A 72,089-nucleotide genomic window follows, 5' to 3' on the forward strand; every position below is an offset into this window, starting at 1 on the left:
TTTCAAAGTGGATTCTGCCACGGCCGTTGACGAGGAAAGTGGAAACACTTATCACGTCCACCGCGAATTTGTACATCCTCACTATTTGCCTGTCAGCAAGTCGTATTTGGACACGGTCAACATTGCTATAAAGGGAGATTTGGGACAATATATTTCATTCACTAAAGGGAAAGTCACGGTGAAACTCCATTTTCGAAAACGGTTCTCTCACGACTCGTAAGTCATGTATCCAGTGTACCTAGGGGTTGCTCGACAGCGAGGACACGGTTTAGGAGATATGTTAAAATCAGCCTTTCGTTTGGTGGCTCCGATCTTGAAACCGATGGTGACACGCGGATTGGACGCCTTGAAAGATGCGGCACTGACACAAGGCAAAGAATTTCTCCAAAATGTCATCATCGACAAACAAAGCCCCAAAGAAGCTTTCTTAAGGGCAGGCAAAAATGTCTTGTTGCAAACGGGTAAAGACCTTTTGGGTCGACGAGAAACTCCAATAAATGCTCTGCACGCTACCGAGTCAGGCATTCAGCAAGGACAAGGCAGAAAGAGACGACGAAGAAAACACCCTTTCACCAGTCTTCACACGTCTAAAGCTAGAAAGACAAAGAAAAGAAGAACCGTTCGAGACTTAGACGTTTTCGATTATTGAGACACAGAGAAAAAATGATGCACCGAGAGTCTTGCGCTTGTTCCAAGTCGGAACTGGAACTGTTTGCCATGCCACCCACGATGATGACGATGCAAGAATCCCAATGGGTGGAATTTCATCCCGTCTCCTCTTTGACGGATTCCGCTCCTATCGAGTTTGAAATCAAAGGACAGCCCGAAGATTACATCGATCTGAATAGTAGTTACTTGCACTTGAAAGTGAAAGTGATCGAACCACCCAACGCTAACCTAGACGCTGATGAAGCAGTTGCTCCCGTCAATAATTGTATGCATTCCTTGTTTAGCGAAGTGGACTTGTACTTGAATAACAAACTGGTCAGCAGCAGCATGGATACTTACCCTTACCGAGCGTACCTGGAAAATCTCTTGACGTACGGAAAAGAAGCCAAGAACTCTCATCTGGATGGTTGCGTGGTATGGAAACCTGACAAAGCGACTAAGTTCGACATCAATGCAATTGCTGGGAATGATTCAAATTTAACGGGATTTGTAGAACGAAGAACGAAAATTGCACAAAGTCGTAGTTTAGAACTGATGGATCGCTTGCATCTAGACATGTGGTTACAAGAAAAATATTTGTTGAATGGGCTGGATATCCGCCTAAGACTGAACCTCAGCAGTGCCTCTTTCCATTTAATGGCTGCTGCTGATGTCACTTACAAAACTATCATTCAAGAAGCCAGACTCTACGTGCGTCGTGTGAAAGTGTTGCCTAAAGTGGGAAACGACATCAGTCAGACGTTGAGCAGAACGACCGCCAAGTATCCGATACGTCGCGTGGAAGTGAAAACGTTCACTATTCCTGCTGGACAGCGATCTATGATCGAAGATCATTTGTTCCAAGGACAGTTACCCAAGCGTTTGATCGTTGGTATCATCAAGAATTCAGCCTTTAACGGAACCTACAACGAGAATCCTTTCAACTTTCAACATTACAAAGTGTCCAAGATCGAAGTCAGTCGCGACGGCAAGACCTTGTGTACCCGACCTTTCGAACCTAAATTTGAGCCCGAGAAGAATTACTTGAGATCGTACTTGTCGCTGTACGAAGCCACGGGACAATTAGGAACCAACACTAGTCACGGTATTTCGTACGACGATTATGTAGGAGGCTACGCTTTGTGGGCGTTTGATTTCACTCCAGACCAAGGCAGCGATGAAGGACATTTCCACCCTATAAAATCCGGCCAGATTCGAGTGGAAATTCAGTTTGCGAGTGCACTGGAGGCAGGTAACACAGTGAACGTCATCCTGTATGCAGAATTTGACAATACGATAGAAATCAACAGTTTGAGAGAAGTCATTCTAGACTATTAGAAGCTATGGAAGACTGTTATCCCTCTTTACCTAGTGGAGAAACTTTGAAGATGGAATGTGAAGAGACCGTGGAAGAAGAAGAAGAATCCCAAGACGAAGAAGTTATCATAATGAAGTCAAGATGGCCAGAACAAGAAGCCCATTTAGTCTCCTGTTTTGCTACAGTCCTGGCAGATATAATGAAAGAATTCATCAAGAAAGAGTGCTATGGATGTCACAACGATCATCCCAGTCAAATTCAACACGACAAATATCTGATGTTGAGTCAAGAAGAAAAATTGGACGAATATCTGGACAAAGCTTGGGGTCACAACGAGATAGAATTCTTGTTGAACGAGTGGTATAAAGGCTTGGATAAACATTCTTGTCCTCCATTAACGTCTCTGGAGTGGCGTCGCATCGAATCTCTCTTGGACCAGAACAAGAAGTCGGATCTAAACGCCTTTAACTTGTCAGACATTTTCAAGCAAAAGGTCAGGATCGAATTGATCACTTATCATTACCTGTGAAGAAGAAGAAAAAACCCCACACAAATCAATGGATACCTGGGAACTTTATTATCTTTTGAACCACAGTTCGTACACTGCTTCTTGGAATCCTGTCGTCTGTGCTAAAGATGAACTCCCTCATCGCAAACCTCAAGACCATCAAGCTTATGTGATCAACACGGTCGACAGTCATCTCCCAGGAACCCACTGGGTAGCCGTCTACTTTCCTCAAGAAGGATGTGTGGAATATTTCGATTCCTATGGATAGCCTCCTCTGGAAGACGATATCATTGACTTTATGAGAAGAAATGCTCAGACCACCCGATTCAATAATGTGAAATTACAAGGCACAGATTCCTTGGTGTGTGGACAATATTGTGTGTATTTTCTGCATCATCGCAGCCTGGGCTATTCCTTAGAACATTTAGTGACTCATTTTGATCCTTGTTCTTCTTCTAGAAACGATGTGAAAGCAAATCAATGGTTTTGTGACCATTATGCTTATCTTTTGTCTCAAGCTAGGAAACGTAGTGTCCATCAATGGCCTAATGACTTCCAACAGTGGAAATCACAATTTCATTCACAACGTTGTCAGCCCTGTTAAAAAATAATGTGTTAGTTGAAAAAAATGTTTGTCATTTGAAATTTTTTTTTGATGTTATATTGTTTGATTATTGTTAAAAATGTTATAGTTGTTGGTTAGTGTTAAGTGATTTTGAATAAAAAATGTTGTGTTTTGAAGAAAAAAATGCCTTTGTTTTTTGTTTGGTTATAGGAATCTTGATTCATGCTCTTTGACTTCTCCCTATCCCTCTCATGACACTATTTGAACGTTCCGGCTCGAAAACCATGTGGGGATGTTTTCCTTCACGTCCGCCCTTTGACTTTAAAAACCGGGATTTTTCCAGTCTAGCCATCCATTGTCGACTCATCCTTTTACGAAAATGTGTTCCAAACTGGCTAAGCTAAACGAAGCCTACGTGAATTGCATAGATTCAGACACAGTCTGATACCGAAGCCTGAATAGACAGAGAATGTGAGAATGTTAAAAGTCACTGAAGACCTGATAGAAGAGCTCTTCAGAGAAGAAGTTAACAGGGAGAAAGAAGAATGGACAGAGAAGTACAGACTTCAGAAACAGCAGAGAGAGAGCAGCAACAGCAACAACAACAGCAGCGGCAACCTGAACCTGACAGAGGCTTTGTCGACTGTCGTATCGACACCAAAGAGTTCTTCTTCTCTTTCCGAAGAAGCAGACCTATCATCAGAAAGTCTATCGTCAGAGGACGTCGCATTCTTAGAAACTAAAAGATTGCCCTAGCTTCAACTTCGCACACAAAAACAGCCCTTTTCAGGGCTACCCCAATTTCTAGAAAAGAAATAACAATCGATTTGCCGATGTAGTGTGAATATAAACACTGACTCTTTTCTGGTGTGTTTGTAAGCACTCAAGTACGTTTGTGTGGATAGTATATAATGATAATGGTTTTTTTGTTGTTTGAAGGGTGGGAATAGTAAATTTGGGTTTGATTTAAATGATTTAAGTATGTGGATAGTATATTATTTGTTTAATAAAATATTGATGGGTAGTATAAAAAAGTGAGTGAGTGTTTCTTTTAGGTCCGCGTGTTGTTTGGTCATGATCTAGGTAAGATAAATTTTGTTTTAGGGGATGTTTTCCTTCACGTCCGCGCTTTTAACATAAATTGAAAATCGTTTGGCAGTCTAGCTTCCCTGTTCATTCGTTAACAAGACAATGGATACCAGAATAAGCAAACTTCTTGAACTCCAGATGCACCTGGAATATGCCTGGCGCATGCTAAAAGAACTGGCCGCGGAGGCCATAGTAGAAGAGGGGAGGATGAAAGAGGAGGAAAGAAGAAAAAAAGAAGAGGAAGAAAAGGAGAGAGGAAATTTCAGAATCCCAGAGACAGAAGATTGGGATTCTGAAGCCACTTATCCCGCCTCTGCACTCCCAACAAAAAAGGTAAAAAGAGACTGGAGTAGAAGATGTGTGTGTGGTGCCAGGCCTGGAAGGTGCCATCATTAGCCAGGTGCCCTGGAGTTCAAAACAAACAGCCCTTTTCAGGGCTACCCAAACCTTTAGAAAAGATATAGTAATATATTTGCCAATGTGTGTATGTAGAGTAGTGTGAATATAAACACTCACTCTTTTCTGGTGTGATTGTATGTGTTTTTGTTTGTAAGCGCTCACGTATGTTTGTGTGAATAGTAGATTATTGGGTTTTGCAAGCGCTTAAGTTGGTTTGTGTGGATAGTAGATTTGGGTTTCATTTTAATGCTTTGCGTGTGTGGATAGTAGATTTGGGGTTTGTTTATTGCTGCTTCACGTATGTGGATAGTAGATAATATGAAATGAGAAAAGTATGGGATGTTTTCCTTCACGTCCGCGCGTTGTTTGATCGTGATCTAGGTAATATAACTTTTGTCTTAGGGGATGTTTTCCTTCACGTCCGCGCTTTTCGTATAAGAACCCACAGTATTCGTCGTTCACAGCATTCTACGGAATAACTGAGACAAAATGACTCAAGTATCAGCTTTATTTAATCTATTGAGAGACATCTGTTTTTGGATAATGGATGTAGAATATGTGGTGAAAATAATAGAAAAGGAATGGAGGCATGGAGATATGAAAGACTTGGTAACCAGTCAAGTTCAAGGTCTAAAGCAGCCAGAGATATCATCGCAGGGATGATAGAAGAAGAAGTCAATAAGTCAAGAGGCTTCATTGACCCACCTTATTTCAGAGTGGGAAGTTTGAAGGAAGCACTGGATCATGTCATCCAAGTCCGGTGCTTCCTAGAAAAGATATTGTATTGGACAGAGTGGAGGAATGTAAAATGGGGTTTGGACAAGATGAAGAAAGGGGAAGATCTGATGAGAAAAGTAATGGAGGAAGAAGTAGAGAAGCTTAAAGAGACATGGAGCAAAGAAAGAAAAGATCAGGAAAACAAAAAGAAACAGAGTTTGAGAGGCTAAATCAGAATTGGATGAAGATACAGACCAAGTTTAGAGAGTTGGGCCATCCTGACTGGTTACCAGAGTCAGATATAAAGAAGAAGAAGAAAGGATTATTAGGAAAGATAAGGAGATGGATGAAGAAGTGGAGGAAATAGAAGAAGAGGAAAACCAAAGGCCCTTTTCAGGGCCACTCCAATCTCTCGAAAAGAGATAGACTTTCAATTGCCTACCCCTTTTTATTTTTATTTTTTTTTAAAAATACAGACCCCTCGCTGTTTCAATTTTACATAGACCCTATACAGACCCAGGGGTTTTTGTCCATGTTAAATTTACATAGACCCTATACAGACCCAGGGTAATTAATGTTAAATTTACATAGACCCTATACAGACCCAGGGAAGTCTGTAATGCTAATTCCTCATAGACAATATATCGACCCAGGGGTTTTGTCCATGTTAAATTTACATAGACCCTATAGTGACCCAGGGGTGTTTTTAATGCTAATTCCTATAGACCCTATACCACCCCACTTTACTACTTATATATATATATATATATATATATATATATATATATGTGTGTGTGTGTGTGTGTGTGTGTGTGTGTGTCTGTGTCTGTCTGTCTGTCTGTCTTTGTGTATAGTATGTACACTGTATAAATGTTACACCACGAGAGATATAAATTTTTCATTAAAAGGAACCGAGGCTTGAAAAATTTGTACAACAAGACGGGGGAGGGATGGGGGCTACCATTTGGACATTTATATATTTAATACTTCATAATCGAGTTTAAGAACCTAATAATACAAATATTCTTATACCAATATTATTGGTATATCAATTTGCTTTATACCAACACTTTAAATGCCTTGTTATTTTTAATGTATGGGGAATAATACTCGAATTCTATATTTGCTATGCGTCTTGGTAATCTGACTGATCTAGTGATGTTTTCAGTTTTGCTTTAGTCTTGTGATTTACGTGATTTATTATTACACAAAAAAATGACTCAGCATGATTTGCCAGCATTAGTGTGAAAAATATACTACGCCAGAAATTTTTCATTTTCGTTTTTAGCTTGCTTCCCTCAAGATGTATTTTTTTCTTTTAGTATCCGCATATCTCTCATCGGGATTTAAAAACAAAAGTAATTTCCAGCTACCATCCATCATGATTGCTATATAGTCAGACAAATGCTACTACCGTTATCTTGTAACTCATTGGTGAGCTCAAACTATATCCAAGTCTATGTAACGTAGTAAGTTCAATTGCTGTTCTTCATGTTGTTTAAGTAAATAAACTCGTGGCTATTTTATCGCAGTAGGTTTAATGCATGTTTATGATTACAGTTGATAATGTATATCTGCAGATAACATGCTCGGTAAAATGTAAGGCTATTTTTATCCGAATTTGGTGAAGTCTCATGACATTCCATGGGTTCCTTGGTTTACATGCAGTGTAAGGTGTACAAGGCCCTGTAAATGACACAAAGGTATTTTTCTTTTCTGTTGTAATTACCGTATACTGATATCCTGACAAGTAATGAAATTACTAGTCGCAGAACACGTAGGAATGAGACCACTAAAGTCGACTAGTTTCGGTATGCGGTGCGACATGCTATGGGCTAATTACATTACTTCTTTTCTAGGTTGGCTACTAAAAGAAACACCTGTGAACAACAGTAAAAGGAACTTCAGAGTATCAGAGGATTTATTCAGACGTAATCTCAGCACAATTTACCATACTCAGGCAATATATTTTGTACAAAACCACACTTGCCCATGTCGTAAATGAAACAGATTTATAGTATTGTCTTTAAGCTAGACTGCATCAAATGTGTCATGCTCTTGCACAACTGATTTCTTTCTTTCTTTCTTTCTTTCTTTCTTTCTTTCTTTCTTTCTTTCGATGACTTAACAGATCGAAGAAGTAAATTTGTTTCGATTGAAAATGCTTAGGACAAAGTTTAATGAAGTTTCAATATTCTCTGTATTTAATATTATTTAATATACATGCATCGCAAAACAGATGAGGGGCCCTGAGTGGCGGTGTGGTCTAAAGCGCTCGCCGTTACGGTTCACTGCCATCTCACCTCTGTCTGCGTGGGTTCGAGTCTAGGATTCGGCTAATGTGGGTATGTGAGAATGCTTGCCAGTAGCTCCTCGAGGGTCGGTGGTTCTTCCCGGTGTTTTTCTGGGTTCTTCCTCCACCATTAATACTGGCCGCCATGCATAGCCTATCGTGTGCTGAAAAATGGCGTTAAACCCCCACAACGACAACAACAACAAAACAGATGAAATATAATGTTAGGTAACCATTTGCCTAACTGACAAAGAGAGGACACCCTTTACAAATGAAACAAAGAGAAGCCAGAAAAGTCCATCATCGAAATTCGCTGTGCTCTAACTGTATCACGTCCGTTTTTGTTTTGTGTAACTAGTTCCGTTCTGGCGAAGATATAAAGGCTGCTAGGTTGTCGCCGTATGCATATATTCGTCACTGATAAATCAACATATAACTAAGGGTAAGTAAGGCTTGAACCCCACGGCGATGCAGATGTAATGTTCTATTGCAACTCGTCAAACATTCTAATCGACAAACCCAATCACTACTGATTAACCCAGTCAGTAACAAAAGCATGTATTAACATGTTTACAGCAACATCACAGATCAAAATTACATCTCATGAACATCGTATAATTTTAAAATTGTAAAATACAACAGTAAAGTTTTAAAGACCAACTATTTACGCTTTTGACATATATTTTTATTTGGTTTACATCTAAGGCAACTTTATCAAAAGTCCGTTAAAATTAATACAGATATGACTGCATACTAAATACAATAATATCCTTTGAAGTTAAATTCCTTGTAGATAAACAAGTTCTCAAGCCGCTAGAAAACTGATTTGCATGATTAACTAAAATAAAGCTCGTAGGTTATTACTGTGTAAACATTGTCTACTACCGTGGAAATCATGTGACTTGGTGATTTTTACATTTTGAAGATAAAGAAAAATCTTTTTTATAAACCTAACCTTGAAATGGAAACAAATTTCTTCGGCGAATACTAATATTTGGTCGGAGACAAAAAGGTCGTCATGTCATTTGATTCGGTAGGCGGCTTTTATCTTGAGGATAAACGTACGAGGAAAAATATATGTACATGTTATAATACATTTTTGGCGAGTTTTATTAATTCCTTTTTAATGTGGTTTCAGTTTTATCAAGCTATCCATCATCGTTGAGTCGTTACAATGGAACTCGGATCACTGCTTTTATTACTGTGTCTTGTAGCCTTTTCGCAACAGGCTATGGATGATAAAGATGAATGCCCAATGAACCTCAAACCAGCCAATCTAAAGGAACGGTAACAAAATCTCTCTCTCTCTCTCTCTCTCTCTCTCTCTCTCTCTCATACATCTAAATCTAAAGAGAAATATCGGCTTAAGGCAGCTAGTAGTATCACATATGCAGTTTGAGATTTTCCGGCTGATCACGATTCATGTTCCCAAAGAACCCCTTTTATATCCTCCTTGACTCTACCCAAATGAGGATTTTTGCAAACGCTCGCATCCCTGATTGCGAGCCCACCATTAAAGTTTCCACGATGAGCATTTCTGTCAGATCTATACACTCCTTTAATATACCTCTCCTGTGAGCTCGCAGATATTTAGGGGGCAGGGGGCCAGTTTTTATGTTCAAATTTAATGCCGCAATCAGCGACCTAGTATAAAAAATCATAAAAAATCAAATACACAAGTGAAGTCAAAAAGGTTCATATTTTTAGATACCTATATTAAAACAAAGCATAAGAATAGTATCCACTTGCCAGAGAAGTCAATGGCAGTTCATAGCAGAAAAAGTTTATGCACCCCAACCCCTATTTTATACATGCATTTTTCACATCCAAAGGCCATTTTTGACAGCATGTGGCGCTCACAGTGCAAACGCAAACCCTTTCCCTAGATGAAAATTTAGAAGAAAAAAAAAACATTGTCTACTAAATAGCTTGATGCAATTCAGAATAGTTTTCATCCAAGCCGTTTTTGAGATTCTACGTGCCTTGAACCCACGTGTCTACTGCTGTGTGAGGCTAGCTCTTCTTCCTACCGACTATTGGTATTTCACTATCAACATACTGCAGAGCAATATGGAACGTGTACATGCCTGACGTTAATTTCAAGAACAACACAAGTCCGAAACACCTTGTTCACAAATGTTGCCATATCTACAAATAGTAAATAATAATAGCTGAAAAGGTCACACCATAGCCTTAAGTTAAGAAATTTGCCAGGGGCCAATTTACGAAACATGGCCCTGCTACCTTAAAACACTGTTATTGATCGCGGCTATCAATCTTATACTGCATTATGTCTGTGTAGTATTGGATCATGAAGCTTATGTTTAGACATCGAGCTTTTACGTACGTTTTACGTACAATTTCTCAACTGAAGCCGTCTTGACTACCTTCAATGTAAGTCAAGAATCAAATTATTGTTGGCGTAAGTGATAATTAATAATTTGAGACACATAATTACGATTCCTAGATGTCAAATGTTTGGGAGTACGTATGCAATCTTTAACATTAATAAAACAGTGATAAAACGTGCGGGACCATGTATATAGTACGCGAACTATCCAAATTAAATGGCAATGAAATGGCAATTCTAAATGAATTTGTTTTAATAGGAGGATGGTGCATCCCATAGTTTTTCGCCTTCGCTGTTTAGTTTATATATCAGGTTTTCTTTTTCTTTATTTTTGTTAGGAGTTATCGGTGGCCAGTATTGGTTAGCTTGTGATACTGTCATCGAGACATTTCACATTCGAATCACGCTAGATGAAAATGATAACTGTCTCTTTGACGATACATGGAGGTGACATTGGGTTGACATGAAAACTAAATCTGATGACGCTGTCAGTGTCAATTATAGCTACGAGGCAGAAATAATACTTTTAAACGTAGTTTTATCTTAAACAAACTCTGAGCCTTCGTGATGTCGTTTGACACTAGACGCTCATCTGTGGTTGCCAATTCAAGCCATCATAATTGACACTGTTGAATGCAAGAAATTAGTGCGTACCAGCTAATATTATAATCTCAAAGACAAGTACATTCAGAGCTGAGTTAGGCATCGTATTGGAACAAGAACGACGGAAACTCTGCAAAGTATATGACAACTAGCGTGAAGAAATATTGTATGTTATTGTGCAAGAAAAGTTTAAGTCGCTGACATTGAACTGACCAGTTTCGATGGCAGTGCATGCAGCAAATTAGCAAACCAATTAGGAGAATGTTTTTGCCAGCAACAGAGAGGGTGAATGGACCACTTGCTGGAAGGTTCATTTTTGGAAAATAAAGCTTTCTGAGAAAAATGAAAATAAAAGGTCAATAAAGTCAAACCAAAGCCTCTATATGACCGAGAGTTTCTTTAATTGGGTTAGTTTTTTATTTGTTACTTTATCTTTGTCGTTCGTATTTTTTCTAAAGTTGTATAATGTTTTGTTTACCCACCGTGACACTTATTTGTGGTAGCACCCTCTCTGCTGGTGTATTGTGTGAGTAATTAATTCATTATTATATCAATAATGGAATCTTACACTAGTAGATTAGCGCGAGAAAGATTAGAAGCAATCAGACGATATCTTCCTGTTCGTGATGCTTTTAAAGTAAAGCTGCACTAATTCCAGGAAGCACAAGTTGAATATGCAGAAGATAAAGAACAATTTTTTTAACCTGATACGAAGGTTACTGAAAGATTTGTAGAAACTACTGAGGGTCTTCTTCCCACGTTAAAACAAACTGCTGATCAAACTGAAAAGATAGCAAGAATAATTAAACAGACTAAACAAATTTTGAGAGATCTTCTTGGCGAAATAGTTGCCGCTCAACCTCCGGCTCCTCAACTATAACCAGAAATTGTTGGTGAAGAACTTGAAGGCGCTGTTGGCGAAGAATCAAAAACAAAAACAAAAAAAGAAAGTAAAGAAAGAAAAAGTTAAATTGTTTAATAAATGTACCCAGACAATATTGATAAAATAAAACGATATGTACTAGCAAAAAATTTAGCTGCATTCGCCGCTGCGAGTTATGGTTATAGACATAAATATTTAAAACCAGAATATGAAGATAAGCAGGTGTCAGAAGAAACATAGAAGAAGTGGATATTTCGAATAAATAAAGGAGTCAAGCAAGTCAGGGAGGATGATCTTAATTATATTGCACATTCAGATGAAATAGACAAATATCTTTCCGATGTACAGCAATATACTAAATCTAAAAGACACAAAAAATCAACCTCATAAACCTGAACCTAATGCTCGATCTCCTCAGCAACAATTAGATGAACAAAGAAGTAAATTTACAAGTAAGGGTTTGCAAGCTATCGCGACTGCGAGATATGAACAACTAATAGATATTGCTGCATATTATAATAAAATAAAAGTAAATATGTAAGTAGCAATCATGCTAAATCCTGGACAGAAGGCGATTAGATTAAAAATGTTTATCTTGTCAATCTAATCCAAAATTCTATCACTGATGATGCTAATTTTTCAACATTTAAAGATCATGTAAGACGACAAGAACAACCTCAACAACCACACCTGAGGCATTAAACAATTCGAAATATAATTTCTCTGACGAAAAAATAATAAATCTTGCCTTAAATTATGAAAAAAGAGATAAATATTTAAAACCTGAATATGTTAGATCTTGTACAAAAGATGATTGGATTGACAGTCTAGTTCATCAAAACCTGTTTTTAGAACTGATGATTATAATGAAATATATTTTAATGTCGTTAAAGATGATATAAGACAAAGAGAACAACAACCTACAACAGAAGGAGTAATTGATGAAACTTATGAAAAACGTTTTGGTCCAAAAACCGGAAGTGGTTTAGGAACATGTCTTGACAGTGTTCTGGCTGATGTTGAATGATTAGAAATTTTAATCGGAGGAAAACGAACAGGAAATAATTCTCCAGAAATTATTAATGAAATATCTGATATTTGTCGAATATTATTTACGGGCGGTGTTACGGATCGTAATTTTTATCAATCTCTCATTAATGAAATTGTCGATGATTATTACAATGACTGAAACTTGTAATTAATCAACTCGTAATTTAATAAAATGATCGTACATAATGCTCAACGTTACCCTGTACTAGTTAGAGTAGTAAATTCACGATTACCAAAGTACAAAGCGATTTACGTACATGGACTTGGTGAAATTGTTATGGGTTTATTTAGAAGGATGGCTCCAAAAGCGATACCAACTGCAAAACAATTAGGGATAAAAGCTACTGAAGCTGTTCGAGATAAAGCATTAAGTTCTGTTGATAATCTTGCTAGTAAAGCATTTTCATCAATCAAAGAAGGATTAGCTCGATTAGTGCGCAGACCGCAAAAACCACAGCCAGTAAAATTTCCAGCATTGAAATTATGCCTGCAAAAGTCAGTACAATAAAAAATCAAGCTGCAGAATTGGCTGATATACCTGTCAGAAGCAGAAAAAATATAACAGCAAGTTTAATAGCAGGAAGTGGTTTTCGTGTTCGATGAAAACAATTACAATAAAAATGTTTAAGCGCATATCTGATCCAGCGTTTGATATGGACGTACCAATTCTTAAAGTTGAATCTGTTCTTGATTATCAATATTATTCTTACGACGCACGACAATCAAGTCAGCGTGGCCGAATTGAATTAAAGTTCAAGATACAAGCAGATATTTATTGCATGCTGAAGCGTTTATTGAAGTAGAAGGAGAACACATAAGAGTAGATGATACACTATATGGAGCTGATGTTTGAGTTGGTTTTGTTAACAGTGGTATTATGGCGTTGTTTGACAGCGCTACGTGCATGATTGATGGAAGAAATATTGAAACAATTCATAAAGACGTTGATGCTGCTACAACGATATTAGGTTTAGCAAGATATTCAGATAACTTTTCAAGACCAGCTGGACCGCCAATGATGTTTGTTAAGGATACAACTAATCATCCTGAATATATAAACGTAACACTACATGCAGATGGGGTAGTTATAGCGATGAACGCAAATTTCAACTTAGGTTTCAATGTACGTCGATAAATGTTAAAAGATAATGGCAGATTTTCATGCGCAATTCCACTGTCATATATATTTGTATTTTGTAGAAATGTTAGAAAAGTTATCTTTGGTGCGAAACATACAGTTATATTTGTAATCAACGCTACTGACGATAATACACTATGGCGTCTTATCGGTGATACTGGTATAGTAATATTAACAAAACTTTCACTGTGGATGCCAGTAATGGTTGACAATGGCAACAGACAGTGCTCAGAGTGATGTTAATGTTTTATTTACATGGCATACAGCATCGCAACAAGGTGTTTCTGCTCAAGACATATATTTATTGCCTTACAATATGCTGCACGAGGAGATTCACAATTACGTAGTCATATGATATTTGACAACCTTGAAATTTCCTTAAGGATAAACGGATATCAAGAACCATCTGAAGATATATTGTTAAATTTTGAACAAAATCAAGTAGCAGGTGCATATCATCGTTAAATGACGTTTATGTGACGTGATCAAGATATAGATACTGGTTTGCAAATAGCACAGTTAGATTTTACAAATCTGAGCCGATTTATTACTTTTCACTGGAACACATAGACTTATTTAAACAATCTATTGAGATTCACTTTCGAGCTCGTGTAAATAGAGATGTTGATGTTATTGCAAATAAGATAAGAAGATAAGAATTCTTTATTTCAGACTACAAAGTCCATACCACTAAAATAAAATATAGATATAAATTAAAACATTGTAAACATAAAAGAACATATATATCATACCTACAATTATACAGATACATCTACAACTATTAATTGCGACATGCATTGTTAAGAATGAAATTAAATGACACGATTAAATAGTAATTTGTTCCATCTAGATAATGACAGTGCAGTTGCTGTTATACTCATCGATAAAGCAATGTTACATGAAGATACTGGTAGACGAATGAGAGTTAACGATGCCCCAGTAGAAAGCATGTAATTAAATCGCTCGCGATATTTATAATGTCATATCATCATGTTAGTGTCAGTCTGACTCTGGTCCGATTAAAAATCTTCAATCAAATTCAGCAAAGAAAATTGGAATAAAAATATCACTAAAAAAGATCAGATCACAGGTGGTCAAAATAAACTATCACTGTCAGAGCGTCCACTCGAGCATTTCATTGCTGGCAAATAATCAAAAACATGCGTTAAACACAATCTTCCTGCGAGCGCCATTCAAGATTCAATCAAGACTGGTGGTATATTTCCACTTCTTGCAGCTATACCAGCTTTATTAGCCGCTGTAGCCCAAGCTGTTGCAAAAGCTGTTGCACTTGGTGCTGATGGAGTTGCTGGTGGATTATCAGAAAACAAATAATAACATGAAAAGGAATTTTAAAAAAGGAGAGGTCTAAGATCACCAGGAACTCCTTATCGATACGGAAAAGGTATGAGACCTCCAGGGAAAATTCGCTTATTCTTCCTATGTCAAAGTTTGATATACTTAATGCTGCTAAAAAATTAAACATAAACAAGTTCAGAGGTGTTTTTATGCGTGACCAATTACCAAAACAACCAAACAATATTTAAACTGGTATCATTAATCTCGATTAAAGTTCCGGCATAGGTGCTCATTGGGTGGCATACGCAAGTGATGCACATGGAATTATTTATTTCGATTCGTATGGACTGGCTACACCAAAAGAATTTATAAATTACGTAAACACAATAAAAACTACAGTCTTGTATTCAACGTTACCAACACAGACAATAACAGATCCGCCAATATGTGGTCGTGAAATATTTGCTGTACTGGACGCTGTGTCATCATCAATATTACCGCCTCATAAAGTCGCGCACGATTATACAAGTAAACGCGTTGTTTTAAACAGATCTTAAAGTATATAGTTGATATTTACGGAAGATCTTCTTTCAAACAAAAACAAAAATCCGACGGAATAACCCATGAAAATATAAATAAACAGATTAGTGATGAAATATCTGAATTATTAAATCTTACAAATGTAGATCCAAACAAATGGTTGTATTTCAAGATAAGCAAGCAAAATTAAAAACAAACAAGCTTTTATTGAAAGATATTATCATTAAAATTAATGGAATAACTGAAAATAGCATAGCTATGATTGATAGTAATGGAAAAATTAAACCCGGAGTTATTATGTCAACGATATTAGATAATATTCGTGGTCGAGTACAAAAATCCGGTGATACAAAGACTGGTTCTCTCAATATGTCTAATAATAAAATTACTGATCTTGGAGAACCAGAATCAGATAATGACGCTGTAGCGAAGAAAGACATCCTTCCAATGATGAACGCGTTAGTTTCAGTTAATAATGAAATAACCTCATTTAGAACTGATTATTCTAATCATGTTCAATTGTGTATGAGTTTTCGTAAAACATCCATTAATGATTTTTTGGGAAGTCCACCAGCGATCGATATTAAACTCTCGGACATAACAAAATTACCCAGAGTATAGTACATACTGTAGCATCTGTACAAGCATTATGGTCACCACTCAATAAATCTATTAAATATCGCGCTGAGGTTACTGGTATATACAGGCTGTCAGTACTTGGCGTTACAACATTTACGATATCTACCACAATTTCACGGCGTTATCCACTAACTAGATCCTCTGGTTCTATGTTTGTGATGTTGGAAAAAAAATCGGCTTGATTTAATATTGGTGTCATCAATTAGTAGCTAAATTCCCACCCACTCAAGATATAATGAGCATTCAATTGAACCTTCAACGCTTTAAATACAATCAAACACTTGAATGACAAAAAAAAATTAAAAAAAATATTGTTGACGAATATAAAGTAAAGGTAAAAAAAATATCGCAGACGTGCAGTGCTTCTTGACAAAAAATGTGCATTCGGCGTCTGCTGTTATCACTGGAACCGGTGTATTATTATCAACAATAACAATGACATCACTAGCAGTTGTAGCAATTTGTGTTTCAGCTGCAACAACAATTGCTGACCTTCTTAATATCATCTAAAAAAATATGTACATGCACAAACGCAAAATTGCAGAAGTATATAATAAAATTATAGACAGAGATTCTAGCATACTCCTAGAGAGGCTAGTATACTCCTAATTATCCTCATTAATATCATGAAGCCTTAGCGATGGAAAAATATCAGATTTTGAGTTCACGGAGATGAATAAAATTTACAAGGAAGTAATGAATGTGATGTAATCCACACCTAATTTAGAAAATCAGGATTTAGAAAATAATAATAATGTCAATTCCGAACGATCTACTTCAGCAAATTGTCGTTAATACAACTCCGTCAAAAACTACGATGATATTAGTGAGCTCAACTAATGCTGAATGTAATGTTAATTTTCCAACTGCAATTCCAGCGAAAGAAATAGGCTAGCACAATTACGTGTATATTAAAACTAGCCAAACTATTAGATCAAAATCGTATGGTTGATTACCAGCAAATAATTCACTTGTATTTTCATATAAAAATAAAGATGATGGAACTCCTGATTGGCAAGTTGTCGGAATTCCTACAGACATTTTGTCAAATCGAACAAATCAATGATGAATTCAGCGCAGAATTAAAAATAGCTATCACTGTTCATGAACCAACTCTATCAGCTGCGATAGATGTAAATTCACCAGATTGTGATGTAGATATTTATCAATCGTCAATTAAATCCGTATTAGGATGGCCTGAGATAGCACCTGTTTATCAATGTCCGCCAGAACCAACGTTAAATGAATTTATCACAGACAAGAAAATAGTTATAAAACCTCCAGAATATCGAAGAGAATATCCGTGGCGGGCTCAGTGTTCCGTTAGTTATAATAGAAAAAATTGATAATTTCTGAGGATGGTAGTTATATCATAATTCCTGCGTCCTCCTGAATAAAGACCAACTTAATTACTGTTAAAGATTATACTGATATTTCTAACGAGGATTTTTTAATTCACGTAGTAATAAAATTAAAAAGGATTATCAAATTATATTAGCAACTCTACGAAATTTATTTTCCAGTATGACACAATATTACAATAACGATGTAAAAGAACAAATCATTTAAACTATACATCTGAATCAAATTATATCAGACCTTGAGTATGTTAATTCAGTTATTGTTGAATATATAATCTTCGGACAGATATATACAACCTAAAGTGTGGATTTTAAGCAAATGCTCCTCAATTATTATAAATTAACTGAGGAAAATCTATATAATGTTATACTGCCGGGATGTAAAACTGACGAAATAAAGAATCAGTCAACGATCTTATCAATTAAAACTTTCCTAAAATTGTTGAGTCATGAAGAAAAACATCCCCGCCAGCACCTCTTCTTAAACGCAACCAGGAATCGTTAATATAACTTCAACAATCGCAGCTAATATTGTGTTTAACGTAATTGATGGCACCTATCAAGTTGATCTTCAAGAATCCAATCAAGCTACACAAGGATATATTTTGTATTCATTTTCACCGCAAGTTCCTCCTGGATATTTGATTGTACAAGACACGATTAATCCTGTTTAACTGTGTTGGCACAATGATTTATTGACACGAATCAATTTCAAACTCACTGATCAGAACGGTCATTTATCGATCTTAGAAGTGAATTCTCTGTATAAATTTATAGGTATGATCTTAACAATTTTTCAATTTATCAAACAATTTCATCCAAAGAAAATTACATAATAGTCCCTAACAAAGTCAGCGCAAATAACAACAACAGAATTTATTTTACTGACTCTTGATGTCTCAGGTAGAAATCACTAGCGACAGGGACCCCAGTAGCCATAACTTTCACAATCACTGGTGACGTTGTCACTACTTTCACTTTCACAATCCTCTTTAGAGACGTTGTCACTACTTTCATTTGCACAATCCTCTTTAGAAACGTTGTCACTACTTTCACTTTCACAATCACTAATGACAGCCCATTCACTTTCACAATCTGACATAATCTTTCTTAATTGTCTCACACGTGTGATCATAATTTTTTGTTTTATATTCATGAGACAATTCTGATCTAATTTTCTCGATCGCGCGTGAAAGCAAGACGAATTTCTCAACTTCTATATCTTTCACCGCACCCAGGGATTGGAACATAGATTGTTGAATTAGCTTAATAAATTTATATTCTGCTGGTAGTGTATAACTATCATCGAATTTACGTTGTCGTAATGATTTAAAATCACAAATAATTTTTCAGGATTAAGATCATCTGATATTTTATACCGTCATGTTATAAATTTTTTAATGCAGAAATAATAGCATTGATATTTTCAACGTTAGTTATATTATATTATATTATATTATATTATATTATATAATATATATATATATATATATATATATATATATATATATATATATATATATATATATATAAATTGTATTCCTCAACCAAGACGATATAATAATATTATATAGTATAGTGCAAACACAACCTCTAGAATACTAAATAAATATTTCACTTACCTGTGTTCACTCCCGAATATACTTCAAGACTGAATGGGAGAGAGATTCTGGCTGTCAATTGTAGTCTACGCAGAAGTTTCCAGAAAATCACGTGATTGAGTTCTAGAAACAAATTTAGGTCCAAAAATCCGTCTATACATCAAACTTAGGTCCAAAAATCAGTATATGCAAGAAATTACGTCCAAAAATCAGTCTGGAATTCAAATAGGTTTAGAAAATCATGTGATTTGTTTGGAAAATGCCGCGAAGACTATAAAAGACCGGCAGAATCTCTTTCTACCAGTCATTCTGGAAGTGTATTAGGGATTGAACAGAAGTAAGTGAAATATTTTCTTGAATTGTGTTGTGTTAATTTCCACGCAGACATTTAAATTATAGTATATAATTAGTTTACGAAGACAAATAAATAATCGCGCTATTTAGTCGCGCAGTAACAAGCGAGAGAACTACTTTGTTACCCTACCGGAGAGAGCTTGGCTTGACAGAGTTATTTCAACAATAATGAATTTGTTTTTGGGGGGACTCAGCTTCTTTATATCTGCTTGCACCGTAAACGACGGGTCAACGCGTATTTGTATTTACGTGATTGATGTCTACCAACTGTAATAGTATCGTGTGGTACAAATAAAATATCTGCTTGATGAACGTCATTAGGAGTGCTGACATCAAAATATGTATGCTGAATTTGTTTAGGTGGTGGTAGTTTAATTTGCTATATTGCCTTTCGTGCTAACCAATTTTCAGCAACATAACGTGTAACATTTGCTGCATCAGCAAGTTTACTAATCGCTGCTCTCCCTTTCCAATAACCTTTTGGGCTATAATAAATCGATTCCATTATTTTATAATAATCGGTTGATTAATTGCCGCCTCCTAATACTAATTTACCTTTCATCGCAGACCTTACCAACCAATTAGCTAATGATTCTCTGAAAGATTTATTTTTTATGGAATTTATGGAGTGAATCAAGTTCACATCTGCAATGTGTCATTGTTGTAAATCCTTATTTTTATAAGCTACATCATGAACCTCACGTGACATACTTGATCAATCGCGATTATTGGATATTCTCCAGGTCTTGGTTGATCTCGCTCAAGTCGAATATCAAGTCGGGTTCCAGGACCACAATAATTACATCCTGGCAGATGTTTTTCTCCTGGGTATTTAGCCCATAGAGTTCCTGGTAATTTTCCTAATGAAGCAGCGATATCACCACAAGTCTTCATACGAGACGAAATAAATTTATATTTTGTCTACCACATTTCATACATATACCTTTAAGTGCACGCTTTTTATTTTTTGTTATTATTGTTTTTAATCCACTGGTGGGGGTGGATGCTCTACATAGAACACAATACAGATCAATAATATTTATTTTTTTTGTACAACATGGATGTCATTGATTTCTAAACGACAACAAGAACTAGTATCATCTGAAAGCATCATCCAGTGCTACCAAATTCTATCAGAGCAATTATCATAGGTCCATCTGGGTCTGGTAAGACGCATTTATTACTTAATTTGATAGTGAGATGGCTCAAATGGGATAAATTATATTTATTTGCACCATCTGTAGATGATCTTTGATGATATTATTAATTTTATCATCGATATTGATGAAGCTCTATCTGTAGATGGACCCGGAGTGGCCGAGTGGTCTAAAGCGCTCACCGTTCCGGATCACTGCCATCTCACTCCTGTCTGCGAAAGTTCGAGTCCAAGGCTCGGCTAACGTGGGTACGTGGGAAAGCCTCCCAGTAGCTTCTCGTGGGTCGGTGGTTCTTCCCTGGGTTTTCCAGGGTTCTTCCTCCACCAGATATACTGGCCGCCATGTATAGCTTATCTTGTGCTGAAACATGGCGTTAAACCCTAGAACAGCAACAAATCTATCTGTAGATGACCTCGATGGATTTATTTATAATCTCGTAGATTATGATGATATAATGCTGGACAAACAATCAAATCCAGCTCGGATATTTTCTCGAGGCAGACATAAAAACGCGGATGTGATCTATGTTACTCAGCGATATATTCAAATATACAAAGTGATCAGAGATAAATGTAATATATTAGTTGTGTTTAATGGAGTCGATACACATACTCTGCTAAATATTCATCAGACTTGGTGTAGTGGGGATATGGACATGATTAGGTTCAAAAACTTTTTTTCAAAAACACAATCTACCCCACACGGATTTATCGCGATAAATTTACATGATACTCGATCGCGATATCATATAGATCTTGATAAAATATTTATTTGAGAGACTGATATAATAATGGTTTAATTACTCACACAATACAGCAGCAGACCACAAACAAGTGTCACGGTGGGTAAACAAAAATACACACAAATGTTTAAAAAAGAAACGAAAAAGATAAAGTAACAAAATGAACTAACCCAGTTAGAGAAACTCTCGGTCAGTTAGAGTCCTCGGTTTGACTTTATTGACTTTTTATTTTCATTTTTCGTAGAAAGCTTTTTTCTTTCAAAAACGGACCTTCCAGCAAGCGGTCTGTTCACCCTCTCTGCGACTTTGTCTATTCTTTTATGAGGTATACGAACTGACGCGCAACACCGCGGAAGTGGAACAACGCGCACAATGGTAGAAATTCTTCGAAAACATTTCTATGCCAAGCAAAGCAAAAAGCAAAACCGAGATAAACAAACACTCTAGAACATTTGATGTTTTCCAATACAAAAAAATGCTAAGTCTGACCGTGTTCGACATGGTGCAATACTCCGGGAGAGATCATTTGGGTAAATTTGGGCCGAAAGCTACCTGATGGAAATTCTGTACAAGTTTGCAAATAAATGTTAAAATGATCCCAGAGAGAATAAGCCTGTTTATTTAAAAAATCATTATTTACGATTTCGAATTACCATAACAAAAGATGAATCAACCTATCTGCATTGCTTAATCATCCATATACCACCCTACGCACATGAGGAAATAAAACGAAGGCAACAAGAAAGAAAAAAGCACCGATTACATAACGTTTTTTATATATAGAAAGTTTAATGGCATTGAGATGTTATCAGTCTAAAGGCATATGGATTGGAAAACGTGAATATCGCAAACCATATTTTCTCCGGTTGAAGCGGCAACTATAAATCAGCTCACATAATCCTCTCAAGAACGTGGAATAAAGATACCTAGAGGTGCAAGAATAACCGATATATATGCATTATTTGGACTCACGTATGAATAGCGTCAGACCTAGAGACAGCTTCGTGAAACAGTAGCACAGTTACATATTAATATTCTTCCACAGGCTAATCAAGCTGATATTGCACTCACAGTCTCTGATGATAAGACTGTCCTCGAAGCATAACAACACGTGAGTGATACGGCGCTTCTAGCCCAGATTCAATGTGGACATGAATCTCAAGGTGGTATTTACCAGATCATTTGACCAAAGGATGTGGTACCTGTGGTACAGGCATGCCAAGACCATCATTGGTGAAATTTACAAAGTTATGCAAAGATCCTTGAAAGTTTGAAAGTTATGCCAGAGGAGGTTCAGGATGGTTTCTTTACAGATGCTTGGAGGTTCAGCTTTATATTTTCCCGTTCAAACATTGCCGCGGATCAAGTTAAATTCCAACGCGAGCATGTATTCCACGGCGAGCAGTGACGAACGTAACAATTAACGACAACAAATGTTTCGAATGGGAAATCTTATCCGCTCTACATCCTACGTGCGATTATACAATCTGTCTTTAAAATACTGACATGACATGGATAAACCAAGTTTGTTAATATAGGTTTCCTTGAGTAAGTTACAGGCTTTGGCAAGTTTGAACGACTCAACAATGATATCGCTGTTAATGTTTACTTGAAGCATCGACCTTTAGCTGATTCGATTATCCACACATTTGTGCAGGTTGTTAAATATTGATTTCTTTTTAGTGTATGGTTCAGAATGGCGATATCATTAAGTGCGTATAAAAGCTTTTTCCCCGAATGGTGTGCTGGCACGAGAAGTACGAAGGGAGAAAATCTCCATATAGACGTTAAAAACACGTATCGATCACGCAACAGATGCTTGATAACCATGTCTTTTAATGTGTAGGAGTCAGCAAAAAACCGCAACGCACAGTCATGCCATAGCATAATAAGAACGTTTTGAAATTTACCACAACGCAACGAAAGATAAAAGTACCATATATTATTTACTCAGACTTTGAATGTCTGAACATGTCCGTGAACAAAACAGAGGTTCAATCAATTAAAAAAGAAGTTGCTTAACAAGTCCCATGCGGATTTTGCCATACCATTTGTTTGACGTGATAGATCGAAATTGTCACCAATGTTGTACAGTAGCCAGGACTCGGTTGAGATGTTTATTAAATCGCTTAAAGCTAGAACACATTTTATTCGTTAAACGTTTTGCACAAACACTCATTGTTGGATCTGTAAAGGAACTATAAATTCCACCAATGAAAAAATACATAACGTCTCGGCTGCATCAGCTATAGTTCATTGACTCGTTGCAGTCTCAATTCCAGCGTGGACAATCTCGTTCATAACCTTATGATGGGCAGCTTTACGATTGCTCGTGGATATGCTGATTAACCAGAACAATTTGGTTGCTCAACTGCAAAAGAGTGTGCTTGTAAGAGCATATAAACGACTAAGGCATGTATGCTAAATCTCAGTTGTCACCGAGTGACGCCTTCCATTCGTCTTTGTCTCATAAAGGCATCTAAAAAACCACTTACACACAAGTACAATAATAACGGCGACGATGGATACATTTTTGAATTTCGCCTTACGTATACAAACAAGTTACACATCACCCACAATGATTATCAGCTGGCTCTGGAAGCTTTGTTTGGTACTTCGCGAATGTCCGCCAACCTATCAGTGTGAAATAATGATTCCGAACGCAAGTTTACAGAATGACTCAAGCTCGCACCGAACCAGCATAAGAAGCTTAATTACGTACTCCACGTGCGCATTTTACAGTTGTATCAATGACTCGAAATGTGAAGGTCAGTCCGGATTCTCTTCTGCAGGTCCTCTGTGGTTTTCGGGACTTAGAGCAAGACAAACTCAACAGGCTGATTGTAGACCCGGCATTCGAATCTCGGAAGATCTTCTACGGTACACTCATTACCGTCAATATCAGTATAAGATCAAAACTAAAACTAGAAAAGCCAATCTATTTTGTTGCGTCAGTACTGGACTTGTCCAAGTTTCTTATATACGAGTTTTATTGAGACTTGATCAATCCGCGGTAAGCTACATTGTTGACATGCTATACACCGATATGGATTCGTTGCTGATGAATATTATAGCCGATCACATTTACGTTTTGCATGGGCAAGGCATCTCAAGTAAATGAGTTTCACACCAGTGAGGACTCGAAAGATAACCGCTCTTTGTCAACGATAACAGGACGGTTGTTGGAAATTCAAAGACGAGTGCGTGGACAAGTCCAAGAAAGATCACGTGAGACTGCACCACAAAATGTACTTGATTATAATAGGAACTAGTGGCTCTAATAGATTCAAAAGGCAAAAGGAATCCCTCACGTGGTAGTGCAAGTTATGCTTGGCATAACATGCATAAGCAGGGCAAATTTGCGCATTCGGAAACTCTTAAAGAAATTAAAGAAACGTAGTGCGGGTGAGTATCATTGCACCAAGATAAGTTTGTCCCAATACCAAGTGATGGATTATCCATAATTCAGTCACTACTTACGCGTACGGGCACGAGCGTATCCCAAAATAAATATATGCGGTAGTTCTGCATTAGCGGGAAAGACGTGTAAAATGCCATACTAGAAGGCTTTGCCTCTTTACTTGGAGTGCACTAGACTTTGCGCGAAAACCAATGGTTCAGCGCCAGATGGTAGAGTTTTTATTGCCCCGGAATGTCAATCCGCCATTTATTGACAGATTCGCGCCGGGATAGTAGCACGACGTTGTCCGCTTTCAAACTTCCCAGGTTTTTATAGATACCGTACGAAATTATTTCCAATTGGTCTAAAGTGAGCGTTATGAACACGTTTATGTGTAATGATTACTCTTATCTGCCGATTCACGACAGTTATTCACAGCCCGATCGCACGTGTCAACGCTGTTGTGACCGACCGAATCCACGTCTCTCATTTGCGAGAACTACCATGAATCAAAACGTCTTGCTCGCGCAAAGGTCCAAATAATCGTTTCGCAAGTGTATCGTTAAAACATTCCATAGGCTTAATTACGATTTATGTTGACATGTCCACAATGAACCGTCACATGAAGTTTTGTCAACAAATCAGAAACGGCTCTGATAATTGTTTGGACGGGTCCACCTGCAGACGTCTCCGCCATATTAGCGGTTCGCGTGTATATCTGCGTTTGAATGAGTCTGTGACTCTTATTGAATCCGTAGATGTCAGCGTCTTGGATTTTTGGTATCTTCTGGCGACAGCTACGTCGTTTATTGCATCTTTGCATGTACGTTTCCGTACAGAATCATATGGGTAAACCAAAAAGTTCAGCATCATAAACTTCGTTGGAAGTCCTCAGATCAAACCACACAAGGGAAATTTTACCAGGTGCGGATAGGTAAATCTGCCACTATACTTGGTTCGCCAACCACGCTTAAGCGACCCTTGGGTTACTTTTGACTCGATCGCTAACTCCCTGTGTAACGTTTTTCAGCTTTTCAACGGCAGCTTCCTTTAGACCCGGGGACAGTGGTATATGAGGTCACGCTCTGCTATGAAGTCATGATTGTTCTATGAGTGTTTCACCTCCAGCGAATAACGCGCTAGTGACCACCAAACGCTTGGTCTTCATAGCCCCATCCATGGTTCTTTCTTCGGGTGTAGGATTAACTGCATTAGTCATGGATGACAAACCATGTCTTGATGTGTTCAAGGATTTCACGGAAACCCTTTCATCGTCGAGGACATTTTCGTCGTCGTTGACCACTGTGTTCTTTTTCGCGATTGATGAAGTCTCCGTCGTTGACGACCTTGATCTGGAGTAAAATGATCTTGTCGTGTAAGTCGATGTGATGCTTGTTCAGTATGACAACATTTTGCAATGGCCAGCTTAAAACAGAGGCGTGATCTATGTTGCACAGCGAAACATACACATGCCTAAAGTCATCCGGGACAACTGCAACATGTTGATGATATTTCGTGAAGTTGGCCCTTAGTAGACGTCATAGTAGCGACTCCAGCATCCCAGCTGGGAGTTGCCAGAGTAAAAGACAATGCCGTTTTGCGTTGCTTACGAGTGTAATAGCACGTTAGGAAAAGCCTGTGGACAGCATTTTTTTTTCTTTTCCAAAAGATAAAGACATAAATAAAGTATGGATATATTATTACAAGCGAGTCGATTGCAAAACAACACCATTACAGCACTCTGTGCTCATTACGTTTCTCAAAGGACTGTTACGAGAGTTATCCTGAAAAATTGGCAGCACTAGGATACGCAAATGCTAGGCCTAGATTAAACGTTGGCCCTGTTCTAGACATACCGCTGCATATTTTAAATGCTGTGAAAAGTGTTAAACGTGTGAGTTACGAAAATATGCAGAAGGCCAAGTAAGTGACCACAAAATGCAACAATCAGTTCACAGTTAGATCTACACTAGCAGTGCTAAAATGATCTGATAGCCTGACACTCTGGGCCCCTCTGATTTTAGTGAGGTGCCCGTCGGGCTTGTCGAAACAAAACTTGTTTGCCTGAGGAAACTTTGATTGCACTGATAAAACGAGTAAATGTATTTTCAAGATGTTGACATACATGCCTTAACAAGGCAGAATCTAAATCAAATCACCACTGTCCTAGGTGAAATTGAGATCTGATTTTAATCAAACGGAAGTTTTGCTAAAAATAAGATTCTAAACCTGTCGTGTTTCAAGAAAACACAATTTTCAGTAATCTTAAAAAATTTACAAATTAAAAACAAAACCTTTCAGTATATGCCTGTTACATGTAGTATGTATAAACTGTAATCTGTAATGATTGGAATTAATATAAAACTACCCATTGGGCAGTTTAAATAGCAGCGATTAAAATAAAAGAGGTCATGTATAAAATCAAAGTTTCACATTAACTGGCTGACAATAAAAATTGGGGGGAGGCGACTATTGACCCCACCCCCTTGCCCCAATGTGCGAGCGCCCATTGGACGCACCTTTTCTCCCTGTGATACACCTTATTATTCCCCCAGGACAAGCCCCATTTTTCATATTCTAGTCAGTTGTAGCTAAACTGCAAAATAGCTAAAGTTTTGATTTAAGTACACAAGCAATAAACCCAGTGTGACTGATTAACAGTTAATCCTTATCCTTGCATTTATGTATTTTGAATTACACAGTGGTGGTTGAAATTTCAATACCATATGGCGAGAATCCCTATCTCACACGTTGTATGTAACTGTTTGTGATGAAAGTTCTATTTCATATGGCGAGTATTTAGATTTCATCGGTTGAATTTCGCAGCAACGATAATCAGCCTCCTTATTAAAAAAAAATAACGCGGTCCGTTCACGAGAGCGACGTCTACCGAAGAAATTCATAGTAATTCTCGACATGTAAATGGTAACTTTCAAACTGAAAATGCATGAAATGTAATGGCGTCTCATAATTGTATACACGAATGATGTATCTTAATACTCGATATTATTTTGAATTGTTAAGGTGGACATTGTGTAATGTTACTTTTAACACCAACACATCATTTCACCATATAAAGATAACAGTTCTCACAAGCACAATAACATGTAAGTAATTCAACAGGTACAATCTAAAAACTCAACATACGAAATGGAACTTTCAGCACAATCAATATGACTCAACATGTTAAATTGAAACTCTCGACTTACGACATTAACATTTCAACAACTGCCGTGTAATTCAGAATATATAATCTAAAAAACTCGACATTGGACATCGAATTTTCAACCAGCGCTGTGTAATTCAACAGATGAAATCTAAATACTCAACATATGAAACGGAACTTTCAACATAAACTCGTTACACAAATGCGTAAATTAGGAATTTTCAACTTATGGCATTGAAATTTCAACCATCGACGCGTAATTCAAACGACACAATCTAAAACCTTGACATAGGAAAACTAACTTTCAACCACTACTGTTTAATTCAACAGATACATCTCAAATCTCGACCTAGAAAATGGAACTTTAAGGACAAGCATTTCTGATACAACAAGTGAAATTGGAATTCTGGACATATGGCAGCAAATTTTCAACGGCAGCATTCTGATTGGCCAGTTTTTGTCCGCTACGGCGCCTCATACGATGCCCTATTTTGTTGTATATTTACCATGCCTAGGACTTCATTTTAACAGTTCAAGTCCGCAGTACTGTTGTAGTGGTTTAAAAAATTTTAAATTTACGCGAATAATGTTTAATCTTAACATTCTTTTTACTGAAAAAAAACTGTCGTGTGATATTAATTATTTCGTCAATTAGATATTCACAAATGATAAAATAGAATATGACATCCGTGGATTGCATACGTTATATCTATTTATGTATGGTTTTTTTTTTCTTCTGAGAAACGAACATTGACAGACATAATGTAATAATTGGGTTTTCTGTGCAAAATTGGGAGGTATGACGAGATCGGGAGGAAGGTGTGGAAATACCCCCAAAATCGGGTTGTTTTCCTCCCTGCGTGAGAGTTGACAGGTATGTACTGTCCGGGCTTGTGGAATTTCAGTCAGGGCTAGTGGTTTATTTAAGTCACCAGCCCGGGGCCTGTGCCTAAAATTATTTTTTATTTGAGCACTGACCAATACAGTACATGAACTATTTATAATAGACATGTATATACTGTCAGATTTGTCAAATGTAGCCTGCATGTAAAATATACTGTAATTGAATCCTAAGAAGGAAGCTTCTTAATGTTTAAATTAATTACTTATGATTTCTGCTTTGCAGATTTATTTGTGGGGAGGCGGTGTGTGTGTGTGTGTGTGTGTGTGTGTGTGAAAAACTAATGCATAATTTACGACCGATGAAAACCGTTCTCAATGCCTTTTAGACTTACAAGAATAGTACTAACAGCTTCCTCGCCTGGCGCTCAGCATTACGATGTTAGTGTTAGGACTGGTCGGCCTGGTTAATGTGACTGGGTGGGACATCGTGCTACATGTCTACGACATGATGCCCCAGTGCTAGACATCACTATAAACTGCCACACTGCAGACATCGTAGTGATATGACTGAACAAGTGTTAAAGCTACGTTAAAAATCCAAATCACACACACACACACACACACACTGCCTTTTACACCTCCCCAGAAAATGGATTTTGTTTCACACTCAAGTCGATCCCCGTTCTAGTCTCTTCGCCCAGACTTTAGTATTATCTCCCAGTGTTTCAGTGTTGGATGTATATTTTCAAGATGTTAGTCCTTAGGTGTGTGTGTGTGTGTGTGTGTGTGTGTGTGTGTGTGTTGGGAGTAGGTAATGCATATGTCATTTACATATAATACGATTGAACCTCGTCCTTCTTAAATTAATTTATTGCATTGTGGTAACTTTTAAATTTTTACGTTGGGCACCATCACTTAATACTTATCAGATTTTTGCACAGCACACAGTGTATAAGTATATATTTTAAAATTACTTTGCTTTTTTTAAACTCCAAAATATGAAATATGAGCATCTTCTTACTGTTGTACTTTTCTGCTGTCAGGTCTTAAACACATTGTTAACACATAATTCAACATATATTGTTATGAGCATATCTCGGAAGCAGATTCTGGTCTTCTCCTGTTTGTCTAGCTCGCCATGTTTCTGTTTGTATTCGAGAACTGGTTAGTATTGCGTCACGGGACCACGTGATCTGTCGTCTCATCAAAACTCTATAAAACTCGGCAATTTATGGAATCGTGGTATCTTCCGCGCAATATAATCACTGCCCGCCCACGAGATTTAATTTATAAACATTACAGTCAAATTCAAATTTGTAAAGAATTACGTACATAAAAGGAAATGTTTTATTTCTGGTCTTCTTTAAGGAAGTTGTAAATGTCACAGAAGAAACTATTGGCCGGTTGCCAGAGCAGATGAGTAAATTCCAAGAAGACATTGGAGACATTGGAGAAATCGGAGAGAGCATTGGAGTAATCACAAAAGGAACTCTTGTACTCGACGACGACATCAGAGCGGCACTTTAAAATATGTTTCACCAAATCCACTTTAGCAATTTTTCATGAACGAGACAGCCAGTGGATTTTTTAAAATCATGTAGAAGCCTCTTTCAACACACCACTCAACGGGTGCGAGCTCGTGTTAAAAATACCAGCGAAGTCACATGAATTAGTCATGGACGAAATATGGCCTAAACGGGTATTTATGGACATTACTCGATATCCTCATACCTCTCGCGAACCATGGGAAGATTATATTAAAAATACTTAATACATGCCAAGATGGAGACTTTGACTTGTTATGTATACTTGATTTAATTATATCTGATTTAATATATATATATATATATATATATATATATATATATATATATATATATATATATATATATATATATATATATATATATATATATATATATATATTTCAATTTCATTGTTTGTCAGTTTTAAAAAAATATTTTTCATTGCATGATATTGTAATGTGTAAATTTATTCACTAGAGATGATACCTTTTTTTCAGAAAATAGTTTGACCTTGACTGTTAGTTTATAAACACCAGAATTTGTAGCAACCTTCGTAAACAAGTTCTATTTTATTTTAAAATGATTGGTTTTCGTCAGAGTCAAACTGGGTAAACGTGATCTGTAACAAGTACTTGCTTCTATAACCTTCCAGAAGATGATCACGTGACCCCTTGTTTACGTTTTTGAAAGACCAAATAACCCATGTTTTGGAGATTAATCGCAGTAGAAGCTGGGTTGTTAAACCCTTAGTTGTGTGTTGTGCTGTTTTGAGTTATTTCAAATTACAAAGATTCAAAAGGATTAATTCTGTTATTTTTCTGGAAAATTCGTGTGCTCATGTAATATTGTGGAACAATAATTTTTTTTTTATATAAAACTTTATTCGGCTATCAGAAGCCGGAGTGATAATTCTCGTTTCTACAAGGAACTTTTGACTTCAACACTACATATTGCAACATACATCATCGTCTTCCATCTTGGATCCTTCGTCGGGATTCGAACGTGAAATCAGTAGAACATTTTGTTATAGGACTACTAAATAAAATTCTCGGATTATTTTAGGATTATTTTTGGATTTGATTCTATAAAACCGTAAGTTCATATTTTTTCTCATTTTTACAGAATTTTTCCAGGGAAATAAATTATTGTATTTTTCCAAAGCTTGTTGTTTTCACTCTTTCTTGTATTATTGTTTATTCGAGCCTAAATTAGTGATATGAGAGTCTTAGACAATGCAATATGTGAAGATTTTATGCAGTAAGTACATGATTGAAAACGAAAACCCAGGCGTCAAGCACTTCCATGCAAATCTGAACCCTGACGATTATACGAGCCTGAATCAATACCATCATCCGAACTTGAAGTCGAACCCAACTATGTTCGCTTGCAAAGAAAATACCTGGAACTAGCTGTAGATGCTCCAAAAGGCTTTCACACAAAGAAAATAGCTTAAAGAATATCAGACAGAAAATGTTTTGCCTGTACCCAAATACAAAAGTCCACCTGAATCACCGTACCAACAATCTCAAAAGGTGCCAACACAAACCAAACCTACGGGCAAATGTTAATTTTTAATTCGAACACCTTCTCCAGTATCTAACAAACCAACATTTGCAATTGCGACAATTCCAGCATTTGAATAACCGCGCCCAAAGAAACAAGGAAAAAGGATTGATGAACCGTATGACGCATACATCATTGCGGATAGGCAAAAAACATTCGTGAGTCAGTTTGCAACTGTAACAACACGCTAGAAGTCATCAATGAGGCTGCATTGATATGCTAGCGGTTGCTTACGGAGACTTTTCGCGCGTTAATATATGAACTCATCAGTGGTCGATACATTACCGATGATTAATTCTGAATCGCTTTTTGTTCGCGAATTCATTCCCACGATGCAGCGTGTCCTTGCAAATACAACCCGAATGTTATCTCGTCAATGAAAGCAGCATTTCATGTGGTTCTCTCTACTCCGATTACCGCCGGGAAGTCCCACATACTCAGATCGTACTTGCATCGTTGTGCAATTATTACAGTTGGCCTAATATCCGATCGTGGCCGATTGGAGGTCTCGACGAGAATAACTCGTTTATGTTTTCAGCAAAGGTCTGTCGAGAACATACCTGGAAAGTTATTAGGCTTTCCACGGGTGCATGAAACATTGCTTTAATCCCTTTAGAGTTCCTATGAAGGATTTCGTTGCAGACAAGCAAAGACTTTAAAATGTCCATACTTTAATATGAGGCCACACTCAGCGGTTCCATCTCAATTGAATCTTCACAGTATGAGGTTAGCTTCGCAGTGTTATCGCTGAGAACATGTTTTGGTTGGCCCAAAGATTGTAATGTGATTCCCACATACAAATAAATCTTATACTTAGGATACAATGTCGTGCCAGACATTGTTACCACAGTGCAGTTTAATCTAATATATAACGCCATCTATCGTTGACTCAGCAAAGAAGAAAAGGGTCTCGACTGCTTTCAGCAATGACGAACTTTTCCGCGTTACACTTCTTGGACGAAAACGATCGTTAGAGGCACAAAAGTATGGGCGTAATCAGCATGGTTCTACACACAAGGGTTTTCACTAATGAGCGAATCAAACAATTTCTCCTTGAATCTGGCTTTGACAGCCAATGTATTTCTTACTTCCGAGGACCTCAAGAGAACAGTGGAAACTTCACTTGGGGGCTAACGCGAGTTACAGTCACACACGCACGCGTGTAAACAAAAAATCCCCCGTGGGGAAGAGTCATAAGGATATAGAATTGTTTGTGAACAGGATCTGTGATGTGCCGGCCAACCTCAAACCGCTATTATGATACTACACAAATGAAACGATGCATGGAGCTTAATACTGCAATCATATTTGTCAAGGGAGCGTGGTAGCGGGTTAAATACCCACCCCAAGCCTGCCCCTGGAAAGACATTTACCTAAATTTTATTAGGAATTTATAGCTAATAATTTTTTTTGTCGTTACAACCAACCATCAGAAGCAAACATACAAAGATGTTATACAGATCAAGATGTCCAAATAAGCTTTACTTCGCATCCTTAAATTTGCACTGAATGGAAATAAACATCACTAACAACATTACATATTGCATTTAAATAAGCTGTGCTGAACCGGCATGTGTGAAAAGACACGAGGAGATTTTGCAAATTTGACATTGTACTATGCCTGGACAGCGCAGCTACTGTATACCTTTTTTTGATAATTTGGTAGTAGTAGTCCTAAGCAAACATTTACACTAACACGTTTCTTGCAAATTACAAATTAAAAAATGTATCCCCTGTCAAAGAGCAAACAATATTTTAAAGGGTTTATTACACTCGGCCATTGTTGGTTGGGTGTGACTATCGGAGAGCTATGAATCTAGATGTCTTATTTAAAAATCCAATTCCAGATCCACGGTAAGAAGAATAAAGAAGAAAAACCATTGGTTCATAAAATTCCATCTGGCCTCGGGTAATATGACATCATTGGTTGCACTAAATCTGTATGACTTCGGTTAATGAAAGAGTTGGTTCTTATAAACCCGCTTAGTTTCAGGTAAAGACAAAAGCATTAGTTTTATAAATCCGTCTGTCTTCAGGTAAGAATTGGAACATTTTTCTTTAAAATCAATGTCGGTGACTAAAAGGTGCGGTAGGTAAAGATAAGATGCCCCTACAGATATCTTTAAAAAATATATACCACTAACCAAGAAAGAACTTCTCGTTTAATATCAATATATTTCATGTTAACCCCATGCTATATATGCCATATCGCAACTTTATAATGTTGAAAACCTTCCGGGGACACCTTCTAGGACATAGGTGAAACGATTTTTTTTGCTCTAGGTTTCATCATGTAAAGCATTATTGCGAATGAAGATTGTATAGAGTTATCGGCCGCACAATGCGCATTTTATTTAAGAGATTCACGAAAGTTCGTATTGAGAAAAAGTATTGGTATCTGATTGAAGACGAAAAGAGACCTATTAAGCAAAATGTATAATATTTGTAAAGCTATTTCAAATGACTGATGCACATTACTACAGTGCATCGAGAACTTGCACGAACAATGCAAAATTAAAGGAGGGGGACGCAGAGGGAATGCATCCCCTCCCGTCATATCCCCCAGCTCGGTTACCATGGATAAAATTAGATGCGTTTAAGTAAACAACATATAGGTCTAAACCGTTAATGCTTAACCTAATATAGCTATAACAATGATACACATATAAAGGACATAGCCGGGGTGATTTTGTTGATCGACAATACGCCACCACCACCACCCCACCCCCCGGCCAAATATTGTGTGACCGGGCACCAAAGCCTTAATCCACCCTTGTGCATGACAATTAAACAATATTTTTTTTAAAATAAACGTTTTTGCTTTTCATTTCTCAGAATCAATCCGGTGATAAACAAGTATGAAGCATCTCTTCTCCTGTTACTTGGCTTTAGTGGCTTCTCTGTTGTCGTTGCTGTTGGTTACAAACTGATCAGGAAGCATGTGTACCGTGATTCACGCAACTTTGACACAGTTTTCGATGCCGGGGGTCGCGTCACAATCAGTCTTACGGCCGTTACACTAACGTCACAGTTGCTATGGCCGGCCGATTTTCTACAAAGTTCAACAATGATCAGCAAGGTAATAAGAGATATACCTTTATACTTTTTTTGTTTTGTTCATAAATAAATGATCGTTTTAATTAGAAGACTTTTGTCTTGGATGTAAAATGAGATTTCTTAAATAGTTCTTATACAGCTCAATGTATTCCTTACTGTCATCGGTGGCTTCTTGCAAACAGTAGTGAGAAAAGAAAAATATGTTCTTAGCCCAGGATATTTATGCAGTATGTTGTATTAATACTTGCAATGTCACATGGACTGTTGCTGACGTTCTATCTTAGGACGGGACCCAAGAATTTGGAGAGCTTCTATCCATCGTATTATGACACCCCGTTTGAATAGTACGATGGTCGATAGCAGCCGCCAGATTTACAATGCGTAGAGACTCAGATTTGTTTATGGCGGTCTACAAACTAAACATACAGCTAAAATCGTAGAATGCCCTCACCGTGCCCTTACAAAACATAAATTTGATGCATGCGCATGTGACTTCATAATTTGTGTCTTTTTGTGTGGATTTCAGTCTATTATTTGAATTTAAAAAAGGTATTTTTGTTTCCTGCCACAAATTAACATGTCAACTTGTTTTATGAACAGATTATGACCACGTTTATACTCTGACCAGTCGCAAATTTGCTCGGCCTCAAAGAAAGATGGAGCTGCATTTTTTTTTAAATTTTGAAGGATGTGCATTTTAAGAGCAAAAGAATGGTTAATAATTTTAGGAACTCTAGCATAACAAACAACTGAACTATTGAAAAGAGAGTTTTCTACACCTTGCTTTTTATTCTTGAATCTCTCATGACTGGACACTTGGGGAACAATCATATTGTAGCAGCTAGTGCACATTAAACTAAAAAATTAAAAAAGATAGAACGTTTGATATTGGTCTTCATATTTATACTAACCTAAATTAAGAGATTAAATCTCAAATGGGTAATTATTTAATGTTAAATTCATGGAAATCTGTGAATATTTTCCAGCTTTTACTAGCCAAGGCTCGAAAAAGCTGGAGATTATTCAAAATGGTTTCATAAATTCTTGCCCATTTGAGACTGGATATATTCAAATGTACTGAAAATAGAACAAGGCATAGATACCACATATTCTACAATATAATAAATAATTTATCGTTGCTTGTTACGAAAAGCAAGAGTTATTTTATCCTATTATTTTAATCCAAACGAAGCCCTATGGGCACACTATCCACACATGGTTTTTCCATTTCAGTTGAATTATTTTTGAACGTCGCAGTGTGGACTTAATTAGACTTGATGCCTGAACAATATTTTCATCATTTCTTTCCGAGGCCTGTGATATATTATAGCTTGTGTAGCGTATGTAGCATCTAACTGATACTCATGCTAGTGTGTGTTTGTCTGTCGACAGCCTTGTCATCCCCCATTTGTTCAGGTTAGTTATAAAAACCCTATTAACAGTTAGACATTATCATGGAAATACAAAAGACGTTCAGAGTTACTGCAACGCTTGAATATATCACTTTCGCTTAAGCCAACGACATACATAACGTTGTTTTTGGAACTTTCTTCCTCGATTTCCGGCATCTTCGGAATAGATCCATTCGCAAGAGACGTTTCTTGAGGAGTTCATATGGACCTTTGTTTTGATGATCGACCAAAGAATTCTCACTGTCTTCTGATCACTAAATCTCTCTCTCTTTATATACATATATATATATATATATATATATATATATATATATATATATATATATATATATATATATATATATATATATATATATATATATATACACACAGAGTTTAATAATTAAAAATTACGATAGTACATATTCGTCGTTGGCTCTTGTACGATATATCTTGTAAGGACGAGTCAAATAGCATTTATTGACATCCTATATGTAAGGCGTGTCAGTTTATGGTTTAATATTATCATATATAATTTTCTGCTACTGCAGTCTGGACTAGGAGGAGCGCTCTGGTTTTCAACCGCTATTGTAATCGACATCCTTCTGTTTCCGATATTGTCACTCCATTTGAAGACTCGGGCACCAGGAGCCAAAACTTTCACACAGGTACGCTTTAATGTTTATGAGCATGCGGCTACGTGAGTGTTTGTCCATGGGAACATGGGCTTATATGATGAACACCTAGATTTGTGCGATATCTGCACATATTGAAAAATGATTTGACATCTGACTGGATGTTATTGTTTTCGATGTAGGGACAGTTTTTCTAGTCACATTGTGGTCAGACTTGGTAAATAAAATAGGTGTGTGCGTGTGTGTGTGTGTGTGTGTGTGTGTGTCCTAACCCAGGACCTCCCGCATCCGCGGCGGACGCTGTAACTACTAGGCCACCGGAGCGGTCGGTAAATAGGTTTGTATAATTTGGGTCTCGATATAAACCGGTAATTACGAGTGAGATCTAAGTATATTCATGGTATGTTTTTGCTTCTGACGCTTAGCTTATTATACCTTTGAGGCCGTATTTCTGATCGCATTTTGATTATACGTAGTAAATAGACTGCATCGTCAAGATCTAATGCGTATTTGAATATGAGAAAGACCGATACATATAAAGATGTCTTTTGACATTTGGTTACATGAGTTTATTAACGCATTAGAAATCGTAATTCTGATTCGAGATCAAACATTTATTATATGCTCATTTTTACCCCGTTAACTTTACATTGTCAGAATCCTTCAGTATTACCCGATACTCTGAACTCGCGCGACAATACAAATATAGCATTCACGTGCATAAAGGAACTACTTCCTACTGTAAACGAACAATAGACGCAGACGCCAGCACTTTTGATTTGTACACAAATCATGTATACTCGCGTAAGAGGCTCTTTACGTTGTGGTTGTTTAAATTTGTTTCTGAATGAACTAAAACAGATGTTTCGTGGACTGCCACATAGCAGCTGTTTTGGCACAGTCGTGTTGATACAATGTTACGGATTTAGGCTAGCTATAGCATATAACAGACGCAAGATAATGTCCTTACAAAATAATATACAAGTGACAAGTCATATACTCTCTTCTTTAGCTGGTGATAAGAATGGCAACATAAAATATACTTAAAGTTTTACATCCCGAATTTCCTCAAAATGTACTTTCTTAATTCTGCAAATCCGAATTAATGAACCATATAATAGGTTTTCAGTCTGGATTACACATTTCAAAATTGTGCTGTAATTTCGATGATAAGTGCAATTGCATCCATCTTACTGCACTCAAAATGAAATACGCATTAAATTCCACAGCATCTTTCTGATAATTGCAATTGAAAGACTTCATATTTTCCCCACATTATGATTTGAAACATTCAATGACAGAAACAGAAACACATTTGCAGATGTCAACACGCTTCTCCCTAGCTTATTAAATCTCACGTATTTCATGTGGAATCGTCACATACAAATCCAGTCAATAATCACGAAATTTCCTAGAATCGAGAAAAATAACAAGATCTATTCATTCCAGATCAAATGGAAAAGTTGTTGCAATGCACATTCATTCACAATATGACTCTAACTTTCAATTTTAACTAGACACGCCATTTTCTTTTCAAAGTTATATCGAGCGCGCGACTAAGTTCAAATTTATCTGGGCGGAGTTATGTGCGCAGTAATGATGTTGATTTGTGTAATGATGAATATGCGCTTGTATATTTAGTTTGGAATGCGGCATACATTCAGTTACGTTGTTTCTTGTAGTATATTGTGTTTATATAATTAAACCTAGAGGAAGAATTTTAAAAAATGAGCATATAATAAAAAGGTTACTGCTTTTGTATGGGAAAAAAATGAACTCGTTTTGTCGGAAGGATATACTGCATTCCCAAGGTCCTGCAGTATTCCATCCCAAAACTAGTTCATATTTTCCCATACAAATGGAGTAACCTATAATTATGTAATCTCATCGCACCAATATATTGTTCGAGTTCGAATACGAGCGACGTTCGGTGCTAACATATGATCATTATGTTGGTGGTGAAGTTCCCCGGAGTATTCTAAATTAATTTCAAGAGGGTACGTCAATATGTTCGGGATAAATCCGCTGAAACCCACGAGCAGGCAACGGTTGCATCATTGCTTACACATGAAAATTGTTGATGTATTGATACATAATTTAGCTACTTGAGGCAAATGGCTCATATCCGTCAGTGTTTGGCTTAACTGATCGTGCGTAGCAATGGTTTGTCAGTGAATTTTATCACGAACCAAGTGCTCAATAAACATATGCATATCGATATCAGCAAGCAATTCCAACTCAATTTTCGTTTTCTATAACAGCGCATCTCAGACCATTCCCCATGGCGTAAACTTGTGGACGGGTTCAAACTTAAACACTCGCCTAGCAGTGTTGCGAATAGCTTCAAAAGCATCCAAGTTGCAACACAAAATCTGTGCGTAAATATAGATCTTGATAGTCACCCATATATGTGCACACACAAAAACGCGGACCAGAGTTTGTTTGCATGTTCAAAACCTTTTCTTAAATAACTACGCGATACAAAGACGAATAAAATGTCTCGATCGGTGGCAAGTGAGTTTCATCAAACTTGTCCTAATCACTCATGTACCCGTATGCGTACAATCCTTTTCTCGTTAATAAGTCAGTGTTAGTGGTACGCTATAGACTGCTTTTGAAGTTTCTGCTGATAGATGGTGAACTAACGAGTCTAGTGATGAATTCAAAAACTGTAACGAGTCGATGAACTGTAGTTGTCTAGCCTAAACATGATGTATTTTCCTGTATTGTTTCGAACGACACTTATTGATGCTTTTGAGCGAGCATCATTCCCACGCGGGTTATGAAACACATCATAAATATTTATTCGACTTGGTTTAATTCCTATTTGTTGATTTCGTGCGCTGTGTTAGTTTCTCTCTGCGCGCCAGTGGTGTGTTAGTGATTACAAACTTTGGAACTTTCAGATCCAGCAATGAGTGTTTTCAGGAAACTCATTAATGCCATCACGGTTCATAATCACGTCAGCTGGTGATTATATATGCTGTCAAATCCATTTTGCTGTTACTCAAACGATTTAAGAAACATATCCTTACCACGATAAAACTTTGGTGGCTCTGTTAGCCCGTCGCGTCTAACGGTATAATAAAACCGGCATGGAACTTGTTCCTCGTCTTGTGTTGTATTTCTTATATTTATTTGGTCGTCAACAGGAACGTAAAGACGTTCAAGGTCCGTGTGGGTACTTTCAGTTTTCGTTGTATGGCTGTAGACTTTAAAATGTTTTACGAGGGTTTGGCATAATCGTACGTTTCAGCTTTTCACTGATTCCAGCGCAATAAAAGTTACGGTCGTCAAGCAACTGTTGTAGGCAACGTTTGTATGAAACTATTTAAATGTGGTGTTTCCTGTGTCGGTTAAGCAGCCCAGAAAGATTATTTATGATATGAGATAGTGACTCTGAGCCAAACATATCGCTCAGAAACAACATGTCAGTTTGGGTCTGATCGCTTTATGCATGTGGGGATAATGCAAGCGGAGACAACCTTTATCCAAAGTGAACACATTAACAACAATACCCAGATCCATTGTTTGAAAGTTTGTGAGTGTGCCGTTTGTAATTGTTTCTGCATCGGAAAGTATATATCACCAAACTTGAATTCACCGAAGTATCCCTGGTATTTACGCGGCTGGTGTGTATTGTCACTAGCGGGAAGTAACTCGGATAAAATCGCTCAATCAAAAAGCATATACTATGATAAAAATTTTTACATTTCTACCGTAGCGTTACATAATCTGGGTTGGTATATAACTCGATCTGCGAAACGGCTCTTATGGGTAAATATGACCTTGAGCTTGTAAATCTGGCAAGAGTCCGCCCTGATCCTGCATTGGTATTTTTTTTCAATGTTGCGAGAATCGTTTCAATTCCTTTTTTAATCTTATTAGTGATAGCCTTTGTGTCTTTACGGTTCAGGATCGTACGAGCACCACTGTCTATCCACGGTGTTACATTCTAAACCCATCATTGTTTCGAATAAGCGGCATAATTCAGTTCTGATGAAGAACAATACCGGCTTTAACTCCTGACGTACAAGAACATTGTAACACCGATATGATTCCTGCATTAATATTCTATAAACGTTCTCTATCGTCTTTGCTGATTTCTATGTGTGTGATTGCCAGATAATATTCACAATCACTACTGCGCTTGTGAGCCTTAAATTCGGGTGTTTATAATTGATTTGCTTTGTATCCGCGTCAGTAGCAATGATATGTGCGAGTTGACGAATACATTCTTGTTTACGAACATACTCAGCAACCTCTGTAGCAATAGCATATGCAAGACATAGATGATTTTGTTCGTCCTCGACCACGTATAGAGGAATTTCAGGCGGTTCAGCTGGAATGTTAATAACGTAAATATATAAGTTTTTCTTGCTCCTCTTACTGTTCGTATATTACGCTCATGTGCGAAATGTTGTACCATTGCAACGGCTGTGGATGCTCCGGAGGTAGTTGTTGCCCAACGTTTAGTCCTATAAATATGAGTTTGTCGATTATATTAGAATAGTTCACGCTCTATTAGATGGTAGCTTATTTCCGATGGATGGAATGAGTTCCCATGATATCACCGAATGGGCATCCGCAGGTTGAGAATTTATATTGTAACCTGCAGAGAATACAAATTCAAATCTTTTTCCTTGGGATAATTGAATCCTTTCTCCGAGAAATAATAATTTTTATTTCTTTTTTAAAATTTATTATCATGTTGCCTGCATACTTTCACGTATATTTTCAAGTAGCTGACCCGATTTCTTCCTTCATATTTCTCATTACTTCTGCGTATGTTTCCGTTTGTTTCAGATAGTGTATTCTAGATTTGGGAAAACAGCTCACCTTGTCTATTGTTTCGTAGCTCTAATTGCAAATCTTGTCACAACTTCAAGTCTAATACTAGCAGGGAAGGCTGCCATACAAGTGCTAACAAAAGACACCAACAATGAATTCATCATGCTGATTCTTGCAGTATTGTTTGGATCCTACTGTCTCATTGGTGGACTTGGAACGACATTTTATATTTCCTACTTCAATACTGCTTTGACTTTTATCTCTGTCACAGTGTTCATACTAAAAACGTCATATTTTAGTACTTCTAGTGTGGAGAAATATGCCACAACCGAAGCCATGTACGAAGCTGCGAGTTGCATTCGAGGACCTGATGGCAACTACAACAATTCCTACCTGACATTTCGTAGTGAGTCAGGTATCCTATACGGCGTGGTGCTTCTTTTTGAAGCCACTTGTATCAGCTTCCTTGACCAGGCGAACTGGCAGAGCCGGATAGCAGCTAAACCAGCCCAGGGAGTCATAGGTTTCATCGTTGCGGCCTACCTTTGGTTCTCAATTCCCACATCTATTTCGTTCACTGCCACGATGACATACTTCTCCATGAGCTTCCAAAACAACCACACTCATCCACTGTCCACGGATGACATAGACAATGGTAAGAGCTAGAGGGAACAATAAAAAATGATGTCATGTATTGGTTGAGTAAAAAGAAAATCAGATATGTCTGCTTTAAAGCATGTCATTTGCGGTAATTGTACATCATGTTGTGATTTTCTGGTTGCTTTAAGTATATAATAAGATCTATATTTATAAAAGTAAGAATTAGAAGATTTTGTCTGATTTGTTGTTCCGAGATATTTTCACTTGCATAACGAACAGTGTTAAGATTTCATTTGGGAACAGGTAAAATTAATTCATTTTAGACGACAAGTATCTGCTAACTTATTGCTATGATGCATGTTAGAGAACATCTTTTCAAAACTGAACCAAACAAACACAGTTCTTCATACATTGCGCTTAAAACACAAGTATTTATGTTGAAAAACAAACATGCATTTCTGTCTTGTCCAGTGAAAAGATCATGAAACGTGGAGCAAAAGTAGTACACTTTTTCTTCTCAGTCTAGTCGTATACCAAGTTATATTGCCATGGAGTTGATCATATTTTCCACCAGTGTGTAACTGCTTTTTCGTATTGTTCTTATGGTTCTACTGGATATAGTATCTATTATTAATACTGTATTCGGTTTCATACCCACCACCTCCATCACGACTTCCGGTTAGTGCCTTTTTATGGATATTAGTAATGTTGTATTGGTTATTGTTGTTGTTGTTATTATTATTATTATTATTATTGTGTATATTCCACATATTTTCAGCTCAGGTTATAGATTGCGCATTAATTTGTCGATTCCCTCATGGGTTCTACTTGCGAGTATCTAGTGACGACGATGCGTGGGTACTGTAATTAAATATATAGGATATGTAAATTATATTGACTCAGTGTTGTATCTGTGTTCACGTCAAGCAGCATCAGTCTATATTTGATGATAGCTGTTGTAACCTTTTTTAATCAGGGAACATAACGCCTTACGTAATGGAGTCCCTATCAAAGACGACACGACAATATACATGAACACAAATTGTATTCTATATATATTATAGCAAGTCTCGTCACGCCCTTCATATAGAGTCTCTACTATTTTTAACGGTTACTACTCTTGATGACGATTTATGACGGTTATATTGCATCATGTATTATGTTTCACGACAGGTTACATCAAGCTGTACATTACGGAGGATGCTTATATCATGTGTGCATCAGACTACATCATATCCTTTTGCCCAAATATTTGCCGTCGTTGTGTACACTGTGTATATTAGGTCGCTCTATTCGCGGTAGAGTCGCTCATGGGCTCTACCAGTCGTACCCACTATTAGTGTTGTCTATGATTATTTCGTGTTTTGTATCAAGCTGCACCACATCTTTTTACGAGAGATGGTGTAATATTTATATACCCAATGATACATCACGCTGTACTTGATGGGGTCATACTCGCGACAATGTATATATTCATACAGCGTTTTGTATCAGGCTAAATTGCGCCCTTTTGACAACAAATGTAGTAATCTTTTTAACCAGGGTATATAACGCCATACGTGATGGAGTCCCTAATGGGTACTACTGGTGGCTACCTGCTGATGACGATGCTGATGATGGCTCTGATGTCCACAGGATCTGGAGAAATCATGTCCGTCTCCTCTATCATCATCTATGACTTCTACAAAACCCACGTCAACCCTTTCCGGTAATTTAGTGGGGGAAAAACTACTTCACTTGTATAAACAGACAACTATATTATAATCGTCTACTTTAACGTTAATCAATCCTAGATACCAACATAACTTTACTTGCGAGACAGAGTTGTTGCATACTCATTGACAAGGAGAATATTGTCATTTCTGGAGAGAGAGAGAGAGGGAGAGAGAGAGAGAAGTTATGACGATTTGTTCAAATATGCCCACAAGATTTCTTTGATGTATTTTAAATTATATTTAGATGAGAGTAGTAAATCTAAATATCACGAGAAAAATGTCTTCACGTAAAGTGCAAAATAGAGCTAGAGCTCCAGGTAAAGTATTCTAATGAGTAAAGTTCACGTAAAATAATCTGAATCGAGAGTGTCAGTCAAAATGTAAATAAAAAACAACAACGTTTAGGTGCTACCCTATAGAAAGGCCTGGAAAAAAAAGATATATCTTATTGTGTCCAAAGAAGAGATCTCAGTGAAACAGACCTGGAGAAATGAGTTTGATGTAAATTGTGTCGGCAAAGAACCTTTAGAAATAGTTGCAATGGAATACCCTTGCAAACATAAATCCTGGCAAGATAGTTCAAAAAAAATGTCAAAGAAGGGTACCTTGATGAAGATGTGCAAAGACCGATCAATTTGACTATATGGAATATGCTGAGGGAAGGTCTCTCCTAGCGATGTTCAGAGAAGAGAGTTCATTGTTATCATCGACATAAGGGAGCGTCATGTAAGAGCTCTCAAAAATAAAGCATCGAGAAAAATAGTATCCGAAAACAAGCGTTTCAGCCGGATCCCATCCAGAGACGGGTTCATGTAAATTGACTCTTAAAAGACGGATTTTGTGTAAATTGTCCTAAGAAAATATTTTGACCAATTGGAATATAATGTAAGAACTGTTCATGCAGTTTGTGGCAAGAAGAGAGCTTCCAGTAGATTGTTCAGTGAACATAAACATGTAAACTTTCACAAGAAGGTGATGCCCAAGGAAACAATTTACGTAAGCGTTCCAATAATAGTGCATATAAATTCATAATAGGAAAACAACAACAAAAGCAATACAAAAAGGGAATTTTACGTCAAATATTAACAGATAGCAAGAAAGAAAAAGATCGGTGATTAAAATATCCCAAGTTTAACACTATAAGATAAATCTTCAGAGAAGCTATATTCGTGGTTTAAGAGATAGTTTGTTCTTAAATATCTCAAAAGGAACTTTACTTTAAACGTTCCAGAAAGATGACTTCTTTAAACGTATCCTGAAGCAACCTTGTTGTCAATATTCAAAGAAGGTCTTAACATGAAACGTCTCCAAAGAGCGTCACTAACCATTCCTCATAAGCACAACACTATGTGCGAGGGACACAAGTGTATCGTTACTCAGAGAGAAATCTTTTCAGATGCTTATAGAAATCTCTTTACACTGTAAATGTGCATTCGCGAGAGCTGAAATTAAGCGTTTTAAGGAGGAAGTCTCCACATGTAAGATCCAAAAGGATAAGTATACATATAATGCCCATATACTATAGCTGTGCCTACAAAATCAGTGAAAGAACTCCATGCGTACAACGTTCTGAAATAATTCCTCAAAAATGCATCGAAAAAGCCTGCATCTGTAATTTTCCTAAAGATGCTAACTCTGCGTAAAATGTAAAAAGAAGCTGACTTAGCAGACAATACCCTGAAAGATACGTGCAGGTAGTATGTCATAGTGCGAGATATGAATGAAAAATATAACAAGATGACGGATGTAATATAAATATTCCAAGGAATATCTTCCCTTCATGTGTCAAAAAGAATGCGCTACATGTAGAATATGAAGATGCATCGAGTAAAATATTCTGACAACGCAGCTCTACTTTGAATGTTCCCGGAAGAGACACACGGCAAAGTATCATAAGAAGAAAGAAAGAAATTAAATACCTATTGCAAGTAAGCGTTCATTAATAATTATCAAAAATATGTTTCACATTAAATACTCGAACACCGAGAAAGAGTTTGACAATACAAGACAGTTTTGCGTAAGACACAAAAGTCAAAATACTTACGTAAAGTAATTTAAAACTAGATTCATATAAGAGATGAATCTTATGAGCGACGAGGTTTGTAGCTCATTTTTTTAAGAGACTTTTGTACTAAAATAAACAACTTTGCTTAAAATATCTTCAGAAGAAACCTTCACACATTGACATACAATATCCAGTATAGTAATGTTTGTGAAATTGTGCAATGAAAGACCATCAAGCTAATACTCCTATGAGAAAGCATAACACGAAATGGACCAAGATTTAACCAAATGCTTATTGAATACATTCTTCTATATTATCTTAGACTGGTCTTGCAATGTCAACGTAAACATAGGTCCAAATAGATCTTGAGGTCGATATTGCGATGTTAATTTACATATTTCATTCGCTGAGTAAATCATTGTTGTTTTCAACGCAAGTTTCGAAAGATTGAACATGAACAACATCATATCATAGAAAATTAGCTTTTGTCAGACGATGGATTAAATTGAACATAAAACAATAATTTACAAGCGTCTCAAAGTGCAAAATGTATATACATCTTCTGCTTGTAACATATATGATCACTATTTCACCATTTCATAATTATTCAAGTCGACATTTAATTAATATTTTACTGCCCAAGTCTGTAAGTGGGAGTATAGCATTTACATTCACTGTCGTACAAGGTAAATACATATTGTCATATCTCGTGCTGGTCTGCATCTCTTTTAACTGTTCTCCTAATATATATATATATATATATATATATATATATATATATATATATATATATATATATATATATATATATATATATATATATATATATATATATATATATATATATATATATGTGTGTGTGTGTGTGTGTGTGTGTGTGTGTGTGTGTGTATTTTTTATTTAAAAAAATATAATCAAAACGTTGCTTGCAGGAAGACCAGTTCTACTACTTGCTGTATATTGTGCGGCGAAGAAAAAGTGCCAAATACCAGTAATGAAGGTTTGATATGCACGTGCCCAACGGCTGAGAACTGTAAGAGCTGCTTTGAAGACATACGGTCACGTGATAAGAGCAAGGAGTCCATTGGTTTCCATTATACATGTCAGATCCATGGAAAATACCGGCATTACGAGGACATGTTGATGCAGCATAAGAGTTGGTGTATGATTTGGGTGGTGATTCTGATAATACCTTATGGTCTGCTGATCCTAGAGACAAGCATTAATTTGACCTGGGCCGTGTATTTTGGACAAACTCTACTCAGCCCATTTCTACCACCCATTTTTCTCACCTTGGCATGGACACGTACCACATCGACTGGCGTAATTTCAGGTATTTATCTTTGCATTACTAAACGGACAGACATTCTGTTATCTAACCCAAAGAGATCGATTATCCTGTTGCAATGCTTAATAATTGTCATTCTTCATGAAAACAAATATGGCAGAGGACATTAGGATTTGCTTCGCTACAATTCTTCAAGTACGCTTTTCCATTCCATTTGAATTTGTCTAAGGTTTTTCAATTTTTTAATCCAATTCTTTATTTTTGTTTTGGCAGCCTTTTGCTTACGTACTGTAACTGAATGATCATGTTTGTAGGTGGAGTAATTGGACTGGTGTGTGCAGTCATTGGAAGTTTTGCCATGGGATCTACCTACGAAGGAGGACTTGGGAATTTCTTCACCAATACAGCACGTGAATACAGTTTACTAGTTGGTCTTTGTGCTGGTGTTTTCATCAGCAGCGTAGTGTGCGTAGTTGTCTCCCTTCGTACGCATACAATAACGAGCAAGAAAGATGCTGAAAGAGAATGGGAAAAGACCATGAGCATCGATAATCCCTTAAATCCGTACAGCACCCTCTACAGGGAGGAACTGGAATTAATAAAAGCGGACACTAATCGTATCACGACAAATACTATGGCTAGAATTTTTCGGAGGGCAAAATTATATGCTATTGTAGGGTGCACTCTGAGCATTGTGATTTTCTTAGTAATTTTCCCGGCCGTAGCTCTTAGCTTTAAGGTGTTGTCTTATGACCAGTTTAAAGTCTGGCTCTCCGTGTTCCAAATATGGAATATGGTGGGGACCTTTCTGGTCATTGTCATACCTCCAATTGAAGAAGGGATTCAAATTCTAAGGCAAGTCAAACAAAATAAAAAATGTAAAGCTTCAGTGGCGAAAGATTCGAATATCTCGGAGTCGAAGCAATCAACACGCATGTAAATTTGTAGCTCGTTTTATATTGACTGTAACCCATGCTAACTGTTCATATTGTAAAGCAAAAAATCTTGGGTCGAAATATTAATTTTGAAATACTTTTAACGACTTTTAGATGACCTTTTTTCTACGTTGATAGACCGAATTTTAGTATAGTCCATTCTACTGTAAGTAAATTATAAATGGCTATTTTATACGTTGATCGACTTTAAATTAATTATATGTGTATATGTATAATTCGGACTCCGTTTTATTCTAAAAATGAGAAAATTTGAAGACTTATGTACGAAAATGCAATCAGTCGGTTATCATATGTGTGAAAAACTTCAAGTAGTGTGATCTTATTATAACCAGCAATATTTTATCTGTTTTTGCTCGACACCGAGTGTGGGTTTTTTTTTCTTTCTTTCTTTGTGAATAATTAAATAGATAAATAAACACACTGTAATAAAATGTGTCATTAAATCACTTTGTAGTATGACCCATTGTATGTTACAACACGAGTTTGCTGATGGATGTACAAATAAAGTTGATTGATTTAACCTATGGGCTTCATTACAGAATAAAGAGTGACGTCAATTATTGGCTCATTAGCAGCTATAACGGTTGTAAAATACGACTTATAAAAATGACTGCATCTTTTTAGTTTACCATATCTGCAAGATATCAGTTCGTATTCGTTGTCCTTTTTTACGTTATGATGGCGACACGATCAAGTGTACACGAGTAGAGAGACATGCCAAGATGAAAAGTGTGATGTTTTAATTGTTTGAACTTATATGTACGTGCATGTACAAATGCATGTTGTAATAAAGTTAAATAAACACAAGGCAATCGATGCATTCAATATTTTTTCAACCATTATTGACAATGCAGTACATATACAGCAAGTACATGTGCTTTGTACAGTACATGTATACAGTATGATGACAACGTAAAATACAATTGTGCATGATTCAGATATCCGGAAAACTTATTAATCCGGACATATTTACTGGGAACAAAGATGTCTGGACGAACGAGGTTCCAAAGTATGCTAGGTTTCCATATATTATATGTTTTCTTTTGCCATAATTTTTTTAATGTATATGTTTGATAAATAAATTTTTCTCTACTGTTTTTCTTGCTTACAAGGGTCCTTTTTACGTGTGTGTGTGTGTGTGTGTGTGTGTGTGTGTGTGTGATCTGGGTAGCTTTAACAATTTTCAGTCATATCGCTACGAAGTCTGCAGTGTGGCAGTTTATAGTGATGTCTAGCACTGGGGCATCATGCCGCAGACATGTCGCACGATGTCCCACCCAGTCACATTATCCTGACACAAGGCCGACCAGTCATAACACTAACCTCTTAATGCTGATCGGCTAGCAAGGCAGCTGTTAGTACCATTTTTATAAGTCTTTGGTATGACTCGGCCCGGGTTCGAACCCGTGACAACCTGCATCCGAGGAGGACGCTCTAACCACTATGCCACCGGAGCATTTTGACGCAGGTATACCAGATTGCATTTAGTTCGAAATCAAAGTCAAACATACACCTCACTAGCGATATAGAGGTATTTAGTTTTCAGTGCTTCTACCTCAGAGATAATACATTGCATATTTCAAGAGACCAAATCAATAGATTTGTCTTAAAAATGGTGTGTCAGCAAGCAACACCTGAGCTACTATCATGCAGTATCTACATCCTTGATCTGGAAAAAGCGATCTTAAAGTCGTAAAACCTACATATAATTACCTGTAACAAAGTTGACGTTTATGTTGTTGCTATTGTTATTGTTCTTCTTTTGTAAATATGACTGGGTGTTGTCTCTTCAAGTCGATATAAAAATCGAAATTATAGAAAACATGCAACGCGGAAGTTGTTTCTGTTGGAATGCGTAACGGATAGGTATCTACTAAAACAAGAACAGGAAGATATCGTTAACAAGACATCAAAACAACCAGCAATAGCCAACGGTATGTTTCTTATTGACGATAACAAGACGTCAAAACAATCAGTAATCGCCAACGGTATGTTTCTTATTGACGATAACAAGACATCAAAACAACCAGCAATAGCCAACGGTATGTTTCTTATTGACGATAACAAGACATCAAAACAACCAGCAATAGCCAACGGTATGCTTCTTATTGACGATAATAAGACATCTAAACAACCAGCAATAGCCAACGGTATGTTTCTTATTGACGATAACAACACGTCAAAACAATCAGTAATAGCCAACGGTATGTTTCTTATTGACGATAACAAGACATCAAAACAACCAGCAATATCCAACGGTATGTTTCTTATTGACGATAACAAGACATCAAAACAACCAGCAATAGCCAACGGTATGTTTCTTATTGACGATAACAAGACATCAAAACAACCTGCAGTAACCAACGGCACGTTTCCCTTTTTATTAAAAAAAGACCTGCAAAAACAAGATGTCAGTGCAGCCAGCAATGGCCAATAGTATATTTATCTATTAAAACATGTAGTTAAAGACATCATATTTAAATAAATTCGGCAAAGGAAACGATATCATGACTTTCTCCAATTTCAATATTATGAAAGTGATAGGATTTACACTAAGAAATATGTATACTAGAAGTGATGATGGAAAGATTAACAAATTTTGTTAAAACTGAGACTGAAATGTTATCCAGTGAGGCAAAACCTATTGAGAATCACTGGAAATGTTATCCAGTGAGGCAAAACCTATTGAGAATCACTTGAAATGTTATCCAGTGAGGCAAAACCTATTGAGAATACCTGGGATGTGAACTTCCCATACTTTTACACGTACTTAAGTGGACATTTTATCACTATGAGGAAGACTGTGTCCTGCCAGACAGCTAAAGAAAACTACTGCATCTGTTCGCTGAAGAAGCATATTTGTACACTTGCTCTGAATGTCCTTTAAAACGAGCGGAATATTTTCATCATGTAGGCATCACTATTGTCAAAAAAACGCAGTTTGATGAAATTTTCAAATATAAAAGATAAAACGTTTTAGACTTAGAAGTTAGAACCAACTCTATATTCTAAAATACAAAAAAATAAGCACGTGTTAGACTCACAAATTATGCTCAACTCTATATTCTAAAACCCAAATCAAGCAGATCATTAGGTATCAAAACAAAGAAGATCTCATCTCGTAGTTTTTTAATAAATCACCTCGGATATATTGTTTTCTTTTTTATAACACATATTACCGGTGTGGAAAAGCGTGTTTAATGTCTTCTCGTTACATTTTTAAATCTGTGAAAAATGCTAAACGAACAGAACCATAGCAAGAAATTGGGTTTTCTTGTCCTCGTTATTTTCACAAAAAAAAGCGTTATCCACACTATCATCTTTAACAATTCAATTAGCCTAAATAACGATTTTTCTGACGTTAAAGACTGATTGCTTTTGGAGAAAAAAAAGCATTCATTTCATCACCATGTCTTCCTATCACTGAAGTGAAAAAGGAAAAAGAAAAGACCTCGTTGAATTCAAAGTCACAAAGAAGCATTAATTCAGGCAACATTTATCCATATGTGTAATTTCTGATAATTCTGTGTTAAAGATCTAATTAATTATTTATTAAAAAAGATGGAATAAGCTCATGTAAACAGAAGCCTGTATAGAGTAATTTCTTGAAAACAACAAGCCGGTATATAGTAGCTTATTGTAAAAGACAAGCCAGTATAAGTTTTCTTTTTCAGAAACATTTACACAAAAAAAAGAAAGAAAATATTAATAGCAAACTCGTCTAACAAAGGCTTTCCGTCTGAGGTCTATACATTTTGCTGGTTTGACAAACACTTTATTTCAAGTTACTTCTCTTGGCTTTGTATTATGATCTGAATGTCTGGTGCTAGTGTTATGTATATTTAATTTAATTATTTGTTTGTTAGTTTTTAATTTTTTTAATTCTTTTACATGTTACTTTAATGTAACTTTGTTTACTGGATTGGATATTGTCTAGAATAGAATTCAGTTCTGATTGATTATTTTATTTTGGACGTAAACAGCTAAAAAATAGATAATGTATATAATGCTGACCTAGTTCATGACCTTGTTTCAAAATCCGTGGCAGTTTTGGTAAACAACTTTTTATTTTTTACTTTTATACTTTCTCAGAGTAAGAATTATTAAGCTAAGTCAATGCCATACCTGGATGACGTCATAATTATCATGTAAGAAACATCCATTTCTAGAAGGTTGATCCCCATCCGGACATCTCTTTTGTGTATTAAGTTAGCCTTATACCTAATGTTTTGTATGGAAGTAGTCAGTGAGCTTTAAACTTTTGAAAGTTAAGTTGTGTTGTTGTGACCAGTTGGTCTGAGATTTTATTTTCTTCAAATCATTAAATTTTATGCAATTCCCTGGAAATACTGAAGTGTTCTGAATTAATTATTGGACAAGGACATTCATCGTAATTTATACAGAATTCAAAAACTGGAATATTTTCTGTGATTCAACAATAGACTGTTGACACTGCAGCACCTCACAGGTTACAACAGACGTCATCGTCTTCCGTTTTGGATTTCATCGGGAGTCGAACTCAGTGTCATACTGTTATTTTTATTATTAAGACTTCTTGTTTTAATTCTTGGATTAGTTTTGGACTTGATTCTTTAAACCGTGTTCATTTTTACTCATTTTTCACTTGATCTCTTAGGGAAATTAATTATTTTTTAAATTTTACAAAGCTTGTTGTCTTCACATTTTCCTGTTATTTTTGTAAGAGCCTAGACTCGTAGCAACAGTGAAACATGACCATGTTACTTGCAATTTGTATGAACTGAATGGCTCAAAACATGGCCATGTTACTTGCAAATTGTATGAATTGAAGGCTCAAAACATGGCCATGTTACTTGCAATTTGTATGAATTAAATGGCTCAAAGCATGGCCATGTTACTTGCAGTTTCAATGAACTGAACTCGTGATGGTGAAGCGTGGCCATGCTAATTGCAATTTGTATTAATTAAATTGAGTGGCTCGTAATGGTGAAGCATAGCCATCCTAATTGCAATTTGTATTAATTTAATTGAATGGCTCGTAATGGTGAAACATAGCCATCCTAATTGCAATTTGTATTAATTTAATTGAATGGCTCGTAATGGTGAAGCATGGCCATGCTAATTGCAATTTGAATTAATTGAATTGAATGGCTCGTAAAGGTGAAACATGGCCATGCTAATTGCAATTTGTATTAATTGAATTGAATGGCTCGTAATGATGAAGCATGGCCATGCTAATTGCAATTTGAATTAATTGAATTGAATGGCTCGTAATGATGAAGCATGGCCATGCTAATTGCAATTTGAATTAATTGAATTGAGTGGCTCGTAATGGTGAAGCATGGCCATGCTAATTGCAATTTGTATGAATTGAATTGAATGGCTCTTAATGGTGAAACATGGCCATGCTAATTGCAATTTGTATGAATTGAATGGCTCGTAATGGTGAAACATGGACATGCTAATTGCAATTTGCATGAATTGAAATGAATGGCTCGTAATGGTGAAACATGACCATGCTAATTGCAATTTGTATGAATTGAATTTAATGGCTCGTAATGTTGAAACATGGCCATGCTAATTGCAATTTGTATGAATTGAATTGAATGGCTCTTAATGGTGAAACATGGCCATGCTAATTGCAACTTGTATGAATTGAATGGCTCGTAATGGTGAAACATGGCCATGCTAATTGAAATTTGTATGAATTGAAATGAATTGCTCGTAATGGTGAAACATGACCATGCTAATTGCAATTTGTATGAATTGAATTGAATGGCTCGTAATGGTGAAAAATGGCCATGTTAAATGCAAAGTGTATAAACCGAATGGATCGTGATGGTGAGGCATGTAACTCAATTCTGTCTGGTTCATCTCAGTATCTACTCCAGAACTTCAAAAAGTTCAAAACACAGCTGCTCGGATCATACTTAGAGTACCACGATTAGAGCACACCTCCCCTCTGCTCTGTACCCGACAATGGCTATCCATTAGATCCAGAATCAAACACAAAATATTTTCTCTGTGTTACATTTCAATGACGTACTCCAGTCCAACATACCTATCCGACCCCACCCATGTGTACACACCAGCAAGATGCGTACGCTCCTCTTCTGACAATCATATACTCATTATTCCCACTATGAAAACGAAGTCATCTGGACAATGTTCTTTTGCATACCAGGGCCCAGCAACGTGGACTGAATTGCCAACTGAACTTAGACACAGAGACACAGTGATCCCATTCAAGAGTGCTCTTACACCTCACTTTTTTCGACTGCAAGAACAAACTTAAAGACCTACCTTAAATATTTTCAGCATGTTTTTTTTTTAATGCTTTCTAATTTCATGGTGCTTATTGTTTGTAATAATATCATTATATATATGTTTATGTTATAGGTGTTGTCTAATGCTGTAAAGCGCTTAGAGATTCTAAGGATTGGAAGCTATACAAAGTTCTTGTTGTTATTATTATTATTATTACCATGATAATTACAAATTGTATGAATCGAATGGATCGTGATGGTCAAACATGGCCATGCTAGATGCAAATTATATGAATTGAATTGAATGGCTCGTAATGGTAAAGCATTGCCATGCTAACTGCAATTTGTATGAATTGAATTGAATGGTTCGTGATGGTGAAACATGGCCATGCTAAATGCAGTTTGTATGAATTGAATTTAATGGCTCATAATGGTTAAGCATGGTCATGCTAAATGCAAATTGTATGAATCGAATGGCTCGTGATGGTGAAACATGGCCATGCTAATTGAAAATTATATGAATCGAATGGATCGTGATGGTGAAACATGGCCATGCTAACTGAAAATGGTATGAATCGAATGGATCATGATGGTGAAACATGGCCAAGCTAATTGAAAATGGTATGAACTGAATGAATCGTGATAGTGAAACATGGCCGTGGTAAATGCAAATGGTATGAACTGAATGACTCGTAATGGTGAAACATGGCAACGCTAACTGCAATATTGTTCACGAAAGCCACTAATGTCGAACTCTTGGAAAAACGTTGCACAGATTAGCTGAGATGGTAATGGTAGGCTAGTAAACTGTTCCATGCAGCAATTTTCGCTTGTTTTTATTCAAATGTGAATGTATGATAAAAAAGACATGCAAACACAATTGTCGTTCCCTTAAATATGACGCATATCATTAAACAGGACATACTTTAGAGTTGTGTCCCTTGTGACATTGTCAGGTCAATATCAAGACATAAATATTCCAAATTTTACATAGATATTTGTAAAATAAAAATAACAATATAGATATGAATTTCAATATAACTTTCTCTGAAGAATTTCTGTTGCTTTGTAATAATTCAAGCCTGGATTTGTTACCCGATGTATCACGATAAAAGACAATAATATATAAAATTTAAGTTTGATTTTATTTTTCACACAAAACTGAGCTAATTTCAGTCTTCACAGAGTGCCGATGCCTAAAACCTTTGGTGCTGTTCAACGTGCATTGCATAAACAAATGTTTGTAAGTAAGACATTCCTTCAAAATTGGGATACTAGACGATAACTAGAAGAGGAACATTCATTAAGTTAATCTTTGTTTCATAAGGACGTAATAGATTGTAAGATTAAAGCATTGCCTCAATTAAACTTTCGGGCAGAATTAAATAATTCTCGGAAATATGTTATAGTTACCTCCAAAAACTTTTCCATTTAATTTCTTCTACTTGTTAGCTATGACGCATCACATTTATCACAATGAGTGTTAATGGTAAGTTGTTTGTTTACCGAAACCTGTCAAAAATCATAACTAAAAAGTGTTCTCTCTTCTTGTTATTGGTGTGACTCTCTGCTGATGGAACAGTATAATACTCGATATCTTATTTCTTCCTCTATCATCTTAGAAGAAATAATATTAAATGTGTGTGTGTGTGTGTGTGTGTGTGTACACGTGGGATTACACTTTAACGACTATCAACAACGAATTATAGTTACAGCACTGTATCGAAATTAAAACTTTGAATCGATAGCATATATTTAGATATATGGACAGAGAGCCTAAGCTTATCTCACAATATCAGCTACCCTGAAATATGGGATAATAAGGATCTATATATATCTCACAATATCAGCTACCCTGAAATATGGGATAATAAGGATCTATATATATCTGCATCAGTGGGACACAACTGTGCATGAAGGAAAGAGAGACAAAGTTAGAACTTATCCAGACGGTCCATAAAGTAGGCAGATAACCCGAAATGAATTTTGCGATCCCGACAATGTCAGTTCAAGTAAATGCTGATAAGGGTATATAAGGGGAAAAAGTAGATACTATGAGCACTAGAAGTCCCAGAGATGTAATAAGTACAAGAAACATTGAGGAAATACGACGATTCAAGTCAGATTTGTATCATTAGGACACCAAACCATCACGATACGGTCCTAATAAGCCATCAAGATCAAATCATTTTTAAATAAGGAGATAGTCATTGGTTTACCTCAAATCTATGATTCTCAATTGTTGCTAGAAGAGTGTCATTGGTTTACCTCATATATATAATTCTCTATTGTTGCTAGAAGAGTGTCATTGGTTTACCTCAAATATATGATTCTCTATCGTCGCAACAAGAATGTCATTGGTTTACCTCAAATCTTTAATTTTCTATTGATGCTACAAAAGTATAATGGGATTATCTCGGAGTTATGATTCTGTATTGATCCTACAAGAGTGGCTTTAGTTTACTTCAAATCTATGATTCTCTATTGTCGCTACAAGAGTGGCATTGGTTTAGCTCAAATCTTTAATTCTATATTGATGCTAAAAGAGTGTCATTGGTTTACCTCAGATATATGATTCTCTATTGTCGCTACAAGAGTGTCATTGGTTTTAATCAAATCTATGATTCTCTATTGATGCTACAAGATTGTCATTGTTTTACCTCAAATATATGGTTCTCTATTGATGCTACATGAGTGTTATTGGTTTACATCAAATCTATGATTCTCTGTTGATGCTACAGGAGTATTATTGGTTTACTCCAGATCTCTGATTCTCTATTGATACTACAAGAGTGTCATTGTTTTACCTCATATCTATGATTCTCTATTGATGCTACAGGAGTGTTATTGGTTTACTCCAAATATGCGATTCTCTATTGATGCTACAACAGTGTCTTTGTTTTACCTCATATCTATGATTCTCTAATGATGCTACAGGAGTGTTATTGGTTTACCTCAAATCTATGATTCTCTGTTGATACTACAGGAGTGTTATTGGTTTATTCCAAATCTATGATTCTCTATTGATGCTACAAGAGTGGCATTGGTTTACCTCAAATCTATGATTCTCTGTTGATGCTACAAGAGGGTCACTGGTTTACCTCAAATCTGTGATTCTCTGTTGATGCTACAAGAGTGTTATTGGTTTACCTCAACTCTATGATTCTCTATTGATGATACAAGACGGTCACTGGTTTACCTCAAATCTGTGATTCTCTATTGATGCTGCAAGAATCTGTCAGAACTCATTACAATATATATTATTATCATCACATTATTTTCTCTTCCCTCGTCAACAAGATCAGTATTAATTAACATCATAGTGTTGCAACATTTGGTAGAACAAATCAGGTGGGCAATTAAATATCTCTCAAATTGATTACGTGTGTTACTTTGAGTCATTCTATAGTAGCTCCATTTCCATTTCTCATATTTTGTCAGGTTACGTCGCTCCTAAGTCAATGACTTTATTCTTCTTACAGGAATCGCACGACTCCATTTCCTGAAGAAGGTTCGATAATAATACCTTTATCTTAATGCAGTTCCGAAACATTGTCGACAGATCTATCAAACTGTTTTATTATTCAGGAGCTACAAATAATTTTTAAACTGTTTTATTTCAATGTGGGTATCTAGGCTCAGTGTACATCCTTGACGAATTTCAAATTTACATCGAAAATGTAAATTTCTGATAATTTTACATCTTATTAATATTTAATTTGGTATTTCTTAGTTGTCACGAGACAGCCCTATTTATTATACAATTAATATAATTCTACACTAAATAATAAAACTGGCTCAATGAAAAAACAAGAGAGTGGAAATCAATAAGGAGCACATATATTTTCAAAAGATGTGTTTGTAATTCCAATATAGTTCTTGGTATCGTATCACACAATAATTATGTACTGGAATAAGGAAATGTTTCTTTGACTTCATCAACATTTGAAGGATTGGGACTGGGGGTCTTGCTGTTATTTGCTTTTTTTATAGTTTATCCTTACATCAGCCCATGAAAGAGCATATCATGCTGAGGCAATTGGAATATAGCAACTTGCCCCCAGATGGTGGCCCACTCGGCCTGACCTGGGTAGTATTCCAACAAGCACCATTCCGGTCACGAATCCATAACATTAACTGATGAACAAATGTGGTGTAATATACGACTTGTAGAAGTGCGTCTGGTATCTTATAGTTTCATATGGCACATATTGCATGGAAATGAAGCCATATATTCTTTGCACCTCATTCCAACACAAAGGGCATGATAAATCAAAAGCGTTAATGAATTTTACTAGTGGCAATGTAATTTAAGCATCTCACATTCAGTTCAGTCAGCGACCCATTTAAAAGCATAAATCTATCTAAGATTAGTTTAGTGTTGATGTAAAAATTACTGAAATGCCCCACAGCACTACTACTTTGTTCCAGCTAGTAATGAGTGCATTGATTAATAAATATTATTCCTGCATAAGCACATCCGGCTTTGCTGCATTGATTGATAAATACTATGTCTGAATGAGCAGATCCGGCTAATTGGCACACCTGAATCAATATCCAGAACAGCCAGTGTATGTACTTACTACTGCTGTTTAAAACAAAACTTTCTGGCTGGATTCTATTAAAAGTGCCGACAACCATGACACTAGATGCGACAAGGAGAATTTAACATTAGCCAATATAATATCTATAATAACGATTTAAACCTATCCTACTGTATCAAAGGGAATGGTTTCAAACATAACACTTGGGAACAAGGGAAATGGTAATAATAAAGTAATAAAATACTACTTACCAACCAACATGCTGTTAGGACTGATCAACACCCAGAAATCTACTGATCAACGAAATACACAATCACCTCTGAAAACGCAAAGATTGCTCACGCATACACACAAACAACCACAACAAGGATATGAAGGCTTGCACACATAAACACAAACATGCGTATAAGGTATTATACACCAGAGAGTAAGAGTGCTTACATCACACACAAGACAGAAGAGATGAGAGGGATGTTATGTTTCTGTTGTGAAAAACATTCAAAGAAAAACACCCCAATATGATCAATAAATGAAGAAGATCTCTGTTTCTGAGAGAATTGGGTGGTCTTAAGTGGTCATGAGTCTCGGACCAGGCTCTGCTCTCCCTCTCCCTTACCCTCTGTTGAACTCTAATCCAGTCTTTCCGAGGCGATTCTGTGTATGTCAGGCAGGGCCCTAAGGCAAAGCGAACGAGGAAACTGCCTTGGGCCCCGCGCTTTCAGGCAATGGAGTTTGTTGGCTTGGAGACCCGCGCTCATCGCTTGCTGCCTTGGGCCCCGCACATCTTAGGACCGGACTGGGTGTTGTTTCCGCTTTACACTTTCATTTGCCCCTTTGTTCTGTTCCCAAGTCATCTTTATTCCTTTTTCTCCTCTATCACCTACTCAACTCTTTAATTGTTATAACAGTGGCGCCGAGTGTCCGAGTGGTCTAAAGCGCTCACCGTTCCGGATCACTGCCATCTCACCTCTGTCTCCGTGGGTTCGAGTCCAGAGCTCGGCTAGCGTGGGTACGTGGGAAAGCCTGCCAGTAGCTTCTCGTAGTCGGTGGTTTCTTCCCTGAGTTTTCCAGGGTTCTTCATCCACCAGTTATACTGGCCGCCATGTATAGCCTATCTTGTGCTGACAAATGGCGTTAAACCCTAGAACAACAAAAAAATAATTGTTATAACCATTTCCACTCGTTCCAGAAGATGCTCCGCCCTGTGCAATAATATCACAGTCGCCACCAACTTTTCCCCTTGGCACTGATATTAGTGTGTTTTGTATCAACCAATCAGAATGTAAAAGTATGCATGACGTTGTTTTTAGCTCAGAACGCTGGAGGACAGGTTACATGAATTTCAGAGTCAGTGAGTACGCATATATATTTGCACACAAACTTATCATCACTCGAACTGAAAAATAAACACATCGAATTCTCAAATGTTTTAAAAAATCACCTTTGTACGATCATCCACGCTATGAGGATTGGATCGTAGCTGACTCTAATCAAATCCAACTTCATCACTGACGACATGTTAAAGAAGACATAGAAGCTGGTTTAGCTGCGAATTGGAATATCTTGTCAGTACTTGCCACAAGACACATACAACAACCACTGATACTGTGTACTTGCCACGAGACACATACAACAACCACTGATACTGTTTTGACTTTTTCTAAATGACCTTTGACCAGGATACGGTAAATGCGTTTGGAACGACGTCTCACATTCTTCACCAAATGGTGAGAGAGAAGAATCCAGTCAGCCAAAAAATTGAAGAGCGCGTTTAACGAGAGAAATTTCTTATTATCCTAATCGGTCCGTTGTTAAAGTCACTGCTCTCTTGCTAGAATCGATTTCTGGAAGGTAGTTGACGATGGTGGTGGTTTGGGGTTTCACGATATTTTTCAGCACAAGACAGGCTATTCATGGCGTCCAGTATTGCTGATAGAGGAGTAACTCGGGAAAAACTGATAAAAACCATCCACCTATGGTAAGCTAATGGCAATCTTTCTCACATACTCACATTGGCCGAACACGGGACTTGAACTCACGAGGACAGAGGTGAGATGGCAGTGATTGGTACTGGACAGTTGGCCCGCAACTGCCAGCTACAAAACTTACAGTCACAGCAACTTTCTTAAAATCTCGGGGGGAAAATTCTCCATCGACATTGAGTAACTCCTCAGAAACAAGAAGCATCAACAACAATGAATAACCAGTATTAGTTGAACGTCACCTAGTGGCAGCTGCATGAACGTTTCCCAACAACAAATTATGGTGTTTCACGGACAAATTACCTTAGCTCATACAATTGTATGTTGTTTCGGTAGCATTGGCGTAACTTCAAAATTTAGGCCCCCCTGCAAAAAGTCAGAACGCCCCACCCCGTTAATATTTTATGATGCCCACTACTCCCCCCCCCCACGCCATACAAATAAAACGCAAGTACTGCGAGAAAAATCATTTATTCCACTACAATCTGGAATATTGTCAAATCACTTTCATCGTATAAATAGTCAACAAGCGGGTCTTCCCGAAGTCGAGATCATACATTTTTTGAGAAGAACAATTGTATCCACTCAGTTCAATAATGTGAGATTACAAGGAACAGATGCGATGGAGTGTGGACATTATTGTGCGTATTTTCTTCATCAACGCAGTCATGGATTTCCATAAGCACAGTTGTTAAGTATTTTCTTTGAAACGATGAAAAAATAGGAACGTGATTCAGCAAGTATAATGGCTATATATTTTCTTGAGCTCAAAAACGTAGCATCCATCAATGGCAAATGCTCACTGAAAGTCTAGTCAACCTTCTTCAACACATTCATGTTTAACACTCTTGGAAATTGAATAGTTATACAAGAAGACAAAGCAACTAACCCTAATTCTACATCTTCGTTTGATCATAACTGAGTTAGCGGTGCATATTTACAAAATGTTGATCTTGAAATGGTGGGGGTGCGGCGGAAATTCTTAAACAAATCAAGTTGAGGATACGACATCGTAGCTACACCCCAACATACATGTCCAAATATCAAAAAAATAAAGAGGAAACTCGAACTAGGTGGAAGGAAACAAGATAAACGGAAGATGGTGTTTCCCACTCCTCAGTCAAAACTGGATTGTGGTCCTGCAGCTGCAAACACCAAGTATATGAGAGGAAAGAACACCGCTGACAACAACAGCAGCAGTAGTAAATGGAGACACCCTAGGGACTAGGGGAGTTCTATGTTAAAAAGGCAATATCCACTCTGGGGACTATGGAAAATTTAACATGGGAGAAAAAAATATCCACTCTGGGGACAAGGGAATTTAACATGGGAGAAAAAAATATCCATTCTAGGGACAAGGGGAATTGAATATGGGAGAAAAAATATCCATTCTAGGGACAAGGGGAATTAAACATGGGAGAAAAAAAATATCTATTCTAGGGACAAGGGGAAATTAACATGGGATTTGTTTTTTTTGTTTGTTTTTTTTTTTTTTTTAAAAAAAGAGGGTTGGCAATTGAAAGTCAATCTCTTTTCGAGACCTATGAGTGGCCCTGAAAAGGGCCTTTGGGTTTATGTTAATATGTCCTTAACATAAAGGGCATCTGCGGCATCTTCTTGTCCTCAAGCTGTGTCTTACTCGAGGGCCATAAATCAGTGTCCTCTTGAGGCAACCTTGTCTCTCCACGTACACTCTTCGTATCCACAGACTGGTGTCTGACTTGTGGACAACTGTCCACTTGGATCGGACATACATTAGCATGTCAGTCCTAAACATCATTGAAGAAACAAGGGTGGATGATTCGACTGTGGTCCACATCTTGAGGCGCCGAGAACAGGTGAATCAATGCAGTGAACTGCGCTTATTTATAGGGGTAGGAAGGATTGAAAGGGAATGAGTTCATTGACCAATCCAAACACGCGTTACAAAATTCAGTCAGTCCGCATCCAATCCGAAGAGAACAGTCTGTGACGTCACGTGGTCTATATAGATTCGCTAGTGCCTGTGTGCAGTCAATGCGAGACAGTGATTCAACATGACGGAAACTCAGAAAACGATCCATTGGGGTGCACCAGCAGTGGAGAGCGCCCAAGGGAACCCGAACTTACTTTCAGAAGAGGTAAATTGGGATTTTGTGGATTTTCTTACCTTGCAAGAATTTGTTCCGGAACCTTCGTCACCTTCATTACCGCAATTGGAGAATTTTAGACAGAGACAGAAAGAAGAATTGGAGAAAGAAGAAGAGGTAAGAAAAAAACAACAGGAAGAAGTAGCAGCAAAGAAACAAGAGGGTGAAAATCAAACGGTCACGGTACTGTTGGACATTTTAGCGGAGTTAAGAAGTCTGAAACAAATGTATCAGACTTCTTTATTACGACCGAAGAGAATACGACCTTCCCGAGCTAAACACGTCAGCCCTGTGACTAAGCCTACCGTACCACCCTAAGTGATTTCAACCAAATCATCATCAACAGTACGCAGTCCAGAAGTAAGCCTTGGCCGTGGCAAAGGCTTAAGACAGTTAAAGTTGATTGCTTAAACTCACCCCTACACCAAAACCCAAAGGCCCTTTTCAGGGCCACCCACATCTCTCGAAAAGAGATACACTTTCAATTTGCCAATAACTCAAAAAAAAACATTTTACCCCTATAGTACGTGTCTGTGTATGAGTGCGTGAGTGTACGTTCTTATTTTAAAATCAAAACCCAAAGACACTTACCTTATATAATTAATTTATTCTTTTATCCATTGTTACAATCCAATTCACAACAGAGTACTTTAAAAAGTTCATACACTTCTTATGTCTCATTGTTTACTCTCTCTGTTTTTTAAATTTCTTCACCGTCAGTCTTTTCCTCTTCTTCCTCCTCACTTTCTTCCCTTCGTCTTTTCTTCTCCTGTTTCTTTTTCTTCACCTGGCTGCTTTCTTCCTCTGAAGAATCCCTCTCTTCTTCTGAAGAATCCCTTTTTTCTTCTGACTCCTCTTGTTTCTTTTTTGGGCAATCTGGAGACCAATGTCCTTTTTCTTTACAATAATAACAGGTATCTTGACTTTTGTTTTTTCTAGCCCCTGTTTTTATTCTTTTTTGACGGTCTGGACACTCTGAAGACCAATGCCCTTTCTTTTGACAGATATAGCAAGTATCTTGACTTTTATCTTGAAAGGAAGGAGAGTAGTCCGTCGCCTGGTCTGAAGAGAATTTTCTAATAACCCCTCGCAAAGCTCTGATGAAACGTTCGATTTGGCTAGTCTCTTCCATCGTTGTGCTCGGTTTGAGAGTGAAATGAATAGTGAAAGGACAAGACACATGCCCTTTATATACGCTGGTCTGCCATGACTATAAATTAGTCCATGATGTTTAAACTTGAGTCATTTGACGTTTTGCACTCAAGATGAAACGATCCAATTCATTTGAGAAGAAAGAAGAAGAAGAAGAAAGTAAGAGGCAGAAACGTGATCTATCGCCTCGTACCAGGGCTGAAGTCTTGGCACAAATTCATGCCAGTGATTTTGAAGAGGACATGAGTGAACCAGAATCCGAATCCTCTAAACAAAGTTCACCACCCTTAGTCAACCCTGAAAAGTACTATTCGATTCGAGAGACCGAAAAGCGCTCCTCTAGAAAATTTAGAACCACGGCTTACAAATACACGGTGAAGTTTAAAGATTTCAAGGCTGAAGTACCGTTAGAGAAAGCAGAAGGGTTCATCACCGGGGTATGGGATTCTTTGCTCACCACACTCAAGCGACAATGTCAACCCAAAGAAGACGATCGCTTGAGACTTTCCATACAACACGACGGTTTGAAATCCCCTGTTTGGATCGAGTTTAGCACCCCTGCAGAATTGACTGCTTCCAAAGTCATGGAAAGATTCAACACGTACAACAATCCAATGATCAGTTTGACATCACCGATGGAAAAGCCACACTCGACATGACCCACGTCTCTCCTCCTCAAGGGACTGGCCGCAAAAAGGTGTTATTGGTGAACGACCTTCGCATCACCAAAACGAGCCTCGTCCGAATTCACAACCCTCAAGACCAGATGTGTTTAGCCAGGGCTATCGTGGTGGGACGAACCTATGCCAACCAGAACAACACGGTAGAATGGAAAAGAGCCTGGGAGAACATTCGAAAATTGAACCGAGCCAAACAACGAAATGAAGCAGAACTCCTGTTACAACAAGCCGGACTGTCCAAAGACACACCCTGTGGCATTCCTGAGATGCAAAAATTAAAAGATGCCCTTGCTCCACGATACACCTTAAAAGTGTACCCTCAAGAAATGCGCGGGCCTCTGTTGTTTCGAGGGAAAGACTTTAAGGATGGAAAATACATTCATGTCTATTATCACGATGACCATTTCGATACCATTATCAGTATCATCGGATTCCTGGGATACAAATATTACTATGAGAAATGTGACCATGGTTATAATAATCGAGAGCAACACAAACAATGCTCAGGATGTTTGGCCTCTCCACCCTGTCTGAGCGAAGGACCAGTGCCTTGTTCAACTTGTCTGCGCACGTTTGTCAGCCCTGCATGTTACCAACAACATTTGAAGACGCAAGGTTCACAGCAGAAATGTGCTTGTCAACTGCTGAGATTGTGCCCTACGTGTGGACAAGGCATACGTACCAACAGTGCCAAGGCACACGTATGTTCAGGAAAGAAAAAATGTCACATTTGTCACCACATCGTGGACTTGGAACACCAATGCTACGTGCAAAAATACCAACCCCCACCAGAGAAAGAGGACGGTCACAAGTAGAAAGGTAATTTCATCTTTTTCGATTTCGAATGCATGCAAGAGACTGGCATTCACATTCCTAATTTCTGCGTGGCTCATCGAGCGTGCGAGAAGTGCATTCAAGAACCTATCTTCAGTCATTGCCCTCACTGCAGCAAGATTCCTGGAGGACGTGAAAAAATCTTTCGGGAACCGAACACGCTAGCCGATTTCGCTCGATGGGTCTTAGACCCCATCGACAAGACGTGGAGCCAAGAGGACATCGAACGTTACGGAGATTGTCATCGTCATGCCACGGTGATGGCTCACAATTTCTCCGGATACGATGGACAGTTTCTTCTCAGATACTATACGGAACATGGCACCGAACGTCCTAAAGTGACTTTGAACGGAGCCAAAATCATTTTCATGCAAGTGGGATAAGTGCAGTTTAAAGATTCGATGAGCTATTTGGCCATGCCTTTGAGTCGAATGCCTAAAACGTTTGGAATGACAGAAATGGCTAAAGGGTACTTTCCACACTTTTTCAATACGGAAGCCAATCAACACGCCGTTCTACCCCATTTACCTGAGGCTCACTATTACGACCCCGACAACATGCGTACCGAACAACGAGAAGCTTTCTACGCTTGGTACCAGGCTCACGCCTCGGACCCTTTCGACTTTCAGGAAGAAATGCAAAAGTATTGTCGTTCTGACGTGCACATTTTACGGCGTTGCTGTGGAAAATTTCGAGAACTGTTCATGGAAAACGGAGGGGTCGATCCTTTGAAAGAAGCTTGCACCATTGCCAAAGCGTGTTCCTTAGTGTATCGACAACGATTCATGCCCGAAAACACCGTGGCTGTCATCAGTCCTCAAACGACCAACTATGTCAAACGTCAATACTCGGTCAAAGCCCTACGTTGGTTACATTACTTGTGCGACAAGGAAGACAAATGGATTCAGCATGCCCGCAACGGAGGAGGCGAAAAGACCATCGGAACGCATTCGGTCGATGGCTGGGACTTAGAAAACCCCAAGATCGTGTACGAGTTTAACGGTTGCTTATTTCACGGACGTCCCGTCTGTTATCCTGACCGTGACACTAAAAATCAGTTTTTACAACGGACCATGGAAGACCTGTACCAGGACACTTGTCAGCGACGCTTGAAGTTAGAACAGCAAGGATACCAAGTGGTGGAAATGTGGGAACACGAATACGATCACCGTTTGAAAATCGATCCCGAGTTCAAACGTGTCGTGGAAAGTTACAAGCTGATGGACCCCCTGAACCCGAGGGATAGTTTGTACGGAGGAAGGACCAATGCCACCTGTTTGCTGTACCAAGCCGACGAAGAGAAAGGAGAAGAAATCAAATACTTGGACGTGTGTTCGCTGTATCCCTACGTGTGGAAATATTGTCGCTTTCCTGTAGGGCACCCACAATTGCTGACGGAACACATCGACCTGAAAAACATTCGACAATACGAAGGTCTGATCAAGTGCAAAGTCTTGCCTCCCACGGACTTGTACCATCCCGTCTTACCTCACCATTGCCAAGGCAAACTGATGTTTCCTTTGTGCCGTACTTGTGCCGAAACGTGCAACCAAGATCAGCCTTGTCAGCACACCCAGGAAGAACGTGCCTTGACGGGAACCTGGGTTAGCGTGCAATTGTTCAAAGATCTGGACATGGGATACCAACTGTTAGAAGTGTACGAAATTTGCCACTTTCCCAAGACACAACAATACCACAAGGGTGACCCCATGCAGAAAGGCATTTTCGCCGACTACGTGGATGCCTTTTTGAAACTGAAGCAAGAAGCCAGTGGCTATCCGTCCTCGTGTCACAGTCCCGAAGACGAAAAGACATTCAAAGAGAAATACTGGGCACAAGAAGGCATTTCTTTAGACCACATCGAGAAAAACGAAGGCAGGCGATCGTTTGCCAAAGTGATGTTAAATTGCTTGTGGGGTAAAATGGCACAACGACCGTGTTTAACCAAGACGGAATATTTGACAGAACCTTCCCGCTACTTCCAGATGATTCACGACAAAACCAAATACATGAAACACGTGGACGTCGTTCGCGAGGATTTGATCTTGGTCAATTACGAAGAAGATCTGGACTTTGTACAAGACGACCCTTTTTGGAAATGTCATCATTGCGTCTTACGTGACAGCTCATGCTCGCTTAAAATTGTACGAAGCTTTAGAACTGTTAGAGGAACGCGTCCTGTACTTTGACACGGACAGTTGCATTTACATCCATCACCCGAGTCAACAGCACCCTGACATCGAAGGAGACCGTTTAGGAGCCCGACGACAAGATTCTAAGTTTCGTCAGTGGCGGTCCAAAAACTTACGGCTACGAATACCGGGACCCACAAGGAGAAGTGCACACGACGTGCAAAGTGAAAGGATTGACTCTGAATTATCGTACCAGTCGTGTGGTCAACTTTGGGGTATTGAAAGAAGCCTTGCAATCGGGAGAGGATGAACATTTTAAAGTGACCACCTATCAACCCAACAAGATTGTACGTTTACCGACTCACTACATCGTCAGTCGACCCTTGGAAAAAGTCTATCAAATCGTGTACCAGAAGCGAGTGCGACTTCCCAATAATTTCACCTTACCGTATGGACACGTTGGTATTGGTCTGTATATAAAAAGAAACCCTAGGCAAGATCGATAGTTCATTGCGACTACCAAGACCGAGCGAACAAGATGAATACTTTCAGAGAAACACAAAACAAGTTTAGACAGGCACAATTCAAGTGTGGGGCTTCGGAAGTGGAATGCTATTGTGAGCCTTGCGATGGGTACGATGCTGTACATTGTGACCTTAGCGATGCCGTAAAGCATCGTGGGAACTTTGTTCTCACTACCCCTATCATGGAAAGTGATGCTGTGAGTGTCAAACCTGAGGGATGCGAAAGCGATGCCGCTCGTCCTCTTGGACATTTTACTGGGTTTCGTTTTAAAGGTGAATGTTCACCTTCACGTCTACCCCCCTACGGATGTCATCCAGCTCTGAGCAAACTCCTGCCCATGTCACTCAACCCTCATCGAAACGAACCTGTGAAAGACGAATATACGTTTCCTGTGCGTTTGTCGGAATACTCGACTTTGAAAATCGTCTTCAATCGTTCAAAGGAAAATGGCCCAAGTATCTGGGAGGACTGACCCCCGAAGAATTAGCCAGAGCCCGATTTTTCTACTTGGGCGAAGGGGATAAAGTCAGGTGCTTCAGTTGCGGTGTGTCACTTCACCACTGGGAACCGCAAGATTCGGCCTACGTAGAACATGCTCGATGGTCACCGAATTGTCATTACTTACCCTTAGTGGGACCGAGACATTAAAGTAACTTACCATGTCGTTGACGATGAAGAAACCAGTTTTGCTAGGAGTCAAATGTTGGACATCACCGAGGTCAGTATTTAAACTTCATTTCAAAAACGATATTGAATCATTACCTAAAGAACTACAAGAGAAGATTTACAAGGAAGTTTGGCAGGGACTTGCCAGAGTGAAATCTCACTGGGTGACTGTAGAACTTTTGTGCCGAGAAATTCACAAGAGGAAAGTGAAAAAAGTCAACCAGTGTATTAGATTTCTTTGGGTCAAGTGTGCATTCGTCCTATTGTATTACTCTAGACCGTTTACATCAAAAGAGTTCAGTGACATTCTTGGACGTTACCCTGAATGGCAGTGGTCAGAAATTACTCACTATGTGGATTAATTTTGCTCTAGGAGAAGATTGTGAATTGTACGGACTGACCTATTCATGGATACTTTACAAGAGAACATTCGTGCTTTGCCTGTGGAGTTGAGAGAACGCATTTACCGAGAGCTGGTCAAAATACAAGTCAAACGTAAAGAACAGTTGCATCCGTTACGTCACCAGATCTTTAAGCACTGGTACCTGAATGGTATAAGAGAACTGATTCGTCAGAAATTGTTTCAGTGGTCAGACCTTGTTCAATACTTCCAGGCCCCCGATGATCCACGTGTTGATGATTTTGGTTACTTCGAGATTCACCTAGTACAACACATTGAGGAAGACAAGGTAAAGGATTACCGACATATTTTACGTGGAATCTACTTAGCGGAAGAGGAAACGTCTAAACGAAGTCTGACGTTTCGGTTACAGTATGCAACATTTAACTTCCCTACTGGAGAGCGAAGATCTCTGGTTAGAAAGTACGTGTATTGTTTCCGAAACAAAGAGACTATAAAAACAGGCTGCCATGCCACGACTTTTATCGCATGTAATCCAACAGATTCCGTGGAAGGAACTCAATGACCATATTCAAACCGTGGATCATTACCATCGATTATTACAAGAACTGCATCCATTCAATTTGGGTCGACTAGTGGTGTGTGTTTTAGTGACTTGTTTTCTGGGATTTCGTTTACCAGCCGATTCCTTGTGGACTCTTTACGAACAGTATTTACCACCCATTCAACATGAAAGTGGTGCCTTTAAATGTTCACGAGAGACTCCTTTTGCTCAGAGCCTTACGTTTTCATCTGGATACTTCTCGACCTCTACGGGAAAAAAAGATTCGTCAACTTTTAGCTACCCGAGACGTGTATGACGATGTGTGTGTAGCTTGTGACTTACACCCCCATTGGACAGATGTCCGTGACTGGAAAAAATGGGATTTTGAGGCTTGGACCCAAGAAGTGGCCCAGTATGCTCGAGAGTTGTGATCCTTCCTTTCAACGTCCAAAGAAAAAAGTTACTTTTCAACCTGTGTTAGTGACGGTGCCAGAAGAACCTATCACCCAGGACAGGACTGTCGTGGACAGGCCTGAAAGACCCTTTCGGGAGGACACTTGTGTGACCTTACCCCCTATAGAACTGGTCAGAAATTTACCCAAAACATGTTGTACAGACATTTGTTTTTATTCCACGTTAATGGTTATCATGTGCCTTTTATCCTTGTACTTAAGCCTTTGGCTTTTATGTATTATTGTCTTTCGTATTCATGTTTAAAACATTCAATAAACGTGTTCTGAAAAAAGGTATATAAACTCTCGTCTTCTTTGTTTTCGTGTCACAAGTGACATTCCTAACACTATGGCTACCTCTGCTGTCTCTGCTCCCTCTTCCTCCACTGTCAAAGTCATCGACGAACACTTAGATCGTGCCAATTGGGAGGGTTTGTATCTTCGCCATCCCTTTAACATGCTCATTGCTGGACCTAGCGGTTGAGGCAAAACTGAATTCGTCAAACGTTTGATCGAACATAAACATCATTTGATCGATCGGCCACCTCAACGCATCGTGTGGTGTTACAAAGAGTGGCAATCGGCGTACAGCCTCTTGCGAGAAAGTCAAGGCGATTCCATCGTGTTTGTGGAAGGCATTCTTAAAGAAGACGACGGCATCGTCTCTGACTCCTGTCAAACCCATTTGGTCATTTTTGACGACATGTTAGGAGAAGACGAAGAAGAAATTAAACTGTGGTTCACGCGCAAAGGGCATCACCGTAATGCCAGTGTCGTTTACATCACCCAAAATTTGTTTCAACAAAGTAAAGCCCATCGCACCATTAGTCTCAATGCGCATTACGTGGTCTTGTTTAAAAGCCCTCGAGATAAATCGCAAGTACAAGTCTTAGCCAAACAGTTAGGAACGCCTTGGCTGACTCAGGCGTACGACGATGCCACTCAAACTCCACACGCCTATTTACTCGTCGATTTGAAACCTACGACCCCGATGATTTCCGATTTCGTACCCACTTGTTTCACCACTGGTGCCAAGACGGAGGGCCTGTCCTGTTCACGTCTCCGTCTTCGACTTAATTTCACTCCACAAAAAAATCTATAAAAACCTCAGACCCTTTTCGTCTGTCTCACACAACGTCAACATGACGTCCCTTCAGTCACATCTTCCCGTCAAATTGATTCGTGCCTTGTATGGCATCAGTCGAGAAAAAAATCCACAAATACGAGCTCGTGTCTTAGAAGCTAGTCTCAAAGAAGTCTTACGATGGTTCACGGTGACGGCACGTCAATTACTCCAAGGGATCATTCAGATTCCTCATCAAACCAAACGCTTTTTTGATCGAAACAAAGTCGTTTTGACCCAACTGGCCGATCCCCGCATCGACACTCAAACCAAAAAACAAATCATTTTGAAACCTGGAGGGAGAGGTACTCTAGGAGGGGTCATCATTCGCTCTCTCTTAAGATGGGATCCTAATGCCCCCAAACTTCTCCCCAAGAAAAAAGTCAAACGAAGCCCCAAGAAAAAGAAAAAGACCAGGTCCCCAAGGAGAACTTCTCCAGTGGCGGGACCCTCCTCTTACCAGACACCACCCCGGAAAAAGAAAAGAAGCCCCCAGAAAAAGGAACAGAGAAAAAGTCCCCAGAAAAAGA

The 72,089-nt window shown here is 37.8% G+C and overlaps 1 protein-coding gene across 3 annotated transcripts; it reads left to right on the plus strand.

Moving 5' to 3' along the window:
• Nucleotides 1-6,809: 6,809 nt before the first annotated feature.
• Nucleotides 6,810-49,287, plus strand: LOC149797430 (uncharacterized). Of its 3 annotated transcripts, none has more exons than XM_089962223.1 (9): nt 6,818-6,947; nt 7,104-7,204; nt 8,676-8,824; nt 34,588-34,831; nt 36,752-36,868; nt 41,642-42,281; nt 43,769-43,934; nt 46,879-47,279; nt 47,549-49,287. In XM_089962223.1, exons 3-9 carry the CDS (start codon nt 8,712-8,714, stop codon nt 48,172-48,174), a joined length of 2,307 nt encoding a protein of 768 aa, XP_089818349.1. In that variant the 5' UTR covers nt 6,818-6,947; nt 7,104-7,204; nt 8,676-8,711; the 3' UTR covers nt 48,175-49,287. The 3 variants fall into 3 exon arrangements, with proteins under 3 accessions (XP_089818350.1, XP_089818349.1, XP_089818348.1); XM_089962222.1 differs by having other exon boundaries at nt 7,104-7,175; XM_089962224.1 differs by lacking the exon at nt 7,104-7,204 and having other exon boundaries at nt 6,810-6,947.
• The last annotated feature ends 22,802 nt before the right edge of the window (nt 49,288-72,089 follow it).

The sequence above is a fragment of the Sinohyriopsis cumingii genome, chromosome 6 (assembly GCF_028554795.1).
Source record: "Sinohyriopsis cumingii isolate HCF-2022 chromosome 6, ASM2855479v2, whole genome shotgun sequence".
In the NCBI taxonomy this organism is placed as follows: Eukaryota; Metazoa; Mollusca; class Bivalvia; order Unionida; family Unionidae; genus Sinohyriopsis; species Sinohyriopsis cumingii.

What these genes read in the sequence shown, in the direction of transcription:
- LOC149797430 (XM_089962224.1), top strand. Translation starts at nt 8,712, where the DNA reads ATGGAACTCGGATCACTGCTTTTATTACTGTGTCTTGTAGCCTTTTCG. An exon ending in ACCCACGTCAACCCTTTCCG is followed by an intron (nt 43,935 to 46,878) that starts GTAATTTAGTGG and finishes CGTTGCTTGCAG; the next exon opens with GAAGACCAGTTCTACTACTT. An exon ending in ATCGACTGGCGTAATTTCAG is followed by an intron (nt 47,280 to 47,548) that starts GTATTTATCTTT and finishes TCATGTTTGTAG; the next exon opens with GTGGAGTAATTGGACTGGTG.